This window comes from Triplophysa rosa, linkage group LG9 (assembly GCF_024868665.1).
Source record: "Triplophysa rosa linkage group LG9, Trosa_1v2, whole genome shotgun sequence".
Classification (NCBI taxonomy): Eukaryota; Metazoa; Chordata; class Actinopteri; order Cypriniformes; family Nemacheilidae; genus Triplophysa; species Triplophysa rosa.
This window is the reverse complement of record NC_079898.1, coordinates 26,889,446-26,961,534: the sequence shown is the minus strand read 5'-3', so window position 1 is coordinate 26,961,534 and position 72,089 is coordinate 26,889,446. Positions and strand designations below refer to the sequence as shown.

General features: G+C 41.8%; 3 protein-coding genes and 1 long non-coding RNA gene across 5 annotated transcripts in view; 2 read left to right on the top strand and 2 right to left on the bottom strand.

Annotated features, from left to right (window-relative positions):
- Positions 1-20,609, top strand: part of LOC130558763 (cilia- and flagella-associated protein 46) — a 56,703-nt gene extending 36,094 nt beyond the window's left edge. Inside the window, exons 49-56 of the mRNA XM_057341365.1 lie at positions 9,010-9,086; positions 9,238-9,298; positions 9,402-9,443; positions 10,608-10,713; positions 10,786-10,898; positions 17,778-17,853; positions 18,345-18,484; positions 20,557-20,609. Of these exons, the coding sequence (XP_057197348.1) occupies positions 9,010-9,086; positions 9,238-9,298; positions 9,402-9,443; positions 10,608-10,713; positions 10,786-10,898; positions 17,778-17,853; positions 18,345-18,484; positions 20,557-20,609 (668 nt within the window). The remainder of the gene's footprint in view (positions 1-9,009; positions 9,087-9,237; positions 9,299-9,401; positions 9,444-10,607; positions 10,714-10,785; positions 10,899-17,777; positions 17,854-18,344; positions 18,485-20,556) is intronic.
- Positions 20,610-28,225: 7,616 nt separating this feature from the next.
- Positions 28,226-49,153, bottom strand: valopa (vertebrate ancient long opsin a). 2 transcript variants are annotated; one of them, XM_057342748.1, is made up of 6 exons: positions 48,145-49,153; positions 46,753-46,963; positions 45,423-45,540; positions 44,958-45,197; positions 39,928-40,163; positions 28,226-28,649 (listed from the first exon to the last, which is right to left on the bottom strand). In XM_057342748.1, the coding sequence occupies exons 1-6, from the start codon at positions 48,482-48,484 to the stop codon at positions 28,628-28,630; spliced, it is 1,167 nt and encodes a 388-aa protein (XP_057198731.1). In that variant the 5' UTR covers positions 48,485-49,153; the 3' UTR covers positions 28,226-28,627. The 2 variants fall into 2 exon arrangements, with proteins under 2 accessions (XP_057198731.1, XP_057198732.1); XM_057342749.1 differs by lacking the exon at positions 28,226-28,649 and having other exon boundaries at positions 39,949-40,158.
- A 14,214-nt stretch (positions 49,154-63,367) lies between these two features.
- Positions 63,368-68,670, top strand: nkx6.2 (NK6 homeobox 2). Its single transcript, XM_057341397.1, has 3 exons — positions 63,368-65,904; positions 66,070-66,236; positions 66,572-68,670. The coding sequence occupies exons 1-3, from the start codon at positions 65,493-65,495 to the stop codon at positions 66,818-66,820; spliced, it is 828 nt and encodes a 275-aa protein (XP_057197380.1). The 5' UTR covers positions 63,368-65,492; the 3' UTR covers positions 66,821-68,670.
- Positions 68,671-68,782: 112 nt separating this feature from the next.
- On the bottom strand, positions 68,783-71,281 carry LOC130558789 (uncharacterized). Its single transcript, XR_008963495.1, has 3 exons — positions 71,197-71,281; positions 69,777-69,858; positions 68,783-69,689 (listed from the first exon to the last, which is right to left on the bottom strand). It is a non-coding gene; the product is annotated as an uncharacterized LOC130558789 (long non-coding RNA).
- Positions 71,282-72,089: the final 808 nt, after the last annotated feature.

Below are 72,089 nucleotides of genomic sequence, written 5' to 3'. Positions count from 1 at the left end.
TGATTTAAGAATGTTTAGATATTTGCAAAAAAGTGTCTTTGTCTTGTTTTGTAGTTCAGTGTAAACTAGTATTTAAACGGAATGTTGTCGGTTGGACATTTAACATCAATAATAGCTCGAGTCAACACAGAATATAAAAGTCTCTAATGTCTCAAGATGGGATTTAGGTCAGATGATATGAGTATGTGTCGAGATATGGGGCAGTGATTTGAGAAATGGGTCGAGAGACAGAAGGTCATAGAGTAGATTCAATCCTCAGAGACGGCTGTAGTGCGTGCGGGCGAGCTGATTGAAACCACTTGTTTTTCATTTCATTTGTCATTTCGACAGACGTCTGTCCTCCAGAAACATCATGAAGTGTGTGGGTCATTCTCATGAAACTGAACCCGAAACACTTTTCATCAGTATTGACTCTGATGTTTTAGGCATCATAAGAAGTCACCTAAAGTTTGAAATGTATATACTGTACAATAGTTTGCTTTACTAGAAATCTGACAATATACAGTCATGAAAAAATACGTCAACAGTAATAACATTCACTAGCAAACATGATCACAGCACATTAATAGCAGTCAGAAAACAAGTGATGTCATCTGTTTTTCATAAGAAATGAAGTGTCAGCAGCAGAAATGTAGACACATGATTCTGGTTTAATAAAGAAGTGAATCATCTGTCTTCTGTTGTCCAATAATGAGTTACAGTAAAGGGCCGATAAAAGACATGTACAGGGCTGGGAAGGTTTCTTTTCAAATGTATTTCACTACACATTACAAAATACATGCTTTACAAAAGTAATCTGTAATGTATTTCATTAGATTACACAAATTGGAACACAGGACTTGACTTTCCTCTGCTTATTATCAGTTTTACAGTTTTCCCTCATTGGACATTATAGCCCACAATTCTAAGTAAAGAAGTCAGAATTATGAGTTATAAATTGACAATTGTGAGAAAAAGTCAGAACTGTGAGACAAAAAGTTGCAAATACCTAAAAATGACTTAAAGCGGCCGTAACACACACGGTTTCTGCCAATCTCATATTAATCTTGAGTACCTATAGAGCAGAATTGCATACTTCAAACTAAATACTCTTTGAAGATACGATCACATTTATAAAAGACAGATACAGCTGTACGATTATTTCCGAAAGCATACGGCGCGTGCGGGGGGGAGGATTAGGCTGAACTAAAGCACGTGCGCACCCATTGCCAACAAAACACAGACATCAGTTTCACTCACCGCATGCGGTTCATGTCCGGCATCTTTTAGCGCTGGGACGGTTCCATATATCAGTTTCAAACCATCTCCAAATTCAGCGTTATATCACCGTTTATAGAACATTCATCACCCAAATGCAGTGAACAAACAAACACCTGAACTGCTCTCTCTCTGTCTCCTGCACACAAGTGAAAGTGACGTCTGCGCAGGCTCCTTCTCTTGCTCTGCGTGCTTTTCCGGGAGAATTGTCCAATAAGGGACTAAGAAAAATTGTTACGAAACAGTTTTGTATCGCTGGGGGAGTGTATTGAGCACAGAAATACTACGTCATACGCCCAACTGGTTTTATGACAAGTTGACCACGTTAAGCATGAGAAGACCGCACGTTTAACAGTGTAAAGAAGTCATATGCATGACACACCATTGCAGCACCCCTTTAAACAAGAAACTCACAAACAACTATCACACTTATTCAGGACAGTACTAAATCATATTAGCATGCCATTTCTATGAACCCATTTTGTTTAAATTATTCAAATTTTGCATATTCGGCAAGGGGTATGAAAGTTATGAGCGTAACTGCTTTTTATAATGCTTTTGCAGATTGTCAAAGTCAGAGAATCACTGATTGCTGTTTACATTAATTGCCTGTTTATTACAGTTTACATTAATAATCCAAGTAATCACTTTTGTAATCTAAAATACTTTTCAGATGTAACTGTAACTTGATAACCACCCATTTAAAAGCAACTGTAAAGAAATAGTTACTCAAATGTTGTATTTTAAATACGTAACTAATTAACATGTGTTTCGTTACTCCCCAGCCCTGGACATGTATTAATGTCTTGGTTACGGATGTAACCTCAGTTCCCTGATGGAGGGAACGAGACGTTGTGTCGAGCCGACAGATGGGGTTTGACTTGAGAACCTATCATCTTCTGGTTATTTTGAATAGGCCAATGAAAATTGGCGAATGAAATTTGCATGCCGGACTCCACCCCGGACATCCGGGTATAAAAGGAACACGGCATGCAGCATTCATTCACCTCTTGGTCTGAGGAGCCTGAGCATCCCCCGACCACTATTGTGGGCGGCCAGCATTGTGGCAAGGAGGACACAACGTCTCGTTCCCTCCATCAGGGAACTGAGGTTACATCCGTAACCAAGACGTTCCCTTTCTGTCGGTCTCTCGACGTTGTGTCGAGCCGACAGATGGGGTTCCTATGGAAAACGTCTTGGTTACGGATGTAACCTCGGTTCCCTGATGGAGGGAACGAGACGTTGTGTCGAGCCGACAGATGGGGTTTGACTTGAGAACCTATCATCTTCTGGTTATTTTGAATAGGCCAATGAAAATTGGCGAATGAAATTTGCATGCCGGGCTCCTCCCCGGATGTCCGGGTATAAGAGGGAAGCCGGCGTGCTCATTCATTCACCTTTGGTCTGAGGAGCCTAAAGCATCCTCCCCCGACCGCTGGGGTGGGCGGCCAGTGTTGTGGCATGAGGGACACAACGTCTCGTTCCCTCCATCAGGGAACCGAGGTTACATCCGTAACCAAAACGTTCCCTTTCTGTCGGTCTCTCGACGTTGTGTCGAACCGACAGAATGGGGTTCCTATGGAAAACGCCACAGCACTGAGCCGCGTCACAATCTCTGCGGAGCGACGTTGACTGGCCTGGGCGAGTCAGACGAACACGCTAGCGCGAAATTATGACCTTCCAGTGGAGAGGAAGGGGGACCCAGAGCTTTCCACAAAAAGTTGGGAAGCCCCCTAACGCCGGCCGTCACGGGCGGAGGCCTAATTCTCTAAATGGCGAGAAGCCGCCCGGCACCGTACGGGCCACTGGGTAAGCATTATTCCCCCTGGGGGAAAAACGCTGCAGAGGCCACTACCTACCGTAGGGAGGAATTAGTGGAGACACCACATGGTCTCACCATCAGGGGAGAACTCATGGGAGGAATGTGCGGACTGCAGGAGTTAACCGCAAGGTGGGAGTCCACCTGGGGAGGTCATGGGTTGCCAAGGTGGGAACCATTCATGAGGATACATCAGACGGAACAGCCCACGGAGGGGGGGTTACCACGTCTGGAGCACTAGGTCCGGTTAGAGCTATGTGGGAGATAACTCAACTGTTCCCCGGCCTAAGGGGGCAGGGCTGCTCTGCCCAGCCTGTCCCCTGAAAGGGTGCTTAGTGATGGATGGAATGCCTGTTCTTTACCCGAGGGGAAAGAAGTGAGGCGGGATCGCCACTGCTCCCCCAGGAGGGGGAAGGGCTTCCGCAGGCGTACGCCCTACCGGCTGCCGGTCCCACACCTTGCCAGGATGCGGGCTGACACCGGTTCCGCGCGTAGGTATTAGAACCTCACGGAGTTGTTAGGCATAGCCCAACCCGCAGCTCCGCAGATGTCTGCCAGAGAGGCGCCCTGAGCCAGTGCCCATGAGGGGTGTGCCTCACCCCCACGGGCAGGGAAGAATAGAGATCTGTATGCCCTAACGAGGGCATCCCCGATCCAGAGCGCCAGCCTCTGTTTGGAGACAGCCCTCCCTTCTGCTGACCCCCGAAACAGACAAAGAGCTGCTCAGAGCTTCTGGGCTCTGCGTGCGGTCCAAGTAGAGGCGCCGTGCGCGTACTGGGCACAACACGGATAGGTTGGGTCTTCCTCCCCGGTGGGGAGCGCCTGCAGGTTCACCACCTGGTCTCTCGGGAGAGTGGTGGGAACCTCGGGCACGTAGCCGGGGCGGGGACTCAAGATAACGTGAGAATCCCGGCCCCGAGTTCTAGGCAATCTGTGGACACGGAGGGTGCTTGTAGATCCCCAACCCTCTTGGAGGTGAGAGCCCTGCGGAAAGCCGTCTTTATCAAGACTGAGAAAGAGCGGCAATCCCGAGAGGCTCGAAGGAGGCGGGGCCTCTTGAGGCCCGCCACCTAGGTCGCAAGAGGGTACGGAGCGCGGGTAAGGTGGTCACCCTCTCGCGCCCCTTAGGAACCTAATGACCAGGTCGTGCTGTCCCAGAGGCACCCAGCACTTGGGTCATGATGAGCGGCCGTAGCGGCTACATACATTCCCAGTGTGGAGGGGGAGAGGTTACTCCCCCGTCTCTCTTGAGGACGGGACAGCTCGTACCCGACCGAGCAACTCCGCGGGTCTTCTCACCGAGAGGAGCACCAGGACAAGAAGAGGCGCCACCTATGGGCGTATAACCGCCTAGTGGCCGAAGCCCTAGCCTGAGTGACGTCCCAACCGGACCGGGGGTGGGTCACTCAGGATCTCCTCGTCCCGTCCAGACATGGAGACCAGGTTTTTCCTGGAATGCCGTAACGTGCCCCTTCCCCTGGGGAAGCTGTTCGCCAGGGGGAGCGGCCAGGGGGGAGTTGTTGTCAGAGCCTCAGCTCCGAGAACCAAGTCCTGGTTAGGCCAAAGGGGCATAACTAGTACCACTTGATGCTCCTCTTCCCTGGCCTTGCACAGGCCCTGTGCAATGAGGCTCACTGGGGGGAAGCGTACTTCCGCTTGTCCCGCGGCCAGCTGTGCGCAAGGGCATCCGTGCCGAGGGTACCTCGGACAGGGAGTACCAAAGTGGACAATGGGTGGAGTCCGGGGAGGCAACAGGAGCACCTGTGCCTGGCCAAACTGCCCCCAAATGAGCCGGCTGCGCAGGAAGGGAGTCGCCACTCTCCGCGAGGCGTCAACTGACGAGAGAGCGCATCGGCTGTCTGGTTCAGGACGCCTGGGATGTGTGTGTCTCGCAGGGAGCTGATCACCTGCTGACTCCAGAGGAGGAGGCGTCGGGCGAGTCGTGTTAGCTGCCGTGAGCAAATGCCACCCTGACGATTGATATACGCCACGGCAGCTGTGCTGTCCGACCGGACCAGCACGTGCCTGCCCTGCACGAGAGGTTGTAGCCTCCTCAGTGCAAGTAGCACAGCCAACAACTCTAGGCAGTTGATATGCCAACGCAGGCGGGGGCCCGTCCATCGCCCCGACACTGCGTGCCCGTTGCACACGGCACCCCCCCAACCCTGCAGGGAGGCATCCGTTGTCACTACGACGTGCCTTGACACCTGCCCTAGGGGGACTCCTGTCCACAAAAAGGTAATAAAAGACCAGGGGGTCAGGGTGCGTCGGCAGACAGGCGTGATGACCATACGCCTGTTGCCGGTGTGCCACGCTCTCCAAGGAACCCGACTCTGTAGCCAGTGTTGGAGCGGTCGCATGTGCATCAACCCAAGGGGGACCACCCCCACCGAGGATGCCATGTATCCCAGGAGCCTTTGAAATTGTATCAGGGGGACCGCTGACTGCCTGAGAACCTTCAGGCAGTTCAACACTGACTGGGCGCGCTCTGTAGTCAGTCGCGCTGTCATGGAGACCGAGTCGAGTTCCGCTCTGCACGGGGGAGAGCTTGCTCTTTTCCCAGTTGACCTGTAGCCCCAACCGATCTAGGTGCCGGAGCACCAGGTCCCTGTGGGTACACAACAGTTCTCGCGAGTGTGCCAAAATGAGCCAGTCGTCAAGATAGTTCAGTACCCGCACACCTCTTTTCCTTTTCACGATCTTCGTGAAGACACGTGGAGACAGGGACAGACTGAAGGGGAGGACCCTGTACTGATATGCCCTCCCCTCGAAAGCGAAATGTAGGAACGGCCGATGTCGAGGGAGGATCGAGACATGAAAGTACGCGTCCTTCAGGTCGATTGGCATGAACCAGTCCTGACATCTGACAGACGTCAGGATGCGCTTCTGCGTGATCCTCCTGAACGGCAGCTTGTGTAGGTGCTTGTTCAGGGCACGCAGGTCTAGGATGGGGCGCAGCCCCCCGCCTTTCTTGGGGCAATGAAGTATGGGCTGTAAAACCCATTGAACATCTCGGCTGGTAGGACGGGCTCGATCGCTCCCTTCGCCAGAAGGGTGGCAACCTCGGCCCAAAGTACGGGCACATCCCCACCTCTGACTGAGGTAGAGAGGATGCCCTGAAACTTGGGAGGGCGTCTGGCGAACTGGATTGCGTAGCCGAGACGGATCGTCCTCCCTAGCCATCCTGACGGCCTGGGAAGCTGCCAAGCTCCCAGGAACCGAGACAGGGGGACTAGGGCTTTGATCTGCTTCATCGCCCCCGCGGGGGGTGGTTCGATGCCCAGAAATACGGATCCCTTGCCGTGGGAGGGCCAGGAGATCGGCTCTGCTGTTTTTCCTGCCTGGCGATTGCGCAGCTCAACGCACTGTCTGACTGAGAGTGCTGAGGGCTGGTGTTTATACTCAACGTTGTGCTTCGCCATGGCGCAACGTCGAGTTGCCGTCCACCGTCGTGCTGAGGGTGGGAGCGGCTGTAATGACCCAGAGAGAGAGGAAACTCTTTTAGAGTAAGTGGGCGCTAGCCTCCCGGAGGGGGCCAGAGGTGGTGAGTCGGGGCAGGAACCGTCCCTCTCTGATTCCCCAGCGATGGAGTGGCTGGGGTCGGGCCCGATGGTATTCTCGATCTCCCTGGGGTCTTCCCATGAGGGCCGCTTTCGCCGCGGCTGCTGATGGGGCGATGGTCTCCTCTTATATGTCTCTTCCGGGGGGACCGCCTGAGTGGGGGCTGCTGGGAAGCAGACGTTGCACGGGACTGGACGGCCGAGGGTGGCCGAGTCGTGGCGGGGGAGGATATGCTTGATATCCTCTCTCTGCTTCTTTACTGTCAAGAACTGCGGCTCGACAGTATCTCCAAACAGCCCCCCCCCCTTGCGAGATGGGTGCATCGAGAAAGTGGACCTTCTCGGCGTTACTCATCTGTGCAAGGTTTGGCCAGAGGTGTCTCTCATGGACCACAAGTGTGGACATCGCCCGACCCAGGGCCCGCGCGGTCACCTTGGTCGCCCTTAGAGCGAGGTCGGTGGCGGCGCGGAGTTCCTGCATAAGCGCTGGGTCGGTCTTACCCTCGTGGAGCTCTCTCAACGCCTTGGCCTGGCAGGAGCCATAGTGCGGAGAGAGGAGGCAGCTTGGTCCGCCGCAATGTAAGCTCTCGACACCAGAGATGCCGAGACCCCACATGCTTTGGACGGGAGTCTAGGTCGAGCCCCCCAGATGGCCGCCGCCTGCGGGCACGAGTGCACCGCGGCGGCACACTCCACCTGGGGGACATTGACATATCCTCTAGCTGCCTCACCCTCGTGGGAAGAGAGGGTGACAGAACTTTGTTTGACGTGAACGTGCCGGAAAGGGGGCGTTCCAGGTCTTACTAAGTTCCTCATGCACTTCCGGTAAACACGGCACTGGGGGCGGGCGCGGCTTGGAGCCGCGCTCAACCCCGAGGCGCCATGTAGCCAGCCGCGAGCGCTGGGAGAGGCAGTGCGGGCACTGCCATCCAACGCTCAGTAAATATACTGTAAGCGTTTAGCCATTACGCCACCCGCAGCTGGAATCTGCTTCCAGACGACATCAGATGTTCACCAACAGTAGCTACTTTTAAATCCAGATTAAAAACACACCTGTTTAGCTGTGCATTTACAACCCGGGCACTGTGTTGGTTTACATCAACTGCACTTCTATTTCTTTCTATTTCTATTTTTCTTTTGCTCTTATTCTTTTTATATACACACTCACATTTTTAATGAATTTTATTGCTGTTTTGTCTCTCAAAATCTAAACTTGTATTTGTGATCTTAAATCATTTGCATTTTAAAGATACGTCGTATTTCTCTTTGTCAATCATTTTATGTAAAGCACTTTGAATTGCCCTTGTGTATGAAATGTGCTATATAAATAAACTTGCCTTGCCTTGTAAATAAACGTAAATAAATGTTAATGCTTGTAGAGAAAACAATAGAACAAACAGAGAGTTTTTCATCTGAGACTGTTGTTCATGTGATTTAGACATTCATAGTTTATCATTATGTCAGGAAGACAAATGACCAGCCCATAATACACACCATACAAACATTTGTTATTTTAATCCCTATTTTGCATTAAAAACATATTAAATAAGATCACACTGAGAAAATTCACTGGGTTCGTCGTGTTTTAACAAATGCTTTCTTCTCTTTGCTGTTTATATAAACAACATAACACTGTATACAGTCAAAGCACTTTATTCTTTTATTTGATGTTTTCATGATAGCAGGAGTTTTTAGTGGACGTGTATTACTTTATTCTTTTTTCCACCGTCATCAGGGGCCACGAGCTGCTGAAACCTTTAGAAAGATTTCTGTTGTAGAGACATATTCAGTATATTTAATTATCAATCATTTGCTAATGACTGTAGATTAGCCACCAGCATAGATCCATTTTAACTACAAATTATGTACCAAAAAAGTTGATAATTAAATATTTAAATCAATAAAACCGTTCATCACTGGGAGGCAATATAATATGAGAAGTCCAAAGTTTCCACAGTATTCCTAAACAAAAGGCTTTTGTTTTGCATGTTAGAATTCATTCATTGATTTCGAAACTTCAGAAACGTCACGACATCAAAGTCTTGACATACAGACATTCGCAGATTCATTGCAAATGAGTTTTTCAGATTTTCTGCTCACTAAACATTTTAATATGTGGCGATTGAAGTGATCATGCACACTAAGTTTTTTTCTGTAATTATAAATGTGATTTTTGCAGTAAACACATTCAGCATAATGTGTTTACGTGACTTTTGCTGGAGGCGGGCGTGAAATGCACATTATTAAAGTCCAAACAAACTCACTCATTGATCAGAAATGTCGCCAGAGTTTGGCGCTGCCCGTTATTACGCGCACACACGCGCCGCTCAGATGCTCATTTCTTGTTTGCTTTCTCTTTCCTGTCGCTTACAGTTGAAAGTGACAATAAAAAGGAAGTTAAAGGTGGCCGAGGAGTCAAGGGACGAGATCAAAGTAAAGACATCAAAGCGGTGAGTCTCCTAAATGAATCTGTCCACTGCTGATAGACGCGCAATATTACCTCATTACCTCTCTCTCTCTCTCGATGATGTGTTTATGTGCCCATCATTCCTAACCTCTCTCTTACAGAAACTAAAGTCACCTTTATCAATTTCTCTGCAGGTGCCAGTCAATCGAGTCCTGCCCCCCCACACCATCCCTGTGGACACGCACCGCTTCAAATGTATCCCATCACCTCAAGACGTCTTCACATAAGCTGATAATGCAGTTGTTTGTAATAGTTTGTCTTTCTGTTGGAGAAATGTTTTCTTAACACAAACTTCAAGATGTAGTTACCGCCCAGCTGGAAGATGATGGAAAACAGACGGGTGAGTTTGACTTTATCATCAAACTGATTTCATAACCCATGAACTTTTGTGTTAGGTCACATGTCTGAGGTAAACAGGACGAGTTCAAATCTCCCCCCCCCACATTTCCTGCCGGTACCGAGATTTGAACTCGGGGCCTTCAGGTTACAAATCTGACTCTTTGACCTTTAAGCGCCAACTGCCCGTAATGTATGTGCTCATATTGAAACACAACTGCATTCACTACATAAGAATCGGCTAAAGGCTGGAATACACTACAAGACTTTTGCTCAGATTTTCAGTCCGGACTCATTACAGAAAGTCTGCAGATTTTATCGCATAGTGTGTGATGCCCTGTTTTTCTCTGCAAACTTTTAAAATGTCTGCAAGTGTGTCAAGATTTTAAAGTCTTGTAGTGTATTCCAGCCTTAACACAAGACAAAGACATTAGTTTAAAAACCCATGTATACATATAAAAACACAAAGAAACACATTCTCACCTGTGGAAGGTTTTCTCATTTCTTCAGAAAACTGAAGTCTTGGTGGTTTTATTGTGATATCTTAGACTTTTTATATTTTTAAAGTTGACCATTCCAAGATGGATCAATGTGTATGTTGTGGTTGAATGTGGCATCTACATATGCACTGGGTAAAAGCATGAGGACTTAATGACATCAGATAAAAAGAAAAATCACTGTTGCTGAAGATTACAATAATGTAATTCTGCTAAAACACGCACAATATAATCAGGTACATTTGTGTTGCATCAAAGCGTAATGTACAATACAATTATTAATTACACAAAGTACATTGCATACATCATTTTTACATATTTGTATTATCTATTAAATAATAATCTATCAATTTAATCACACAAAAAAGTATTTAGTAAGTATTTCATAATAAGTATTTTATGTTTAATTAAATTAATTGTCAGCTGGATATTTTTTGAGAGGCTCTGGAGGAGCAATTTAAAAAACTTTTATTTTCATTTTGATATAAATCTCTTTTATTTTCATCTTGAAATAAATCTGTTTCATTTCAATGAATCTAAAAGCCATAAAATCACATTTAGAACACAAACTGAATTGTGGAGCTAAAGTTTATTTATTCAGGAATTCATTCTGCGAGACTTTTACTGACACATAAAAGTCTGGTCTGATCATTGAATTCGTCTGTATACAGAGAGGATGAGCCCGACAGAGAACATGAGAGCCATCCTCGACTCATACACACCTCACTTTACATCTCTGTGGAACGGTTTCATCTGTGACCCCGATCACACACCCAGGTCAGAGGTCATGAAGAGCCGTGGATGAGATCTTTCAGAATGTTTGATGTTTGAATGATGTTGGTCTGTCAGTCTTACAGATCTGGAGAAGCTGTTGAGTTCCTGCGGTGCTTTAATCTACTGTGGGACAGAAAACGTCTTCTCTTGTGTCCCAGCAGACCGACTGGCCGCTCTCAACATGTCCGGTATTAAAACTCTTTCTCACTCACATTCACACACAGTCACTGTCATGATTGATTTTAAAGCCGTCATCTGTCATCGACACATCATACAGAAGGATAACAAGAACTTCTCTCACAGCGTGACATCTAAAGTCCAAACAAAACAAAAAACTACATCTGTGTTTTAGCTGACAAACCTGTGTCACGTCTTCAGGTCATTTCCGATATCAAATCTTAAGAACCAAAACCAGTTGAGAACTGCAGAACTGTGGGACTTTCAAACCTCTTGCTTATCTATATTCAGTATATATTTTATATCAGTGACAAAATGACCAACTATGACATAATGAAGAAACACAAAGAACAAGATAATCAAATATATTCATCAAGGTGTGCCTTTACACAAAGTTTGTTCTCAAAACTCGTGTTGTCATGATCTGTGTTTGTAGTGGTTTTATAAAAATAAGTGTGTATTTTTTCTGATATTTCTCTATCAAGAGATGTCGGGGCTTTGACGCACACACATGTCTGGTTAGAGATGTTAAACACTCTTTCATGTGGCTGAAACACTCGTCCGGTCAGAGAAATGGTGTTCGACTTCAGATCCATATGATTTATTGATCTCGGCCTTCAGAGGGAAATTATTCTTATGGTGAATTAAACAGAGCTTTGAGGGTTCTCTTTCATCATCTCGTGTTCGAGATCCACCTATGGGAGGGAAGGGCATCCGTACCTGACCTCTGCAGAAGCATCCAATTGCACCAAGTCTGGCTAGACAGACAGAAGCGCGCAGCCAATGCCAGGTAAGGCCCCACCTCCTCACCTGAGAGCATATACGGTCTGCCTGCGCTGCTGTTCTTCAGTTGTCATTCGCTTCTCGCGATCTCTGCTGTAACACAGTTCGGTTGGATTTTCGCTGTTCACTGTGTGTCTTCAGCAGAACATATCGTCAGATCAGCCTCCGCCAGACGTGACAGTCGTCTATTCAGCCAGGTTAGCTGTGTTTTTCGCATCCTGAGCCGCCCACGCTCGTGCTCTTTCTTCACCTGCTCCCCCTTTACTTTCCACGGCTGCCCGCCACGGAATTTAACACGTTTTTCGCCTGTATGTCGCTCTCTAAATCTGCCACTGCTCCCGGGAACAGCTCATCACGGGCCTGCCCCGCCGCGTGCGGGGCTCTCATCGCTGCCAAGGACTCTCACGAGTTCTGCGTGGTCTGCTTGGGCCACAAGCATGCAGAAAGGCTTTAGAGAACCCGGAGCATTGCAGCCATCGCCTTGTGCTGCCGACAAAGCTCCTGCGGCGTCGACTCAAAGTTGCCACTGCCCAGTGTATCAAGCTCGACCTTTCTGACTAGGATGGGGGACACGGTGACAGTGACGCGCCTCTGGGGGCCTCCCGGGGCACGACAACACTTAATTGGGCTGACCCGCCTAATCCTGCACTCCCCGAAGAGGATATCTTCGCCGGCAACCTCCTGTTCGCCAATGACCCGGCTGGTTCCGGCGATGAAGACGACACAGGCCTTCTTGGGCTCTCAGAGGACTCTCTGGTGTTCCCCAGGTTAACCCCCCGCGGCCTTATCCCAGTCTATCCTCCTGGACGTGTGCGAACAAGCGGCCGCTCGCCTTGACATTGTGTGGCCGGCTCTGCAGAGCGCCACCGACCAGGAGAGGGATGTGTATGATGGGAAAGTGCTGGGACCCCTCCCGGCCCGAGGAAACAACTCTTCCCCGTCCTGCCAGCGTGCGGGAAGCACGTGAGGCACTACTGGAGCGACCCGCTGAACCTCAAACACGGTCTCGCGGGTCTGGAGGTGAAAGACATGGCGGCTCCCGGCTTGGGTGATCCCCCGCTGTCGAGCCATCGATCGCCAGACATCTCAACCCCGTCCAGGGCGGACTGCTCGCCCCCCCAAAGCCGGACTTGCCTGGCAAAATGATCCGTTTTTCTGCCTCTGTTCATCAGGCCGCTTATAAATCCTCGGCCTTGGCTGTCAGGGCTCTTAATGTTTCATCCCTGCTTTCTGCTTACCAGGCGGAAATTTTGGAGGATTTGGGGCAGCAGCTGGACAAAGGATCTCCCTTGCCAACTTTGTGGAAGGAGATCCTTACGGTCAACAACCTCGTCCTCCGCAATGCGTTGCTGGCCAAACTTGCAGGTGCTCCATGGTGTTTTCTGTAGTGGGGGAGCGCGCTCTGTGGCTGAACCTGTCGGGACTCCCTGACAGTGAGAAGAGGCACATTGCGCGCACTCCGGTCGTGCCTGGCCAGGCTCTCTTCGGTCCCGCCGTGGCTTCCACGGCAGAGTAACCCACCCTCTGCTAAACCCTGGGGAAGACCGTCTCCCGCCGCGGCCTCGACCAGGAAACCCCCCAACCCCTACCGACTTGAAATGCAAGCGGCCGGCCTGATGTCCGACCATTGGGGGCGCAGAGTCCTCATTCGTGAGACATAAGCTCATCAGACTCTCTTTCTGTCCCAGAGCCCCTGTCCCCCCTCAGAGGTTTCCTAGCCCGTGCGTTCAGTGGATGCTGTGTTCTTTCTCTCCACATTCAGGGGGTCGGTTGCGAGGAAATGTGCTCAAGCAGTGTCACCACACAGCACACACATTGTTCCCCTCACCCAACTAATAAAGGCTTCAGCCCCGGTATTCCCCAACACAAAAAAAACACAATAAAACAAAGAATCTATTGAATTGGTCTCATGGAGAGTACGTCTCTCTGCAGAGAGAAAACCTCTTTCTAAATCCATGCATGTCGCCCCTAGTCTGTCCATTAGATGGCGCCATTGCATTGCAAAAGAGCCAATGGAGCGTATGCAAGGATTTCGGCTCTTCACCGGCCCTGGTGGGGACTCTCGCGAATTGCGAGTCAGCCTGGCAGACTGTTGCGCCTCCGGAGTGGGTGATGCGAACAATTATGCAGGGTTACAGACTTCAGTTTGTAATGAAACCCCCGCTTTTCAACGGCGTTCTGTCTTCTCACATGGAGGAGAGCTCCGCTCACATTCTGAAAGAAGAAATCTCTTCTCTCTTAATGAAGGGAGCAATTCAGGTGGTGCCTCCCAGCCTGATAAATCAAGGGTTTTATTCCCGTTATTTCCTGGTCCCAAAGAAGGACGGCTCTCTCCGCCTCATCTTGGACCTCTGAGTGTTGAACAAACATTTGAGGAAATAGAATTTCAGAATGTTAAACCACGGCACTCTGGCCCGCACCATAAAGCAGAATGACTGGTTCACATCGGTCAATCTTAAGGATGCTTTTTTCCACATAAGCATTTTTCCTCCACACAGGAAGTTTCTTTGTTTCGCCTATCTAGGCATATGTTAAGAATTCACCGTTCTTCCTTTCGGGCTCTCACTCAGCCCTTGGACTTTTTGTCTGTGTGCATAGGCGGGCTTGGCTCCCCTGAGAATGTCAGGTCTGCGGATTTTGACATACATGGATGATTGGCTCAGCGTGGCCGAATCGGAAGAGAAAGTGCCTCGGGACACCTGCAGTTTGCTTACACCCATCACATCTCTCAGGTTCAGGGTGAATGTGAACAAAAGCAATTTTACACCCAGTCAGACTGTGATTTTCCTGGGCTTGGAGCTAAGCTCGGTCTCCATGCGAGCGCGTCTCTCCCAGGAGCGCGTTCTCCCTCTAATGAGCTGTGTATCGCAGTTCAGAGAGGGGGCGAGAGTGCAGTTTCGCACATGCCTCAGATTGCAGGGTCTTATGGCTTCAGCTATCCAGGTTTTGCCTCTGGGACTCCTGAGAGCATTCATGAAGAACCGATACTTTCCGATACCGAAATATTCAGCCCGATACGCGATCTCGGAGGCTCTGTAGCAGTGACGCGGGCCTGCACGGCAGCTCTTCGCCACTGGAGGGACACAGACTTTTATGCACAGGGAACCCGTTTGGGAATGGTAGTGATGCGGAAAGTCGTGACGACAGATGTGTCCCTAACAGGCTGGGGTGCAACCCAGGAGGGCAGAGTGTTGAACGGTTTGTGGCCAAGCAGACTACATTCAGCGCACATAAATTATTTAGAGCTCCTGACCATATGGAAAGCTCTGAATTATTTTCTGCCTCACCTGCAGGGACATCATGTGCTCGTACACTGCGACAATACCACAGCAGTGGCATATATTAATCGCCAGGGTGGTTTACGCTCACAGAAACTTCACGCTCTAGCTTACAAGCATTTGCTGTGGAGCGGGCGGTTTTTCTTGTCGTTACGCGCGACTGATGTTCCAGGCATCCTGAACAGAGTTGCAGACCTTCTATCGAGGGGGAACCCACTCTACAGAGATTGGCGGGGAAAATGCCAGGGCTGTTTCTACACGGTCCTTATATGGTTGTAAGTGGCAAGTGTTTGGAGGGTGGTGTGATGGGCGCGGTCTCACATCATATCAGTGCTCAGTTCCTGATATTTTGTCTTTTTACAGGACCGTATGGATAAAGGCAGGTCTTTTTAAACAATTAAGGACTACCTGGCAGCTATTTCTGCCTGTCATGTGGGCTTTGAGGGCTCAACAGTCGGGCAGCATTCTTTAATCTGCAGATTTATGAAGGGTGACCATCGCTCCTTGCCCGTCATCAGGAGAACCGTCCCTGAATGGAACCTCTCCTTGGTGCTGGAGGCCTTGTCTCAATATCCTTTTGAGCCTCTGGGAGGTATTTCCTTGAAGCTGTTGTCCTTCAAGACGGCTTTGCTCTTGGGGTTGGCATCAGCCAAACGTGTCAGTGAGCTACTCTCAGTATGCACTCTCAGTACATCCTTTGTGCACTAAATTCTCTCTGAGTGGAGAGAAGGTTTTTCTTAAGCCTAACCCGGCTTTTGTGCCTAAGTGTTTCCCTGCGTTTACTTCGGAGGTGTTGGAGCTGTCCACTTTTCACCCTCCGCCTTTTTCCTCTGCAGAGAATCAGAGGCTACATGCTCTGTGTCCTGTTCGTGCATTACAGGCATATATGTCCAGGACCAGTGTTTTCTGGAAGAGCGACCAGCTCTTTATTTCATGGGCACCCCCTCACAACAGGAGTCTTATATGTCCCATCTGGGAAAACCCATCACATGGTGAAATTGCACATATGACAGGTTTTGAATTCATATGAAAGCTGGTTTTTCCAAGTTTTTACAGCGTGAACATGAATTAACCATGCGACTGTACAATGTGACTGATTAATAAATGAAGTGTATCATCAATCATAAATTAAAAAAGAAATGTCTTGCATATATTTTTACCTAGGTGAAGAGGATCACTCAGTCGCTTTGTGTCAAACTCAAATGCAGTTAACGTTAATGTTACGGGGTTCTTGGCCAGCGAATGTGTGCAACTGTGCATTTCGTCCGTCATCATTAAAAGATGAAATGCTACTGTGTGAAAAAGCTAAAAGTGCAGGCAAATGCGATCCCTCTCCAGTCCCAAATTCTCAGACCTCGAATACATAAAAATGAACATTTTAGAAATAATGTTTCTTGCGTTAAGAAAACGCTGTACTTGTTCAAACAACAATAACTTTATTTAACGACAACTTTACCCTTGAAAGACGTTCAGCTGCTGGGGGTGGAGCCACGAGGTTTTACTGACAGTTTGAGCGTATCCAACAAGATTTAGTCACAAGCTCTTTTTAACCTTTCATTGGCTAAATATTTGTAAAACAGGCAGACTGACATAAAGGGTGACCAATAGCATTGATTTATTGAAAACAGAGCCATTGAGAGAGAGAGTTCTGTCCAAAACGCTGGAGTGTCGTGTGATTCATGGAGCCTTCAGATAGTTCCAGGAAGTTATGTTTTCTCTTGAAATGCTTTACTTCTTTCATTTCTTATTCATTAAATGGCTTTCGTCTTTAAATGGGTTAGAAGTTTACCTCAGTTGGTCTGTTTAGTCGCAGCTCCATATGCATTACTAGTATCTTCTGGGAACTATTGAGAGCCTCCATTGCTGTGAAAAAAACTGTTGTTGAGTCAACGGAGTTGACACGACTCTCTCTATCAATGGCTCTGATTGAAAAACCACCATCATAAAAGGGCACTTCAGAGTGTAAAGTCATGCGCTCTGCACAGGTTGAGCCCAGTCTGTGCACGTGCCTGTACACACAAACACACACACACACACACCCACACACACACACACACATACTTAAGACACACCAAAACATTAGTGAAGTAACTTCAAACTCTTCTTTAATGCAAAAAACTGTAATCTGAACAAACGAGTTTACAAGTTTGGTCAGTCTTTTCCACTATACACAAAACTACTTAACTTTCAGTTTTTTTACAGCGTACACTAACCCTCACCTTCATATTAGCATACACCTGTCTGATTTCCTGAATGTACAAACTGCTCTCTTCATAACAGCTCCAAAAACAACAGGAAGAGGAAAATAAAGCCATGAGAACATTTGTCTGAATGTGCAGCATCAGCGTGTCTGTTCAGTTCAGACAGGTTCACTCGTTCTAATGGTTTCTGTGTTCTGTTGTGTACAGTCCTCACGCAGACCCTGAAGGTCTTCACATGAAACCGCTCTGTGTTGATTATCATCATCTTCACCTGACATGAAACTCCACATGTACATGTAGATCAGTAAACATATACCTGTATTTTTCCCCGTAAACCCACACATCTCCATCAGTCACATGTCAGATATGACACACATCATTGTGTCGTCCACAGACGTCTCTCTGAACTCATGAGTGGGATTCAATCTGCTTTTATGATGACAGTTCCTATTCAGTAAATAAAGCAGTAATTCATAAAAATGAGACATTTTCCACTGTTGTTATGAAATTAAATGGTTTTTAGAATTCAAAAATAACAGGAAGTTCATCACACGCTGATGTCAGCTCAATACATCTTTTCATAAATTCATAATGCTGGTGATTTTCATTCTTCTGTGTTTTCCCGCAGGCTGTCAGATGGTTTTTCTCTTTGATTGTGGACAGAACAGAGCCGGTGTGCGGCATCCGTCCACACAGGACATGAGGTGAAACAAACACAAACTCTTGTGTCTTCTCTACACTCACTTCAAAGTGCACTCATTTTCATTCACTTCTTCTTGATTGATGTATTGATGGATGAAAGGGACTGTTCAACCAAAAATAAAAATTCCCTCATCATTTATTCTCCTCCTGTGTTTGTAAATCTGTGTGCAAGTCTTCCTTCAGTGGAACACAACACAAGATATTTTGAGAAATGTCTCAGTGGTTTTGTGTTCATACAATGGAAGTCACTGGAGTTCAGTGTTGTTTGATGATCAACATTCTTCAAAATATCTTCTGTTGTGTTCTGAAGACGAAAGAAACTCATTCAGGTTTGACATGAGGATGAATAAATGATGAAAGAAGTCTCATGTAAATATGAAAGTTGTACTTTCAAACATGTGCACAGATAAAAAGTTGCATCTCACGAAACATGTGTGTGTGTGTGTGCGTGCGTGCGTGCGTGCGTGCGTGCATGCGTGCGTGTATTGTGCAGTGACTCTGTGAGGTCCAGGTTTGAAGGTTCTGTTGGGTCAGCGTCTCTCTTCACTCTCATTGGTTGTCATTCTGTTCTGCTCAATCAGTGGAGCTGCAACGCTGCAGTCAACCTGCAAAACATGCGCTCGCTTCTGGACAGTGAGTCAATCACACACTTTTGTTTTAATCTCTGAACATTTACAGTTTTTTACGATTGCTTACAGTTTTTTACGATTGCTTAAGCACAATTTTGAAAACAGGGTCCGGTTTGTCAAAACACTACACACAATTAACACAACCCTACACCAAAGTAGCACAACACTTCAGATCATTTGCAAAATGGAACACTTGTCAAAACTATCCACAACTTTTTAAAACCATATTTTGTTACCATACGAAACACACATTTCATGTGACTTTAATCTTTTTGAACCAGTTACACACTGCTGTTGCTAACCTAAAACACTTTTAGCAAGTCTCATTCTCAGTGATTAGAGTACTGTAAATGTACCTGAGCCTGGGGCTGGAGATCGTAAACCTTCCACCGCCATGCAGAGAAAAACTCTTCGATAGGGTTTAGAAACGGAGAGTATGGTGGAAGGTATAGTACGGTCAACTGTGGATGGTGTTGAAACCAGTTCTGGACCAAAGCAGAGCGGTGGAATGACACATTGTCCCAGATGACAGAGTATTGTATCTGGTGCATTTCATTACCTGCTGTGACGATGTGGTGCAATCGGTCCAAAAATGCGAGAATGTGAGGTGTGTTGTAAGGGCCCATTTTGGCATGACGGAGGAGAACCCCATGCTGTGAAATGGCAGCGCAAAGGGTGATGTTACCCCCACGTTGCCCTGGGACATTGATTATAGCCCTGTGGCCAATGATATTTCTGCCTCATCAATATATATATATGAATTCATGCACGATTTCCTCAGCATCCATCTGCAAAACTCTCTGAAATACAGTGAAAGACAACATTGTGTAGTTCAGGATAGGTCTACTATATTACAGTCAATGTAAAAAAGTAATGTGTGGAGTATGCAACATCACAGTGCTAAAGTGAAAAATACAAACCTCCACATACTCATGCCGCAGCCGTTTGACCCTCTCTGAATTCCGCTCAAAAGGCTCTCGATAAAGTTGTTTCATTTGAACCTGATGTCTTTTCAGGATGCGTGCCAGTGTTGACAGAGACCTGATGCACATTATTGAAAATGGCATGGTCACGATAATGTTTGCTTGTAGTTCTCTGAGCCTAATAGCATTATTGGCCAAAACCATGTTTATTATCTCTCTCTCTTGTTCTTGCGTGAATATGGGCCCCCGTCCTCCTTGTCGTTCCCGACCCTCAATCCTATGTAGAGAATAATACATGTAACTTACTGTTCAATGTCACAGGAAGGGGTATCACAAGTGCTGATATGGTGCATACAATAAGCGGCTGATTACTGTAACTGTAGACAGATCTTCTTTTACCTGTTTTCCTGTCGAAAAGTCCTTATGACAGATGCCACTGTATATCTGCTAAGGTTTGGCTGAACTCTCAGTCCAGCCTCCCTCAGCGTCAATCCGTGGTTCACAACATGGTCCACTAGTGTTGCACGAATGTCATTTGATAAGTTTGGTCCTCTTCTTCTTTGTGCACGTTCTCCTCCTGCTTCAGGTCTCCCTCGGCCTCGGCCTCTTCCTCTGCCTCCTTCTCCTCCTCTGTGTACTCGTCCTCTCACCCTCACTCTTCTTCTGACTCATTCCATTTTGGTTGAAGGCAGGTGAACCTAACTGCTGCATTTTTATAGTGCTTAAACCTGATTGGTGTGTCTACAATTTAGCAATCATGTGTTTGTGCACCTGATGTCTGTGTTTAACAGATTGGCTCATAGGTGTGGTAATTTGACAGTTGTGCTTTGGAATTGCAAGGAAGATGACATCATGATATAACTTCTGTGTCTGATGTATACAAGTGTGTTTAGTGTTTTGAAATCACTGTGTGTGAATGTTTTGCAAATAGTGTGAAGCTGACAATGTGCTTATAGTTGTGCAAATCTAGCCTTGTGTTTTGCTCCTTAGTGTAAGGTTTTGCTAATTGTGGGAAAAGTTTAATTTTATGTGCTGTAACAATCGTAAAAAAACTGTAAAACATGTTCAAAACACCACTGTTCATTCATATGTAGACTCTTAATCACTAAACAAACAAGATGAAGATGAAGTGATTCATGGATGTTCTGTGCAGATCTTCTCAGAAAAGGTTTGACATCCGTCTGTCCAGGCTGTTCATTGTTATGAGTCATGTAGAGAAAGTCAAAGAATGCCAGTGGAAAGCCATAGTCAACAGGGGTGGGTGTGTGTGTGTGTGTGTGTGTGTGTGTGTGTGTGTGTGTGTGTGTGTGTGTGTGTGTGTGTGTGTGTGTGTGTGTGTGTGTGTGTGTGTGTGTGTGTGTGTGTGCGTGTGTGTGCGCGTGTGTGCGTGCGTGCGTGTGTGCGTGTGTGTGCGCGTGTGTGCATTCGTGTGTGTGTGTGTGTTTTCACTTCTTTCATTTGTGTTGTGTGTGCAGTATTTGGTATTTGTTTATGCAGTCTAATAAAGCTGAATGATAGAAATGTTTGTCTTTGTTTTATCACAGCGAGTGAGATTACAGCTGATGTTTCGTCTGAAGATTTCACCCAGAAACGCGAAACTCTGAGCGCTTCTGCTTCAAACTTCATTATTTATGGACTTCACAATTTAATGGTTTCATAAATCTGACATCTGCAGAGTTGTTCAATGTAGACCTTTTTAATAGCTAAAGGTCATTGAGTATTACATTCTAAACAATGCTAAGATGACTGAAATAAAACTCATGAAAGTTTGAAAGAGTTTCTGCTGTTTATTCGTCATCTCTGTGCTTTAATGTCTCGGGCAATGAGAAAATGACTGAGTCTGTACTGAACCTGAGAAGAATCAACACAGTCACACAATATCACATCAGAATCTGTGTTATCACAGCAATGAATAATCACATTTAAATAGTGTGTGCGCGTGTTAATGCAACACAGTTGAACTGAACTGAGACCAGATGAAGTGACACCGGATACAACTTCAGGTTTAAAAATCAAATGAATTCAAGCCGTTAATTCTTCTAGGTTTATGAAAAAATTATTTCGTATTTCAGCGCAATAATCCAGCGGAGCAGACGTTCATTATTTCTGATCGACTGTTAATCACAGACTTTAATACTTACACATGAGTTACACCACTCTGCTTCTGGTGGGTGGAATAATGTTTTCACACGTGAATATATGAATTCATCAAAAGCAATTGAAAGGTTTTTAAATTTGATTTTAAAGGCAACATGAGGTCACAGAGAAGATGAAGAACGTGACATTGGAGGTCAGTAAATCCTCTTTACTGGAGTTCATCAATGATGTCATCACACACTGACAGACACGTTTCAGTGTTGACCATGTGTGTATTAAAGCATTCTGTTGCAGTAAATCTCCGTGCAGAGAGTAACCTTTAGTTGTGCGAGTCTTTTTCACTGATCTGTATATTTACAATAACATGCTTCTTCTGAACATATCTCATGATATCAAATGTGTTTCTGTTAATGAATGATGTTTTATTAACAAAGTTCGGGAGAAGCCGGAGCATATAATTAAGACCGGCAGCAATCACGACTCCACCCTATCAGCTCAAGCGAACCAGCACATAAATAGACCAGGAATCCTCCCTGAAACCTTCTCTAAAGGATTAAACATCCCTCCACCTCCCCGGCTCCTCTCCCCGAACTCAAATATCTAGCAGGACTCCGGGGGGTGAGTTCTGGGTTCGGCCATTTCCGAGCACTCGCCCCTATTGGGGGGAGAGAGCGTACCGGGTTCGGAAGGAACCGGCGAGCTCGGAGCCCGCTCCCCGGACAGCACGCCAAATACTCACACCTTTACTAGCCCTGCTATTTTAATTATCTGCTCAGGTGAACTCGTGAATGAGTTCTGAGCGGTGTAGAATACTCGCGTATTTATACGTGAAACAAAAGTTTAATGCTGCTCAGATCTGTCATGTGTATTTACACAACAACGGCATTACTGTAATAATGTTCTGAGGTTGTTTACAATATGAAATCAGGAATACAGAAATATGAAATGAAAATACAGTAGTCTGACCTTTATATCTCATTATTTCTTTAGTCTACTTTTAAAAGTGTTTTATTTATCTAGTACAGTGGGCATTGGCACTAGGTGAAATCATCTGGATTTGAGTAAATGAGAAATGTTTGAGTTGATAATAATATTGACTTTTGATTGCCGACTTGACAAATCTGAGCTCAGTTTGACACGTTGTTGACATCTCTTCTCAAACTCTTTACGTGTTTTAGATAGCAGAAACACACACAGAATCTTTCACTGCTGTGGCGGATTTATTCAGCTCAAGTCCATTCCAAACCAAAATATTGTGGTTATATTGAGGTTATGTTGTAAATCAGGAGAGCCTCTTCGGGAATGATTTGAGTGGCGTGTGTTGATGTGAACAGATTTCTGATCTCCTGATGGCCTTTATGTCTTTTGCCAGCTGGTTTTCTGATCAGAATCCAATGTGGTAAATCCCGTGGAGGCTCTGAGTGAAAACTGCCGTGTCCAGGTGATAGTTTTGGACTGTAATTCTTCTGCTCTGATCATCAGATCTTCAGCATCACATTTATATTCTGTGTGTGACAGATGAAGTCTGTACTTCTTAACCGTATGCACACAATCCAGACGTACTACAGCCACCATGTTTCCTTGTCTTGATCCGTTTATATAGATTTATAATTAAAAAATAATTTACTTAAGTGCAATTTAGCCATGAGATGTAGTCATTTCTTTGTGCCTATATGTTACTGATGTAATGATCCATTGGTATGGATTAATAAATTGATCAAGTGTCTAATGATATCATGTATTGATGCTTTATTGAAAATATTGATGCCAACACTTTCACATTTTAGCCCGGGAGTCTGAAGGGCTTTATTGACTGCTCTCATTCATTTATGTCTGTACAGCTCCAATGAACCGCTTTGAGTTCAAGGTTTAATCAGATGACTAACTGACCTCTGACCTCATGTCTTCATTAATCAAGTTACCTGTAGGCAACTCAATGCTGTGACCGTCACTCTGAGCTCCTCTGAGACGTCCAGACTGTAAGAAGAGAAAAGACGAAGCTCACACGGACACAAACTGAAAGTGGAAACCACCTTACAGTCCACATGAATCTCAATATCACCACATGCATGTATGAGGACTAATCGTCCAATCAGGAGAACCAACACCGGCAATTACATCTCAAGATGAAATATCATTCACATATTGTGAATGATGTCATTAGAAATGTTGGATTGAGATTTCTTTCTTTAAAAAACTGGTCCAATAATGAAGGCACTTGAAACTCACACGGCTCATTTTTACTCAGTTGTGCGTCAGTGTTTTAAGAATCACGGGTGGCCTGTCAGTGAAAGAACAAAGTCATGATTCTGGTGCTTGACAATTAAGCTGGTATTAATAATGATGATGGTATGTACATGCACTTCAGATATTTTAAAGTAGAAAATGGAACGTCATGGGGATCTATTGTTTTTCATCCAGTGCGTCATCGTGTCGCTTGATCGTGTGCAGTCTGAAAACACCACTGATTAGCTGATTTGGTAGAATGTTGTGTTACAGTTTAAGTTGTGTTGTGTTGGATAAAGATGTCTGGCAAATGCATTCATGCCACTGGAATTAGCCTCTGTATTGTATATGTTATTTTTGTTCAACCAAAAATCTGAAATCTGTCATTTCTTCACTCAGGTCATGTCAAACCTGTATGAGTTTCTTTCTTCTTCAGAACACAAGAGAAGATGTTTAGATGACAGACTGTAAAGAGCTCTCGGGCCGGTGGAACAGCTTCATCTGTGAATCGGGTACATGTGACGAACATCCACATCACAAACATCTGCTGAAGTCTCGTGTCCTTCATGATGACAGACATCTAAGGAGGCTGCTTTGGAGCATTTCTTCTTTAGTTTGGTAAGTGTAGACATACATGAACATCAAACAACTGTGTGAACGAAGTGATCTGGGCCCATTTGAAAACAAACTATAACACTTGTGGTGAGACCCAATGGAGCGGTCTTTATGGCATCACGGCATTAAGTCAAGTCAAGTCAACTTTATTTATATAACGCTTTTTACAATTTTCTTTGTTTTGCTTATAGTCAATGTCTCAATTAAAGTTGTACCTGTAAAAACAAGACAAAGGTGAAAACACAGAAGACAGACACACCCACATACAAAACACTCCACACACACAATATGCACACGTACTAACACACATAGACACACACAAAAATGCGCACACACACGGATGCGCAGACACACGGATGTGCACGCACACACACACAGAGGTAAGCACGCACACATGCACAGTGAGAACACACATTTAAGATAAAGGAGAGAGAAGCACAGGTCAAATATTAAACAATTAATAGTGTGCGTGTGTGTGCGTGTGTGCGTGAGCGTGTGTGTGTGTGTGCGCGTGTGTGTGTGCGCGTGTGTGTGCGTGTGTGTGTTGTGTGTGTGTGTGTGTGTGTGTGTGGGTGTGTGTGGTGTGTGTGTGTGTGTTGTGTGTGTGTGTGTGTTGTGTGTGTGTGTGTGTTGTGTGTGTGTGTGTGTGTGTGTGTGTGTGTGTGTGTGTGTGTGTGTGTGTGTGTGTGTGTGTTGTGTGTGTGTTGTCTGTGTGTGTGTGTGTGTGTGTGTGTGTGTGCGTTCATGTTTGTATATCCCGGTGGGGACCTAAACCTGAATACACACCAACACATGGGGACTCGTGTCACTGTGGGGACCAAAATTGAGGTCCTCATGGGCACAAAAGCTATAAATTGTACAGAACAATATTTTTTACAAATCTAAAAATGCAAAAAGTGTTCTATGATCTTTAGGTTTAGGGATAGGGTTAGGGATAGGGGATAGAATATACAGTTTGTACAGTATAAAAACATTACGCCTATGGACTGTCCCCACGGGGATAGTCAACCAAAGCCTGGTGTGTGGTGTGTGTGTGTGTGTGTGGTGCGTGCGTGCGTGCGTGCGTGCGTGTGTGTGTGGTGTGTGTGTGTGTGTTCATGTTTGTATATCCCGGTGGGGACCTAAACCTGAATGCACACCAACACATGGGGACTCGTGTCACTGTGGGGACCAAAATTGAGGTCCTCATGGGCACAAAAGCTATAAATTGTACAGAACAATATTTTTTACAAATCTAAAAATGCAAAAAGTGTTCTATGATCTTTAGGTTTAGGGATAGGGTTAGGGATAGGGGATAGAATATACAGTTTGTACAGTATAAAAACATTACGCCTATGGACTGTCCCCACGGGGATAGTCAACCAAAGCCTGTGCGTGTGTGTGTGTGTGGTGCGTCGGTGTGTGTGGGTGTGCGTGCGTGCGTGCGTGCGGGTGTGTGTGTGTGCGTGTGTGTGTGGTGTGCGTGTGTGTGTGGTGTGTGTGTGTGTGTGCGTGCGTGAGCGTGTGTGCGTGTGTGTGTGCGTGTGTGTGCGCGTGTGTGTGCGCGCGTGTGTGTGTGCACGTGCGTGCGTGCGTGCGTGCGTGCGTGCGTGCGTGCGTGCGTGTGTGTATGTGTATGCGTGCGTGTGTGTGTGTGTGTGTGCGTGCGTGTGTGTGTGTGCGTGTGTGTGTGTGTGTGTTCATGTTTGTATATCCCGGTGGGGACCTAAACCTGAATACACACCAACACATGGGGACTCGTGTCACCGTGGGGACCAAAATTGAGGTCCTCATGGGCACAAAAGCTAATAAATTGTACAGAACAATATTTTTTACAAATCTAAAAATGCAAAAAGTGTTCTATGATCTTTAGGTTTAGGGATAGGGTTAGGGATAGGGGATAGAATATACAGTTTGTACAGTATAAAAACATTACGTCTATGGACTGTCCCCACGGAGATAGTAAACCAGACACGTGTGTGTGTGTGTGTGCGTGCGTGCGTGTGTGTGTGTGTGTGTGCGTGCGTGCGTGCGTGCGTGTGTGTGTGTGTTGAAATCATTCTGTAACAGTAAGATATGATTCTTTTCCTCTGAGCTTCTGTAAAGCCGGATGGATTGTGTTTTCATGAAAGTAAATGTGTTGCTGCATTTCAGATGTGCAAAAATTCTTGTTGTAGATGGACAGAAAAACTCATTTCACCTGCAGAAACATAAGACAGAACTGCTTCTGCACTTCATGTTTTGGCCAGTGAAATAAACACATGTATTATCATTGTAATGACTTTCATGCTGTACTAACAGTTTATTCTATCACCTAACCCTTTCTTTATGGTTACATTTTTAAATGAGAAGAATTGAATTTATAATCAATTCACATTGTGGAGAAAGATGACTGTTTATTCAGTCCCCACTATGATAGATAATCTGCACACGCGCACACACACACACACACACACACACACTCACTCACTCACTCACTCACTCACTCACTCACACACACATCCTCAGACACACAAACACACACACACACACACACACACACACACACACACACACACACACACACATACTCACTCACACATGTTGGGTTTCCATGTTTTATGGGGACATTCCATAGACACAATGGTTTTTATACTGTACAAACTGTATATCATATTCCCTCCCCCTAACAATCACACACAACTGTCTGCTCTTTTACATTTTCACAAAAGTTCATTCTGTATGATTTATAAGCTTGTTTCCTCATGGGGACCAAAAAATGTCCCCACAAGGACAAGGGTTTTGGATATTGCCATCTTTGTGGGGACATTTTGTCCCCATACCGTAGGGTTTACCCTTCCACACACACACACACACACACTCACGCATACATCCTCAGACACACACACACACACACACACACACACAGAGGTGTGATATAATTATGTGTGGAACAGAAAATGTTTCTCTGTAGAACGTCTTTCAAGGTGCAGTGAAAGTAAGTGTGTCTTAGTGTCCGGCCGTCAGAATGTCAGCACACGTCTCTTCTCTCTCACTCAATTACTGTTGCTCATGACTTGACCAAAACGTGTTAATAACTGTCAGGAGATGCGATATGACAATATATGTGTACACATACAGTACTGTATATACAGTGTAATAATATACTGGAAAGTATGATGTGGAGTATTAGCACACGGTTGCATCTGTCGCGATCTGTCACGACCGGGAGGTGTGACAGCGAGGAGAAGAACCCAATTGCAGGCAGGCGGTGGTGAAGGGGTTAACAAATACTTTATTTGAACAAAAAACAAAACACCCATGAGGGGGCAAAATCGCAGGAAAAAATAACTAAAATTAAACACGACACAACGTCTTACAAAACACGGAAGGGTAAATAACAACACGTATCCACAGGCAAGACAGGACTCAGGAACACGGGCAAACTACGAAGACTCTTCACATACAGGCAAGTACAACAGCACATAAGTACACGGTACACTGAATACAATCACCGAGCACAGGACAATGAAACATGAGGGCATTTCATAGGGAAGACAAACGAGGGACGATAACACAGGGCAGGCGAGGGTAATGAAACACGGCAGGGAAGCAATACGGGAAACGAGAGGGGCGGGGCCAATGACGAGACACGAGAAAGCACATGGGCTGTCAAAGGCAAACACCCCATGACTTTCTCACATTAAACATAAGGGGTCTGTCACGATCCTGCCACAAGACTAGAAAATCCTGAACAAGAAGGCAGGACCATGACAGCATCATCACTCTTGTCCATCGGCTGGTTCAGGGTTCCTGGAGGACGAGACACTTTCACTGCTAAGTGCTCTCTCAGGAGAAAAAAACATACTTGTGCAATGATTGTATTCAAGCAACCCATCAAAACCAAAAAAGAAAGTCATGGCCAAAAGATCAGCATCTTCACGCTGCACTTCAGAAGGTTTACAGTAAATGTTACCGCATGAATGAATGACACTACTCAACTGGATTTATAGATGAAGGATATGAGGTGGAAACTGATGATGTTTTTATTCCAGCGGCATCATGTTGACATGCGTCCGGGCCGTTTGGAGGGCAGATCTTGAAGGTGGGCTGTTAATCCGTTGGGTGTCATTGAGTTGAAGTGAGCGGGACCTGATGATGCATCGAGGACACACCGGTGACCATGCGGCTGGTAATTGCACCCGAGCTGCGTCTCCAGGGACCTGTGCCAGTGTCCACGGGTGGTACGCATCCATTTCTTTTCCTCATTTGATTATATTCTTTTGTTTTGTCTGTCTGTCGTCTACATCTTCATGAGCAGATGCGCTTTATTTTAGATGTGGAGAACGTCTGAAAAATGAAACCACAACTTTAAAGGGAAAGTTCACCTAAAAATGAAAATTCTTTCATCATTTACTCACCCTCAGGTTCTTTCTAACCTGTGTCATTTTCTTTGTTCTGGTGATAACAAAAGAAGATATTTAGAAGAATGTTTGCCATTTTCAGTTCAGGGACATGATTCAAAATTGTATACATTTGTTGATGAGATAATTGAAGAATTTAAGAAAACAAACAGTTCTTGGGCACCTTTGACTACCATTTCGTTTTTCCTACCATGGTAGTGAATGATGTCCCGGAACTGAGAATTATGAACATTTTTCAAAATATCTTTCTTTGTGTTCATCAGAACATGTGATCACATGTGGAGACATATCACCACGTTGCACATGTCATCCCATGGGTTTCACATGGGGTCACACCAAAATGTTCCAAAAAACACACATTTCAATACGTGATCACATTTCATGTGTCTTTTCTGTAAGGGCACGAAACACACTCAAATTCTCTCTCTCTCACACACAAACACACAATTAACTGTAACACTCTCTCTTGAACACACACACACACACACACACAGACAGAGAGATCAAATAAAAGCACTTCTGTAATTTTCTACATCAGAACTTGTATTCACACGGTCAGATCTGATCTTTAATCCTCTGCTGTACCTCATTATTTTCATTTCTATTAAACACGCGGTCTTGTGTCATTACATCAGGATTGTAGAAATCCATCAGAGGTTTCACGTCCTTTATAATCCTCTGACATCCAATCAGTGTTGGGTAAGTTACTCTGAAAAAGTAATGAATTACTAGTTACTTCTTACATATTCAATAGTGTAATTAGATTACTGTACAAATTACTCCCTCTAGATCTCTTGATGTAGGATATAGAAAGTAATTAGTAATAAGTAAAGTGATTCAATGATAGACATGAAACGGCTCTTTTAATTCATTCAAATAAATAATATAAAACTACATAAAGTACTCTTATTAACTGCCCAAAGTGTACAGATGTGAGAATTATACATTAAAGCACAGATTTTAAAGTTAGACTTTGAATTTTGATGTCAATTCCACTATTGCACACACATATATTACACAAGTATTTAGTTTAATTACATCAGAAGTAACTGTGATTAAATTACAGAAAAATTAGAGTAATCCCTTACTTTACTTTTTCAAGGGAAAAGTAAATAAATTACAGTAACTAGTTACACCGAACACTGCATCCAATACAGGAACACGTCCTGATGGAGAAGAGCTCTAGTTAAAATGATTTCCATCAGAATCTCTCAGAATCTGTCTCCTAATGACTCAAAGAATGTTTTCCTTCAATGAACGTTCATCTTGTGTTTACAGTCTGCCGTTTTCATACACGAGTTCTCTTTACTTCTGCCTGTAGGAGAGGATCATAACTTCACGCTCTTCATGATCATGTGATTTCATTATGACACAGTGATGCTTTTTGTTGTTAAAAAAATGACGATTGCAGTTATTAACAAAATTAAATCTGAATATTGATGTAAAGGTGTTTGCTTAAATAACTCAAATTAGCTTTGTAGTTTTAATGACATTCATGATTACAGTAATATTGATCACGTGACTTTTGGACTGTAGTGTATCCCACATGCACTGCACGCGGTTTAATCTTCTGTTGTGATGAATGAAGTCTTTTCTTGACTCGTTAAGAATGAAAATATCTGTTGTGTTTTTTGTTTGTGAGCGAACCGGACGTCATCGTTATAAAACACAAACAGTCAGCAGTACATATCAGTCAAGTGTCTCATTCTGTGATTATCTTTGCATTTCTTGTAATCGATGATAACTGGCTGTTATTTATTGTGTGTTGTTAGTGAATGTGAGTCATTGGCTCTTTGTCTCGGTTTTAAATGTTCGATGCAGTAATGAAGCTTCAGGATTGATCTGTCAGCGCTCTGAGCGGAGCGTCTCGCCACAATCTCAAATCACAAATCTCGTGCGTGTGTGTGTGTTCATGTTTGAACAATATTTTTTACAAATCTAAAAATGCAAAAAGTGTTCTATGATCTTTAGGTTTAGGGATAGGGTTAGGGATAGGGGATAGAATATACAGTATAAAAACATTACGCCTATGGACTGTCCCCACGGGGATAGTCAACCAGACACGTGTGTGTGTGTGTGTGTGTGTGTGCGTGCGTGCGTGCGTGCGTGCGTGCGTGCGTGCGTGCGTGCGTGCGTGCGTGTGTGTGTGTGTGTGTCATTCACGTCTCTTTCACTTGCTGCGTTCAGCTTCATGTGTGTTATAAACTCTGCAGAAATGTGCTTACAAAGTCAGTATTACAGGGTGAAGTAGTTAGTTAGTTGAGGATGGATAGATTGAGTCCATACTGTATCTTCAGATCTTCAGTGTTTGTCCTCTTTGCAAAGAGGCTTTGGTAAAGTCATGTGAGAGGTTGTGAGCTTATTTCATGTTTAATTCATGTCGTCTCTGTTCTCTGTCCAGACATCCTGAAGCAAATACTGGGAGAAAACCGTGGACAGACGCTGCCGCGAAACTCATACATAAAATATACAGCCACTATTGCATATTCCTATTCCTGGACTTTGAAAAGACACAATATCACATTCTACACAGTTTCTGACCAGTCTCGTGGGGTTTTTATGTGGTTTAAACAGGTCTGGCCGGTCATGGGGTTCACCTGATGTTAGTTGACCTAACCTCAGAGATCAGCTAACAGGTTTAGGAGGTTTGTTTAAGTTGTCTTTTGCTGTCTTTGAACAGAGGGTTCAAATCAGCTCTAGACTGAGTTTAAAGGGGTTGTGAAGTCATTTTCTGATTTTCCTTGATTTTTCTGACAGTTAAAAGGTCATTATACTATAAAAATATCCGGTACATTTCAGAACTCAGAACTTCCTTGATATTCCAAAAACAGCTTTCATCAAAACCAAGGTCAGAATACCAATCATTTTGAAACGTGTGTGACTATGACGTCATAGAAATGCGAAAGACCACCTCTGCAGAAGATCCACAACTTTGTTTTAGCCCCACCCACCTCATATGGCATGTAGAAGGTAAAATAAGACATATTTTAAAGATTGGCTAACATGCTATGTCATGCATTCTGACTTCTTTACACAGCTGAACTTGCTGGCTTCTCTTGCTTAACATGGTCAACTTGTTTAAAAAGTTGGACGTATGACGTAGTATTTCTGTGCTGGATACACTCCCCCAGCACTCCAACTTGTTTCGGAAAGTTTTTTATAAGTCTGGATCCCTGTTTCATAACAGGGATCCTATTCTGTTTATTGGCCATTCTCCCGGAAAAGCCATACGCCAACCAGTGGGCAAAAGAGCCCGCCCATGCGCGATCATGCGTCAACCTGCCAGTGTGAGAAAAGGCAGCACGCCCATCAATGCCGCTTCACTTGGCTGACGGAAGGTCAGCTGTGTTTGTTTGTTCACTGCATTTGGGTGATGAATGTTCAATAAACGGTGGATATAACGCTGGATTTGGAGATGGTTTGAATCTGATATATGGAGCCGTCCCAGTCTAAAAGATGCCGGACATGAACTGCACGCAGTAAGTCAAATTAAGTCATATGTCTGTGTTTTGTTGGCAATCGGCGTGTACGTGCATAATGTAAACAACACGAAGGGATTAATGCGATGATGTATTGTGTGCTCGTGCTGTAGTTGTATACCCCTGCACACCTCCAGCAGCTCATATTTTTCCGGAAATCTGTCTTTTATAAATTTGATCAAACTAAATACTCTTCGAAGATACGACGTATGCAATACTACTCTACAGGCACTCAAGATTAATATGAGATTGGCAGAAACTGCGTGTGCTACCTCATCTTTAAGTCAATGTACAGTGTGTGCTGATGGCTTTTGTTGAGACTGTAAAAGTGTAGTATAAGCACATATTTCATGGCTTAAAATGATGTAGCTTCTGTATATGTAAAACAGGAAATATATTCCATGTTCTTTTCATTTTATCAGTGTGAAGACCACAATTTATCCGTTTTATTTTTTACATAAGGATTTTTATGTAGTATACACGTGTGTTTTGTTGATTAGTTTGTTTGACAATATTTCTGAGCAGGCATTGAGAGATGATGCTGAAGTCAAAGGTGTTTTCTCAGTGGACAGACGACAACATTCATCCTCTCTCTGATCAGACAGATTGATCTCTGAATGTCGAAGCTGTTAACTGTCATGATTCTGTCCTCTTTGTCATGAGTGTTCTAGTTCTGTTGACAGAGTCGTGACAGTACCATGTCTTTAGTGCTTGTTGTGTTCTGTGTGGAGACACGTGGCCTTTGTTATGACTGTGCCACATGTCCTCCGGTTGTGTCTTTTAGCCCTGCCCCCTTATTTCCCCGTAATCTTCCCCTTAGTGTTTGATTCCCGTCACCTGCCCGTCACCAGCCCACAGCTAGAGGTGTGTTAAAGGATTTTAATGCACTTCGCGGAGGCAACCACTTCTTGGCCTCCACGTCGTGCATTAAAACCCTTTAACACACAGCTATCTGTGGATTATCCCTTACTTATACCACCGGGCTGTTGAATGCTTCATTCTGATTGGCTGACGAACGTTCGACGGGTGTGCATTATTTTTCAGTTAAACGCACACCTATGAAGGTGTTCCAGGTCTGCTGACCGCATTACAGTTCCATATCACTTCGCCAAGTTTAGCCTACTGTCCGCCAGTGAATATGTATCTAACAACAGACAAAGTGACTGGCAAATTCCATTGTCTGAGAAGAAATAACTATTAATATTTATGGACAGCATGAACATTTGAACAACAATGGCGAGAGCACTGTACAGGACTGTTCAGATGAAAAACTAAAGCTTATATCAAAGGTAACGGCAAACTACATGACACAATCAGCGGGTTAAAGATAAAACACGAAGCACAACAACAACATGTTAAATTCATCTGTGGAATGGGTAAACGGGACTTAAAACACACAGCAGGAAGCTTTCTATGCCACTGCGAGAACCGCAGCTGGCGCAGAAACCTCCGTGTCACTTTTTTCTCTTAATACTTTTCTTATACGACAGGGGTGTTAAATACGACGAAAACAAATCAAATATAGATACTTGTCTTTTCACTCTCAGTGAAGCAAATGCGGGTGCACGTGCACTGTCTGTCTTCCTCTCGCTCTCGGAAAACTGCATATGCAGCTCAAGCAACGCCTTCAGATGAGATGCGTAAGAAATTAGTCCTACCAGCAAGAGCATTCCGGGACAAATACCATACAAATGTCTTGAGATAAAACATCGGAACAACGTCTTGTGGTGTTGTGACCGTGGTATAAGCGGAATAATTGACTCCGGTCCGTTCAATTATCGAAAGTTAATGCACACCCGAGGTGTAACTCCGCTTCGCGTCGTGGCCGCATTACCACCTCGGGGTGTGCATTAACTTTCGATAATTGAACGGCCCGTCGTCAATTATTCCTTACGTAAATAATGAGAATTGGTCCCTATTCTAAAGTGTGACCAAACACTCCTAAAATGAAAGGTGAAACAAAAGGTTCTTCACAGCAATCTCATAGAAAACCTTTCAGTCAAAGGTTCTTAAAAGAAGTATTTCTTTCTCATCTTTTCAGAGTCTAAAGAACCCTGACCACAACAAAGATTCTTTTGTGAAACAAATGGTTGGCATCACGTGGCGCCTTCAGTTCAATCTTGCACAACACTTGTAAAACTAAAGTCTGAAAACTTACTGTATGTGATTGTGTCTATATGAGTTTCATGAATTATGTTGTGCAATATTAGAATATTATCAGAAGACATGTAGCTTATCTAATATAATGACATCAAGCCATTGTTCTTGTGGTATGTGCTCATTATTCTGCGTCTCTTACAGAAATCACACAGGCAGTTTGGCTTGGAAGTCGAATCAGGTCAGTGTGTCCAAACCATTCAAAGAACATGAAACACTAAATGACATTTAAAGAGCCTGAGGTGCTTCCGGTTACAGCTGCTAATGTATATTTGCTTAAAACAAGCAAAAAAATTCTGCCAATGGGTTAAGCAAATATTCACTGAAATGTCATATTTTTTGTCTAAAAACAAGATTTATTTTCTGTGCTCATTTTGCTCATCAAGAAAATGCATCTTGATTCAAGAATTTTTAGACATTTGTACTGGAAAAGTCACTTTTTGAAGTGCGGATGCCGGGTTCTGTGTTTCACAGACTGAAATGGTTTGGATTGAATCCTTCCTTCAAATATTTTCTAATCATTGAGACAGACATTTAGGGATTCGATTAAATAAGCAATGTTTGTATACGCTCTTCTTCATCACCTTCTATTCATTTATCATACTAACAGCAAAAAGAAATCTGATATATGAACTCGTCCTCCTGCCAGCTCCGAGCTCAACTCTGGACTTGTGTTCTTCATGATATGAGGAAAACCAGCTATCTATCTCTAGTAGATGAGTGCTTTTAGAGTGGAGGTGACCGTTTGCCATTGATTTCTGCTGGATTATGAGACACGTCTGAGTGGTTTCTAGTGCGATACACGTAGAGTACAGCCGACACATCTGATCGGAACTATTAATACTGACTGACACATCCAAAGCCTGTTTCTCACACGAACGGCCATCATGCAGGAAAACATGTGACTCTTCTGTGTTCACACAGGCATGAAAGTTTATGTGTGTGTAGTCTGAGCAGAGTTGAAGTAATCTGTGATAGGAGTGTTTTAGATTGTGCTGTTCACTGGTCTTTGTTAAGGTTGTATGTGTGTGATGTTGGGCTGTAGAGGTGAATTGGAGGAGTGGATTTGTCCGTGCAGAGTAATTTATCATCTCTCTGTGTGATCTTCCCTGGGCACTGTGTGTTTCTGTGGAAGTGTGGACTAAATAGGACAAGCCGGAGGAAAAGTCCTAATGATGTTCCAGCAGCACATAGACCTGTGTGATGTCTGTAAAACTAAATCAAAATTCGCTGTCAAAATTAACACTGGTAGTCACATTTTAGTCATCCCCATCATTTTAGTTTTAGTCTAGTTTTAGTCGACGAAACATGAAAAACATTTTAGTCGAATAAATATACATTATATTTAGTCTACTAAAATCTAAATGGTTTAAATCATTTACTTGGCGTAATTAAATGTTCCATACAAAGATTCAACTGTTTTGACATAATTTACTTCACCTTAGAATGAAATAAAACCAGGTCATTACCTTTATTTTTCAGAAAACTTCAGTAACTAGATTTGCATTGTTGGAACACAGAATATTAGACCATGAACGACATGTTCCAGTTCATTCAATCCCATTTGACTCAATTGACTCGTAAGTAGGGCGTGTTCATTCAGTTCATTCAACCAATGAAACGCTCTGACACGGCTCACACTCAAAGGCTATTGGCTCATGGCATGTCTCTTCGAAGAAAGAGCGCACTGTCTTTGCCTGATACAGCAATGAATGAGAATAGCTTTCATATAAATTGTATTACATTTCTTTAGTCATGCAGACATGTTACTTATTTGGTTCTAATGTACAGTTCGACTCACTTCATCACTTCTATCATCAGTAGAGGACAGCGCTGGTTTCTTTTGGCTGACTCTATGTTGCATTTCACGTTATGCAGCAGCTCGTGTTCAGTTAACATAGGCGCATATAAAAACACTTGAGCTCCATCGTCATGTGTTTCGGGGTGACTCGCCTGCAGTCGCGCTTCAAGTTTGCGGCGTTTTACCGGCGATTGTGAAGAAAATAAGCCGCTTTGTAACCCGCGTGGAGACACAGAATACATGTGTGTGCTTCCCCTTCTCCCAGAGACTTCTCTCTACCGTTTATATGAGATGAGCACATGCGCGCAAACTGATGTCCGCCAGGTGGGACAAGAATATTCTCGTCTCGTTTTTATTAGTTGACGAAAATGTCAGTATATTTTTATTACAGTTTTCGTTATCATGCATTCATTTTTATTTAGTTATCGTCTCGTTTTCGTCAGTGAAAACATGTCGTTAACGAATACTTTTCGTCATAGTTTTCGTCAACGAAATTAACACTGGTCTGTACTTCACGTGTGCTTGATTATTCACATGTACCCTGATGAAATAATGCTCCAGTACAGTAGTGCTGAATGTAACTAGTTACTAAGTAATTAGTTACTGTAATTTAATTACTGTTTCCCTTGAAAAAGTAAAGTAAGGGATTACTCTTATTTTTCTGTAATTTAATCACAGTTACTTCTGATGTAATTAAACTAAATACTTTATGTAAAGTTAGACTTTGAATTTAGATGTCAATTCCACTATTGCTCACACATAAATTACACAAAGTATTCTTATTAACTGCCCAAAGTATACAGATGTGAGAATTATTCATAAAGCACGGATTTTAGTTTTATATTATTTATTTGAATGAATTAAAAGAGCCGTTTCATGTCTATCCTTGAATCACTTAACTAATTAAGGTTGATATAGGATACAGAAAGTAATTAGCAATAAGTAACTAAATACTTTTTGGAGAGAGTCATTTGTACAGTAATTGAATTACACTATTGAATATGTCATTAGTAACTAGTAATTAATTACTTTTTCAGAGAAACTCACCCAACACTGCTCCAGTTCAAGTACTAAGTACACTTTTAAAAATTTTTATTAACATTTTACCTTAATTTTTAATTAATTAATGTAAAAAAACTGTCAATTCAAGTGTGTAAATAAGAGAAAATATAAGCGTTATAAGGTGGCAGGCTGTTAAAATAGACAATATACTGTATATTACAGACAACTGCAGTTCTGGAGCAGAATAATGTCATCATCAATCTTTTGGCTGGCGAGACTAAAACTCTTGTGTGAGTGACTGGAAAACCCTCTTGTCAAACAGGGACAAAGTTTTGGCAGTTTTTGGGACCGATAGTGTGTGCAGTAATAATTCCAGCACTGAGAAAGACAATATATATAACACAGTTTTATTGAGTACTGACTTTCCAATATAAAGTAGATGATTTTAGTCACATTCAGTATGGACTATTTACAGAAATACTTTTTTAATGGCGTAAGTTTCCTATAGCTTCTGAAAATATGACTTTACTTCAGCAATGCAAAATATAGACAGCAGATATTTGATGAAAAATACTGTAGAATAGAACCTGATTGTAGTAGAAATTGTTTTGACGTTAAGAAGTGCCTGATAAATCCCAGAATAGAAAGGTAAGGTAGAAAGTAACGTGCACGCACGTGTGTGTGTGTGCGTGCGTGCGTGTGTGGTGTGTGTGTCATCATATAATGTGTTGAAAAACAGAATGTTTCATTCATTTTAATTGAATTCATAGATAAATGGCAGTGGATTTCAGTGTGTAAAGGGTTAAAGAGACAGAGGATGTTTAAAGTGTTGGCACAATCGCTGACTTTAACTGGCATGTGTTCTTCATGTGATGCCAACACTGAATAATGTGTGAGTGTGTTTTCATCCCACTTTTTTTCACTACTACACTACTGATCATTGAAGCTGAAAGTGAAACACCTTCAGTATGATGTGCAGGTCGTTGGCACTTGTGATAGTGAGTCATCAGGTTTTGTGTGCTGCTGCATATCAACGTCATAACTTAACTTCATCCTTGCTGTGGTTAAATCTCGAAAGGGCCCCAAATCTAGGCCTTTTATAAAATGTAATATAAATCTTAGGAGTCCACAGAATGTGTCTATGAAGTTCCAGCTCGAAACTGTCACGGTTCTGTTATGTTTTGTTCTGTTCCCGTTTTGCCTGTGTTCATTCATTAGTTTGCATAGTTGTTAATTAGTCCCGCACCTGTTTCTGTTTCCCTGTGTATTTGAGCCCTGTGTTTTGCCCCGTTTGGTTGTCCGGTATTGTTGACAAAAATACACCACAGATCTTTTATTATACTGTGCCCTAAATGTCCATTTTTGCCTGTGAGGAAAAACACGCCGTTTTGGTGTGTCTCTTTAAATGCAAATGAGCTGCTGGTCTCCGCCCCCTTTCCAGCAGAAAGCGCAGGGATGTGTGAGCCTGTGCTGAGGAGAATAGTCACAAAAAGTGAATGAGAAACTTCTTATAGAAAACAATGTGTTTGGTTTTTAAAGATAAGTCAAAGTACAGGGCAAACGTATCGTTTGTTTAAAAACTGAACACACTGTTTCTGAGTGAACGGACAAACACGTCACATCTATCAAAACGGAAAACATGCTCTCTAAGAGTGAATTCACAAACACGTTATATCTTTACAACGTGCACATTTGCACATTTAAAAAAACCAAACACGTCATATCTATAAAAACGGAATGCCTTCTCTCTGAGTGAATACACAAACACGTTATATCTTTACAACGTGCACATTTGCACATTTAAAAAAACCAAACACGTCATATCTATAAAAACGGAATGCCTTCTCTCTGAGTGAATGCACAAACGCGTTATATCTTTACAACATGCAAAATGTTTTTTTTAAGTGACAATACACAGGACAAACACGTCATATCTATAAAAGGGGAAAACATGACCCATTATGAATCCAGCATTTCACTAACATTGGTTTGTGAAGCAGCACGGTGTAAAGTGACGTCACCTGATGTCTTCTGCACATTCCGTTGAGAAATAAAACGAATCCGCAGCGTCTTCAGAGGCCTTGCCTCCAACAACAAAACACCTTGTTTGCTCACAAAACATTCTTGTAGCTCACTGTAAGTAGTCCGACATGAAAACAACGGCGGACAGTGTAGAACTCGAGGAGGGCGGAGACAGCAGAGTCCATCAGAGGTCATGGGGAGGGCTCGAGGCTCTTGGTGTTTTGAGTCAGATCCGTCGCTTTTCACTGAATACTTGCTGTTTCGAGTCTTACGAAAGCCTTACCCTAACCTAACTCTAACCATCTAAACTACCTATGGCAAATAACACGGCCGCGTGATGACGTCAGACTGGAAACACCAAGGATTTAGAGAGCCGAGGGCTCAATCAATGTGACGTCAGGTACTGAGAGAATGCCAACAGCTCCTTCAAGAGGTCTGTTGAGGTTTATCAGGGATTTTAAAAAAATGAAGGGCTGTATTTGTATCATTCTAGCGTGGTTCTGTACACACACTCCTGACACAGATATGTTCAAACAACATATAAAAGTGCAGTTTCTGGATTGGGGCTCTTTAAATGATCTTTTTAAAGTAGACTGATGAGTTTTGTGTAGTTTTCTGTGGTAAATGATGCTTCAACAGTCTTACACTTCTGCTGTAAGACCTTATTCACTATATGAATGTCTGCACATGTCAAAGTTCAGTACATTAGTTAGAAAAGTCACGTGGAGTGCGTTTGTGCTCACATGGGACAGACTTTGTTCTCAGGAATGGGAAGTTGACCGAAGAGGCTACATTCGCTGGGCTGTTCTTCAGGTTTGGATTGAACGGGTCCGGCCGCTGGGATCTGGGCGGCGATGGCTGACATCTCTCCTGTGTGGCTTTCATTGGTCAGTCCCACACGTTCGGTGGTCTGATTCACGTTTCCGTCGATGGTGCTGATGTCTCTGCAGCTCGCCAGCTGAATCAGACACTTCCTAAACTGAGCAGATCATCACACGTGAGCGTTCCTTAACTTTAATATACAGACATTTTCACACATCTCATGTAGATTGTGTTTATTTGTGTTTCAGTTCTGAGTCTGTTTCATTTTTGCTGCGTTCAGCACTGACACCTTAAAAATACACAAGACATTTTTATCAGCACAATCTTTTGCAATATATGCTTTAATGAAATAACTTAGAATATTCAGTCACTCTGTTATTCTGAGCTTTACATGAACTAACGTAATATCAAGTGTACTGAAAGTGTTGTTCTGCAACACTGCTTGGGACTTATTTAGTCAAAGTTTTTTAAATGTAACAGTAGCAAACTTTGAGTACTAATACTAATACTTTACTAGTTCAACACTTGTAGCACATGTGTAGTTACTGAAAGTACACTTTTAAAGTACACTTGAAATATACCTCTAAGTGTACTTGACAGTCCAAAGCCACTCAAAGGCACTCAAAGTGGATCAAAAGTAGACTGAAAGTATTTCTGGATGTGTGTTCAGTCTCGTGTAAATGTAGTTCATCATGATGAGGTCATAATTGTCAAGTAATCATTAATTGTTTCCACATTAACAGAGTGTTTCACAGCTGACCTGCTGTTGTTCTGTCACTGTTCATTAGCACTCATTAGTGTACTTCTCCAGAACTTACTTTAAAACATATGAGAGTGCTTGTTGCTCATTGAACTTTACATAATAAGGAGAATTTGCTGCGGTCGGTTCAACGGGGAAATAACGAATCTGCACAATGTAGTTCACACACACACAAACGTCTGGTTTATTATCCCCGTGGGGACAGTGCATAGGCGTAATGGTTTTCATACTGTACAAACTGTGTATTTTATCCCCTAACCCTAAAGATCATAGAAAGCTTTTTTGCCCATGCGGACCTCAATTTTGTGACAGGAGTCCCCATGAGTTTGCGTGTGTGATCAGGTTTAGGTCCCCATCGGGATATAAAAACAAGGCCAAACACACACACACAGGTTTGTTTTCATTTCTCTTCATTTTAGCCATGCATTACTTGGCAGACAAATCTTTGATATTTTATTTTATATCCTGTCAATAGTCGTTTTTTGGAGGTTCCTCAGACTTCATGGAGAGATGGACATGGTTTTGTGCGTTGGCTAAATATTGTGCAATGGTTGTGGACAGAATTCAGATGTCACAGTGTTTCTCTCGGCTTGAGTTGTGCACACACACTGACAGTTCCAGTTCAGCCATCTGACTGACAGCTCGCTGCCAAACCGAGTTTACATCAAATAACCTCCACAACTGCTCAATAATTCATTATGCTTTCTGTTTGACTGCAGCCGGTTTGATCCACAACCGGAGGTATTTATTTATATTTAATTTCTATTATTTATGTCAAATATGTCAAATCTAGTCAACCGATGTCATCTCACAGATGCTCACAAACATCTGGCTTGAGGAACATCTATTGCTGGTATTTCTGTCAGCTGAAAGCGAAACTATTTATCAGTGGGACACGGTAAACCTTCCTACTTTAGATGAAAATTTACTTCAGTTTACCAATCACACATGCAAAGGCACTCGATCAGTGTTTAGCGTTAGATGTTCCTTCAGTGCAGAAAACTCCAAATGTGTTTAAGTGATTCGCGAATGAATCGTTCTTTTGAGCCGGTTCTTTTCAGTGAATCAGACTGAACCGTTCTAAACAGTTCACGTCTCCACTAAGCACTTAAACCGTTTTATTATTCAGTTAGAGGGAAAACGAGTAATTCAAGTCATTTGTGATTATTTCGAGTTAGTCACAGTACTGAACTGGTGAAGAGGGAAGTAATGAGCACGAGCGGTTGCAGCAGCCCACCAGTATACACTGAACCGAGAGCCGTCTCCTTCGGACACGTTCCGTTGAGAACCCATGATACTGCGCATGTGTGTCATTTTTAAAGCGAATAAAGAGCTTTTAGTCAGATATTTTATCAAACATCAGAGGTGCGATACTATAAAACACACTGGAAAGATGTTTAGGACTTTATTACTGCTGTATCACTGTATGTACACCGATCTGCAGCGCCGTTTACGTTCGTGCCCCGGCTAGAGCGGTTCTCGTTCTCGAGTCAAGAGCCGGTTGCAACAGCTTTCGATTCAGCAGTACACGAACCAAAGGCTGTTTCTTTCGGAGTCGGACACGTTCGATTGAAAACCGATGAGCCGATAAAACACCCGAAGAAGCTAATCAGAATCTTTAGGAATAGATGCGTTCAACTTAATGCGGCGCTGCGCAAATCTATCAGTGTATGACATTAAAGTACCGCGATAGCGATTCAAGTGCAGATTGCTCCGTATGCATTTGAATTGCTCTCGTGGTACTTTAATGCGATGTGCCAAAACATTTGCACAACCCCACATTAAGTTGAACGCATCTGATCAAACACCTGAAGAAGCTAATCAGCGACTTCTGGAACAGAGTTGGGGCTAAACTCAGCAGGAAAATGGATCTCGCGGGCCAGAGTTGAGAACCACTGGTGTAGTATTTTCATTAGTGGTGGGCGGATCGATCCTGAAGTATCGATACTTTCGATACTGAGGTTGTATCGAAAAGGATCGATCCTAACATAAAAATATCGATACTAATGTGTTTTTAGTTTTTACTACTGATTTTATTTATTTACTAATGTAGCTAATAATTGTATAATGAAGAAAAACTATTTCCCATACACCTAGTTTTGCACACGTTGCTCCTCCCTGCCCTGCTGTGTTTTGTAGTCCGCTATCACGTGACTCAAGCGCAGGAACGCAGACGCCGCTGCAGCCGGCGAAAAGAAGAGGAGCATCTGTGGAGTTTTATCACCTCGGTGAATAAAAACACTGCGAACTGCGATGTATGGCAGTGGGCCTTTGGGGGTAAAAAGCCAAAGATTGAAAGTACTTTATTATTTAAGCACTTTATTTACTTTGTGTCTCAAACAATTGTGTGCACTTTGTTTATAAATTCACTTAAAAAAGTGTAATGAAAGGGAAACGTTAATTTGTTCTATTATTTTGTCTAAACAACACTGAACAAAAACAGAAAAGCAGTTTTAAAATCTTTGTTCTTGAGTAATAATTTTGTCCACTTTGGGTTTTTTTAAAACTAGAGAAGTAGTACTGGGATAATGAGAAATTGTTTTGTTAAATATCGTTTTTCTGTTCTGTTAATCTGATATTGTTACTATTTCCAGTAATAATTTGGTGCAAAGTTCATGTTTGCAAATTCGATTACAGGAATAAATAACTAAATAAATAGATTCATTTGGTTTAAATGATGTCCTGTGTTTTAACATCTACATGATGAATTAGCCTACAGGCACATTAAGAGCACAAATCACAAAATGGTTTAGTGGTCATGAAAATGTATTCAGATTTAGCGTATTAATGATGCATTCATCTGATAAATCATGACATTTCATCTACAGGAAAGTAAATGTAAGTTCAAGTGAATGCTTTTTAAAAGTATAATCGGCAATACTGGCCCTGCATTTACTTGGTATCGGATCCATACTAAATTTTACAGTATCGCCCACCACTAATTTTCATCCCAGCCGGCCGGGATCAAAGACTTGACGCGTTACGCCAGGGCGAGTGATGTCATTACGTCACGGCGTAAAAGAATCGGTGAACCGGTCTTTTGAACCAGTTCATTGAAACGAACTGTCCGAAAGACCCGGTTCGCAGAAAAGAGCTGGACTTCCCATAACTACTCAAAATAATACATATTGGCCCGGTTTCACAGACACAGCTTAGCTTAAGCCAGGACTGTGCCTGAGTTGAATGAAGATATTTAAGTCGCTTTTATAAAAATGCCTTAGAAGAATACATTACTGGTGTGCATCTCGAGACAAAACAATGGCACTCATATATTTTAAGATATTTCTGGGCAAGTTATATTCAGTTAAGACAGGTCACACATTCATTTTAGTCTAGCCTTAAGTCTTAAGCAGAAGACATGGCAACAGGTCAGTTTCTACACTTTCTGTTGTTCTATCGGCTCATGTGCTGTAGGTCTCTGCTACTACTGCATATACTTTTATTCTTTAGATTCATTAAGGCTCTGCTATACATTACTTGTAACAGTCTATGGTTCTACATCTCTCTGGTTCTAAGAGGCTCTGTTGCTATATACTCTAATTCTATAAGACTTTGTTGTATATGGCTCAGGTGCTATATACATATGTCACTGGTTCTGTAGGGCTCTTTTGCTATATACTCTTATTCTAAAGGTATTCTCTGGTACTACTGCATACACTTTTTTTCTTTAGATTCTTTAAGGCTCTGCTATACATTAATTGTAACGGTCTCTGGTTCTATAGGGCTCTGCTGTTATACACTCTTGTTCTATAGGTCTCTGCCACTACTTTATATACTTTAGGCTCTTTATACATGCATTATAAAGGTCTCTGGTTCTATAGGGCTCTGCTGTTATACACTCTTGTTCTATAGGTCTCTGCCACTACTTTATATACTTTAGGCTCTTTATACATGCATTATAAAGGTCTCTGGTTCTATAGGGCTCTGCTGTTATACACTCTTGTTCTATAGGTCTCTGCCACTACTTTATATACTTTAGGCTCTTTATACATGCATTATAAAGGTCTCTGGTTCTATAGGGCTCTGCTGTTATACACTCTTGTTCTATAGGTCTCTGCCACTACTTTATATACTTTAGGCTCTTTATACATGCATTATAAAGGTCTCTGGTTCTATAGCGCTCTGCTACTAGACTTTAATTCTTTAGGTTCTTTAAGGCTCTGCTACGTTTTACAGGAGTATATAATTTACCTGTTTGTTCATGAACACATAAATGATGGGGTTGTAAACCGCTGCTGTTTTGGAGAAGAACGCTGGGACAGCTGCCAGTCGAGGGTCCAGATAAATGCTGGGATGGGCGGTGACCACGACAGAGAAAACAGCGTACGGAGTCCAGGCCACCATGAATGCCACAATCATTACAACCACCATACGGGTCACCTGACGTTCAGGTTTCCTGGCATTTCCCAGCCTCCCATGACTGTTAGACACCTGCAGAGGTGTGTATGAGTGTTGACAACACACATCTGTGTTGACGAAATAATCCAAATACAACATGGTTATACTGAGTGGGGGTGGCTGCTATGATATGACCGTTACTGACATCCTAAAACATGACATTCAGCTTACTAACAGGCTTGAGAGACACTTTTAACACTAGCAATTAGCAATGTTAGAATGTTACAGCAGTGTGACAGATGTTCTGTGCGGACTGACCTTTCTCAACTTCCTCAGCAGTTTGCAGTAACAGACGACGATCACACCCAGCGGAAGAATAAAACAGGTGATGAAGAACGTGATGATGAAGGTGTGATCATGGAACCTGCCGGAATACCTGCACAGGGACATGTCATCTGTGTCATGGTTTATGAACATAAATCTGCTTTCATAAACATAGCGTGATCTTCTGACGATGAAATATACAGTATATATATACACTTCGCTGAAAGTGTATATCTTGAATCAGATCTCAATGAGCCTGTATTGACATGGTTAATGTGCTGACCGATGTGTTGTTGTGGATGTGAACGTATTAATCTCAGTCACGTCACTTTAGAGATTACAGGAGGATGACAGGTGATAAAGTTCAAGCGGGTGTTAAAGCTCAGAAACGCTGTGTACTGTACAACATTTAAAACGGCTCCATCAGCACAACAGAGAAAATCTGAGGCAAAAGCTCTGAGGATGAAAATGTCAAAGGTATAGTGAAGTTTCACCGTGTGGTAAATCCTGCTCGACACGCATGGGTAAAAGAGTCTCATTAGTAGAAAACGGACAGTACATTTGAGCAGAGATAATTGGCCCAATGAGGCAAAAAGTCTCAAATAAAACCGTCCGTGTGATAACAACTCAAGATATAATAAGATCCAAGTTCTGCAGCGCTTGCTTCTTGAAAAAGAAACAACTCTCAGACATTTGGATAATCTGCATATGAAGAACAATGGGAGATTTAAAGCCCCAAACTCAGTTATTTTCTAGTATATTATGGTAGAAAATATAATAATAACAATTCATTGGTCGAGTGGTTCGTGCTCCGACATATGGCGCCGGTGCGTTCCGGGCGACCCGAGTTCGAATCCCGCCTTGTGGTCCTTTCCCGACCCTACCCCCCTCTCTCATCCACTACGCTTCCTGTCCTCTCTACAACCACTGACTCTCAAATGAAGGCAAAAAAACCGCCAAACATATTTCTTTAAAAAAAACATTGTACCCACTCAAAATTCACCGCTCATCTTAATAAAAAGTCTGATTCAGACACTGATGGACATTCTGATTGAAACTGTACAGGTATAACTGATAGGCTTGTTAAAGCTGTAATTATCTTTGTATTAATGTAGATAATGTGTGTGTGTTGCGATTTTACTGTGTACACGTTAAAACTTATAGTGTTAAAAAAGGTCAAATTAACACTCTGAAAGTGTGGATTATATAAACACTGTGTGAGTTCATTTGACCCTTTTTAACACTGGCGATTTTGCTGTGTAGAACTGTCAGAATAGACCAGAGATCAGACACGCTGTGGTTCCTGACTGCTTTGGTTTCTCACCAGTTTGGTTCACAGGTGGTTCCGATGCGGCTGACGGTGTAACTGCACCAGCCCAACACGGGCGGTATGGTCCAGATGAAGGAGAAGGTCCAGACGAACAGCAGACCCAGCGCTGCGTGTTTACCTCTCAGACGAATGTTCCCCAGAGGACGACAGATGACAAAATAACGCTCAAACGCCAGGACGGCTAGAGACCACAACGCCACGATACCTGGAGATTGACAGAGATTTATAGACAAACATATGATTTTGATGATGAATTGTTAACATGCTGTGATGACAGCTCTGACAAACCTGTACAACTTGTACCTTATAATTACAGTAGAAGAGAGAAGAACTCATCCTGTCTGAAAACACTTGAGCTGTAAGAGACTTCTGTCAAACATTTATTCAGTTCTTTTGTCATTTGTTGTTTTGTGGCTCATCTCTTTTAACATTCTGTTTTTTACTAATTTGATCATCTTCAGTCTACAGAATCTGAGGTCAAATCTTCATTTATAAAATAATGATTGATATAAACAGCAACTTTTGCTTTCTGCGACAAAGAGACACTTCAGCCAAAATGATGAATTCAGTCATTTGCTGTCATTCATTTGAAACATTTTCTTTCCACAGAAATACCTAATAATAATAATAACGTCATTCATGTTCGGTGCAACATGAGGATCATTTGAATCTTCATTTTTTGGTAAATGAATCCTTTATTTGTTCATTTCAATAAGCTTTTTCATTTGAATAATTCTTGTGATGTATGATTTGTTTTTGTCCTTCCTTCATTGTTAACGGAATGAGCCTCTGTATGAGTTAAACAATTGACTATTATTATGATTTTTCTGTCTGATGTACTGACTCAGCTTTACTGTACGTCTGATGCTGTGATACATGATCTCACGTCAAACAGAAAATCAACATCAACTTTTGACCCTGGTGATAAAAATAATGCATCTGCTACAGTTATCTGATAGTCTGATCCAGCTTTCACAATCACGGTCACCACCCTGAAGATACTACAGCAAACTCCTGAAAACCAGCATCACAGCTTCAGTCATCTGTAAGTTTATAAATGATAATGAACTTTAATGTGTGCCTTATCTCCTTTTTCGTTGATCATATGTAGTAGGCCTATACATAACGATATCCTACAGAATGTAATGTAATAGAGATTCAAATAGAATTCATGCCAAACTACTGCGATTATTCATCTATCACGTTTTGTTTACAGTCATTTATATATTTAAAACATTATCATTATAGTATCAACTCCATACTTACAATTTGGTTTTGCGCTATTAAAAAGAGTTTGTCAGACTACGACAGAGTTTCTGAACATTAACATATAGGTCTAGAGTATATAAAACAAGGCAATATATAAACCTAGTTTGCATGACTTACCAAAAAATGTGACTGCAAATCCTTCCAAAACACAAGCCCATTGACCCAGGAAGAAATATCCGTGGTAGTTAGTGGCACAACTTATTACCCCTCCAGTCAAGGACACGAGAAAGTCAGCGAGAGATAAATTGACAATGATATAATTCAGAGGCTGTCGCAGCTGCTTGAACCTAAAGGTGACGAGCATCACCGCGCCGTTCTCACAAAGAGACAAAGTCGTCACAATAACCATTAAAACAGCTAAGAACGTATAGTTCCAGGGCTCTACATGTGTCAGGGGTCCGGAGAAAGGATCTTCTGTGTGAATTACACCATTTACTGCCACCTCGAACGATTCCATCTTTTCAAATGAGCAAAAGTACGGGAACAGCACTAGAGCAGCTGAGCGCGGTGCCGGTGCGCATCACATTTGGGAAGTCTGCATGCATTGCCCCGTCACGTCCACTGCACACAGATGCCACTGAGTGTATGACTGTGATACTGTATTTATATACAGTACCAGCTGTCCATAAGTGAGCGAGGGAATAGCCCGAGATCGAAGTGGGTCCGTCCGGTGCTGGACTTGTTGAGTGTCCTGAATCAATTCTCTAGTTGTTTTGTTGTCTTCCCTCAATGCAGTAGCTTTAAATAGGATCGTCATAACAGGTCAAGCACGTAAGCGAGCCTTCATCATCGTGCATGTGAACCTCCTCGAGTTACGCGCGCTCCAGCTTCAACGACCCCGTTTCGTTTCCCAGAAGACTTTTAATGTATTCAAACGTCGGAAGAGATCGTCATCAACGATAAACAATTATTATTAATACATCTTCACTTCGGTCTAAACGCGTTTTATCTACTTGTGCTGAGGTTTGCTCAGAAGTGTTGCGCGCGTCTCACTGCGTAATTCAACAGTCGATGCGCACCGATTCCCCACAACGCAGACAGAGTAACGATTTTGTGGCTTTTGTCGATACCACAGCGATGCTCTTTTTTCACATTGCCTCGTGAATCGTATTTTGTGAATAACTGGATTGTGTGGAGAGCATCGGGGACTCTGGAGATCTCTGGAGAAAACACTGCTGACGTGCAGCTCCATGCAACTGTGTATGCACTGCAAACAAAAAACAAAGTGTTCCAGCCCACAAAAACTGCGATTTGCAAATGTTATAAAACTACAAAAACATGAGATCAACCAGAGATTCATAAAAAACAGGTCAACCTTTCAGAAATATCTCCAGTATGTTGAATTGTTGATCATTCATTTATTTACAGTATATGGAGGACAGGATGGCAAAAACTTGTTGTAGGACAGTTTCCAAACAAAGTATCATCCAGTTATTTAAAGAATGTTCTCTTTGATTGTCTGTTGGAAACTCTGAATGGGAATTCAAAATATTACTAATGATGATTTTACAAGGAAGGTTTCAAGAAAAAAGATAAAGATTTGAAGGCCAGCTTCCCAGCCATAGAGTACAGAGATGCTGAAAAATTGATCCCAAATCAGTGGAAATACTGTTCTTCTCTGCTGCAGTACTTCAGACTGAAAGACTTCACCATTAAGTCTTTGAAACTGAAGAATGGAAGGACAGATGAAGGACTGAAACTCTGCAGAAAGTGACCCGCTTCTGCTGTGGTCCGGCTTTGATCCCGACACCCTGTCAGCACACGCCAAAGATGAAGATTTATTGCTGCTGATGGAGCTGCGGTCCACGGGCACAAAATCATCTTCCACAACTATCATGCAGAACATATGAGAAATTCCTTGAAAATGATAACGATTGGCAACATGTGTGATATAAAATGGACTAATAAAGTTCCTACTTTACACATTTCTGTTGCTTGACGCTCAGCTGACTGGATGTGCAGTATACTGTATGTGTCTCACATTCATTCACTTGACAGAGGAACTGGTTTTGTTTTTGTCTACCCAAGTACACAGAAATCACCACAAGCGTGTTCGCGGAGGAAAATGTTTGCTCAGATGTTTCTCTTTCATAGCTCATGAGATTTGAAGACGAGAAATAAAAGAGAATCACATGAGAGTGTAATTGTTGAGACACATGAAGAGTCTGGAGGTCAAATAAGCTTGATTTGATGAGAAATGTTTGCGTTCATATTGAGATTTTCAATAATATTGACTTTTGACTGCAGACTTAACAAATCTGAGCAATTCCCTGAGAAATTGACCTTCATTTGATCTCAGTGATGTCACTGAGAGTTTTCCGATGGGCCTTCACAAGTTTTGCTTGACTTGAAAAAACACAATAATATGAAGAATTAATGAATTTATATTCACAAACCGTAATGAAACGGAGAGATGATTTGTCTGCTTCCGCTGCAGCTGCGTCTCTATAGTTCACACAAAACCATTCTTTATTCAGAACGAGAAGATAAATCACCGGACATCTGTTCATGTTAAGGTTAAATGTCTTCATGGAGACATTTGTATGTAATCATCATGTCTGGAGATTTGAATAATCATGACAATAACACACAGGAAGAAATTAGCATGAAAATGAACATCTCTATGGATAACTTTCATTCACATGCCATTACTGGAAAATATTTCTGTTCATTGAGCTGAAATATTCACGTTTCTTCCAAGATGCGTTTGAATTGGAAACAATGCAATGCATGTATAATTCATATATAAAACAATTCTCATTTTTCCTATATTCAAACCTTTAGTTTTTTGGCTCTTATGCTGGTTCATAGCAGAATGCACTTATTATTTTCTGTGGAACACAAAAGACACATTTTAAAGAATCTCACATATAACCATAAACCTCAAATGTTTTCAGGATGGTCATGTCTGGGTGACCCGCCCCTTTAATTGGCACGGTTATGACCCCCAAAAAATACTTAATAAAAAAAATTGTTTTCGTTTACTCACCCTCGGGTTGTTTCAAACCTGTATAAATGTCTTTGTTGTGTTGAACACAAAGAAAGATATTTGGAAGAATGTCAGTAATTTTCAGTTCTGGGACATCATCCACTACCATAGTAGGAAAAATAATTGTAGTTTTTTGTTCTGTTGAACACAAAATGAGATCATTTGAAGAATTTAGGAGCACAAACAGTTCTTGAGCACCTTTGACTACCATTGTATTTTCCTACTATGGCAGTCAACGATGTCCCAGAACTGAAAATCGAGAACATTCTTCCAAATATTCTTCTCTGTGTTCATCAGAACAAAGTCATTTATACAGGAATGAAATGACATGAGGGTGAATAAATGATGACAGAATTTTCACTTCATTTTTGGGTGAACTATCGCTATAAATAGTTATACTGGGGTCAAACGAAAACTGTCAAAAAAGAGAGGAAAAAGCTTTGTTTAGTTTCTATTGTCTTTTATTGTCTTGGACAGATGAGCTACATTTACACAGTAACAGGTCACTTCACCTAAACATGCTTTACAGATGGAAAACCAATGGGAGCTCTTCCTAAAATGAGGTTTGGGAACCGGTGATGACCACAGATGAGTCTCAGTTTCAGTTCGGTCTCATGGGTCGTACTGTACCCCCCCCCACCTGTGACCTTGGTGCCAACAGGAGCCAAATCTGACACACATTCATATAGATACAGATACTGCACATTTTCTTGAAGTTCTTTAATCATGCTTTCTTTCCATTAACAGTTCTTGAACTGAGCAGCTTAAATATGACCTCAGCAGTGAGATTTCAGATCAATCTGAATGTAATGACATAGAAATCGTTGTGGTACTAAACATTTGAAAAGATCTGTGTGTAGAGAATGCAAAGACAGACATGTTGTCTGATGTTTTAAATTCTGTCATTTTATCCATGATGAAACTAATATTTCTCCAAACATCATCACAAAATGATGTCACTTCCTGTAGGATGACAAGACTTATAGAAAGAAAAACCACGCGCTACCAACCTAAACATTCTGAATATTCTCACATTAGAGATTCTATATTATAAAATAAGTGTTTGTTATAAACCTACAGCAGCTACTGTACAAGAGTGAGATGAGAACAAAGCTCTGTTAGATATCTTCAGCATTTGCCACCTTCATAAATCATTCACTAGTGAGAGTTTGACAGGACAAACAGGGTTCAGTATTCTCCTCTTGACTGTGTGCAATGTATTTGATCGGTGAGTGTATATGCATCCATATCTCCAGAAGATTCTCTGTACAGAATATTTGCTCTTCAATCATTAATGTCCTCCAAAACGTGACAGCTGAGACTGGACACATGCAGCGACACAGGCTGGAGAAACCTTATGGAAGATTAAACACGAGTGTTTGAAATGGAAATGAGTGTCTTGTGTTGTGCAAAGGACGAGGAGTGTGATGCGGCACAACTTCATGAGGAAAACTTCAGCATTGTTCTTCAGAACACCAGAACCTTCCGTTTGCCCTGAGAACCCCATCAGAAGAGAAAATCACATGTGCATGCGCTTACAAACATTAACCATAAAAACATACTATAGTAAAAGCATGGTTCATTGATCATCTTATCAGGCATCACTCTTACAACAGAGTTAAAAAGACACCTGGCCCTCATTTAGAAAACGTGCGTACGCACAGATTTGATCGTAAAGTGTGCGTACGCAAAAATCCACGGCAACGTTGGAAAATGAACTTTGACGTGGAAAAGTGTTTAGCGGCACGTCAGGGACTGAGCAGACGTGCGCACTTTTGCTTGTCCGAGCAGGGATGGGTATCGTTAAGATTTTAACGGTATTACTCTTATCGATACTGCTTATCGGTCCGGTACTTTAACGGTTTTCTTATCGGCGCTTTCGGATATATTAAAAAAAGACAAAAAAATAAAGAATTTATGAATAGAATAACACCCAGCTAACACAGTACGTCCTGACAAGTTCGTCTTCATTTGGTCACCGTGACATTACTTTGTGACCACGTTCTGAGGACGTCTTGGCAACGTTCCATTTCTTAGAATTTTTGCTTACGTTCCAGAAACGTCCTAGCCTCGTCCTCAAATAACGTTGTGAATTAATCCCATGGATAACGTTGTAGCGACGTGATGGATCGTCTTCAGATGACCTGGACACTGGTCATTTGATTAATGAATCTGGTCATTTCTGTTTATTATGTAATTGTTTGGAAAATGTATGATCATAGCATTCGCCTTGACATTATAACAGATTTTACTATTGATCTGACTTCCGACAGCTATTAAACTGGAGTTTAATTCGATACCACAATTACAACTATTTATTTTGTGCGCGCGCGTCTGATATGTGCGTGCGCGTCTCCAGCACGCACTCGCCTTCTTTGTTCTGCTCTCATCATTTAAACGTTAACGGTCATTTCTTTTTACCTCACTGCCTGATTTTACTTTAGCGGTTTATTAATATTCTTTCTTTACTTTATACCTTACAGATGTGAGAGTAAACACATATTTTAGTGATTTTCGATCGTTTATCTGATTGTGATGTACAGTACTGTGTTGAGTTTTATTTATCGTTATAGGCTACTGTGTTTTATACATAGAGAATTTCTCCAATTATGCATAAAATATCATCTTTAACGCACAGATTAAATCACAAATTAATTTAATCCTCCATGTGAGGGATGATAATTGTTTAAATTAAATTAAATAAAAAGATTTTAACAACGTGACTGTTTGGTCGTTAGGACGTGCTCATCACGTCCCAGAAACGTTTTTTGGTATGTCGCTGCGACGCATATGGTACCTCCCAGTTATGTCGTCAGGAGGTAATCACCATGTCCCAACAACGTCCAATGTTACGTCGTCAGGACGAATATGGGAATCACAAAGTTATGTCGCTGGAACGTTATTATGGTACGTCATGGCAACGAATATGGTCCGGTCCAGGTACGTCGTCACAACGTAACTGCAGAAAATAAAGCAGTGCCCAGCTAACACAATGTAAAATCAATTGTATTCAGCGCGGACCAGCAGTATTAAAAGAAGTGGGTTGGTTCATCATAGCCGCCCGCAACAAAAAATAAATATTTTTTGACAGATTTTTATGTTTGTCCTATGTATGTAAGTAAAGCGACGAATTATTAAGCTCTCAATGTTATCAAATAGGCCTATTACTTGCGATGATTTATTTATTATTATACAAGCAAGTAGAAAATGTGTTGTGTCACTTAATCTAATCCAATTGAAATTAGACACACTAATAGATCTCATCTGTTTTGGAAGACGCGCGCATGGAGACTTGCGGTGCGGAGCCGCGACTCCAGGCGCGAGCACGACTAGAGACAAGCGTGTTTGTGACGTTAAAACAGCTCATCCGTTTAGTTTTGGGGACGCGCTGTTTTGGTAACGAGAAACGGAGACGGACATTCTCGTAAAGGATTTGAAATCTTTCATATATCAATGACATTAATTAGACATCATTAAAAGGCGGAAATCTGAAACTGTTCAGCAGAGCGCAATTTCACGATCATTTGCGATTTATAGATTTCACATCTTATAGAGAGGCGTGCGCACTTTGAGAAATGAACTCGTAAAATCACATTTAGGACGGTTTCTACGCAACATTTTACAAATGAGACCCCAGGACTGAAAAATATTCCGTTCTGCAGGGTCAGTTTGCATTAATGTTGGTGATTTACTGTAGAGCTCTGAAGAGACACTGTACTTTATAGTTATGAACAAAAGTGCCATCAGCCTTTGTAATGAAACATCAGGAAATCCATCTGAGCTGTAAGAACCCACAGTAATGATCTCTGAGTCTCTGTATCCACGTCTCATCTTGCTGGACTCAAACTAACACGCCTCACTTTACATTTGACATGCATAAATCATAGAACAATACAACTGGTACGATCAGAAATCTACAGAATAACTGACAAAAGTCCTCATTCACATGACAAATGTCACATTTCATCTGGTGCTGAGTGCCTCCTAATAAGAATGTTTACTTTCGAAAATAATATTCTTTTATTTACAAATTTCAGATGTCCAAATGTACTGTTATGAATGATAACTCCAATCTTCATATATAGTGGATATCATCTCATTTTGGAACCAAACTCTTCATATGCAAATTATGAATAATAACCCCAAAAAGTCATGGTTAAAAAAATGTTTTCTTTGGCGAACAAATAGCCTACATTTATTCCAGTTTCTTTTAGGTTTTATCATCCACCTAACACACGACTATCGCTGTTCAGTCAAGCTTATATTTATGAAAACAGCTCGCTTGCACTTGTATGTGATTTTGTTTTTATGTGAGGCTAAAACATAAATCAATATCACAAGTACATTTTTGTAAGCTTGACTCAAGCAAATCACATAAATCAGTTAGTGGTTGTATTTGAAACGGTTTAAGTTTGACATCCAATCACATTCGGGATATGTTTACAAATAAAGCAGTTTAGTGACATCACCACATGTGTGATCTTTTAGTCCAAATGCATTTACATTTATGCATTTGGCAGACGCTTTTATCCAAAGCGACTGTATACTGTACATTTGTTTCTGAATATGTGCAGTGCTGGGATGGAACCCATGACGCTCTAACCACTGAGCTACAGGAAAGCATAGTTGAAGCAACGCTCTCAAGACCAGTCTCAAGTGCTACGACACGTGTCAGTTCAGACGAGTTACGCACACGCGGTGCTACTGCATACATGACTTTACACAACAATCAAACCCAAGACAAACAATAAACAACATGTGTCAGAAATACAACAGAACTGGTGTTACTGGAAGAACAAATTGATGTTCTGATGCTGGTGGGAAACCTCTCTGCTGTGTGACCTTCAGGAAATGAGCTCTCATCTCACATACCTACAGGTTCAGCGACGGCTTTGGGTGGATTCTCTTAAACCTCGCTGTGCAGTATTGTTCTTAACTTGTCCCACTGTACGACGAGACCCCGCTGAGATCAACAGGGTAAAAACCACAAATTAGATCCTGACTGACAGAGTTGCCTCGACCACCACTCCTGTCATGTACCGACATCCATACCGACTCCAAAACAAACTGAGATGATACAAAACAAAGCAAGAACTTCCCACACGAAAAACACTGTGGTATAAATGAGTATTTACTCGAGTAAACTTAAACTGCACTGAACAAACGCTGCAGCATGCCATGGTAAGGTTAAGGAGAGTCACGAGAGAGGATGATTTTTACCCGAGCAGCAGTTTTTCATGTGTTTGCTTCTGAAGATCTTCTGACCTGTGGATGGGTGGATGTACAGTATATTGATGAAGCTGTTTTCTCTTTCTCCTCCACCAATACATCTTCATCGTCGAGACAGGACAAACAAAATGCTGTATTAACACAATCTCACCGTGTGTGATGAGTGAAATGAGTTTCTCTGGAGATTGCAGATGACCTGTTGTCCCACCTCCAACACCGAGCTGGACGCGTGCGGCCGCCTCACAGGTCCTGGATCTGTACTCACCCCTTCATCTCTATCATGAAGCAAATGAGCCGTCGTGTGCTCACAGAGGCGTTTAATGAGGACGAATGACTTCAGCTTTTCTGCAGGGAACATACGAGCAGATGCTTTCAGACCCGTGTTCTCATAAAGAAGAGGACTGTTAGTAGATCAATGAGTGTTTAACAGCTAATGTATGCTGATGAAGGCACAAATTACAACCCAAGACAATACAAATGCGCTGCTTAAAAATGAATAAAGCCAAAGTATAATATAATAAATATAATAAAGACATCTTCTCCCTAAGCATGGGTTGAAACAAGCATTTTTCATTTTTGTCAATTCTGATAGTTTTTGTTTACATTTGTGTGGTGTTCAGGTCTGTTGGAACAGTTTAAATGTTTAGTGAAAATTAAAAAAAAACATGAACACCACACAAGAGTTACATTTACTATACATACAAAATCACACTGAATATTTTGTCTTCTGCCAACTTTGTCTGTTGATGTTAGTGCTATAATCGGGTCCCCGGTGCATCTAGCAACCCAGAAAACGTGAAAAATAAGAACCCAGTAAGTTTGTTTTGGTGTGCCTTTCCCTGCAAGCATGTGAGAAATCCAGCCGTTCAGATTTCGCTCCAAATGTGACGTAAAAAAAGGAAATTATTATAATGTTACCGCCCCTTAATCTACACAGTTCCACCCACCGCGCTCCACCATTGTTGTTTTCACAAGCGACAGCGGTGTACGTGACGCCATGGCTAAAGTTCGTGGACAACATGCAATGTAGTCGCTGCACAGAGTCTAAACCAAGGAAGAGACAGGAGTGGATTTATTTTATTTTTAGTGGAAGGCCGGAGTGCTTTATCAACCTGGGACAGTACAAGCAGGATTAGCTTCAAAGTTGTTCCTCAAGACGGACCGAGACCGACTGAACGAGACAAAACTGCCGATGTAAGTCGTATTCATCATCAGTCTGAATTGACATAAATGTACCGTATATAGATAACGTTAGCATATGATAGCGAGTCAGTCACGGGCTAAATAGAACATTCAAAGCCAGTGTTGAACTTACTGTATATAAGTGCAGATGGACACGTGGAGTTTAGCTGTATGAATGTTAATACATTATGTGCGTTAATATGTTCAGCTGCGGCAAGATGTTTGTTTTGCTAATGAACACTGCGGTTAGTTTCGTTTTAAACGTCTCAAATCATTCGCGCTTAGGCTGATAAATCTGTCACAGCAAACTAGCTCTCACATTATGTGTGTAACGTTATAACTCATCAACGACAAGCGCTAAAATCCATGTAATTCCGCTGAGATCTGAAGTGGATTCTGTGGATTTTAGGTAAGCATACACGCACAAAGTGAGCGCATTAGGATGCGCTGTTTGTTGTGACTGATTTTTTTGTTTCTGGATGAATGATTTGAGACGTTTAAGACGAAACTAACCGCAGAGGAATTCAGGAAATATCATTTAGCTAAACCATTGCCATGGCAGTACTACACGTGTGTTGTGTTGACACACTGACAGAAGGGGGTGGGGTTCGCTGTAACTCATTATCAGTTAAAGAGACATGCACCAAAACGGGTTGCTGTGAGCATAGTTGTTTTTGACGAGGCAAGAAGGGTTTTGTTTACACGGCCATTGAGTGTTTTTTAGCGAAATATGTTCCAGACATTTCATGAAGACCCTAATAAATCATAGCAACTTGTTGAAAGTGCTCATTTAATGAGTCCTTTAAAACACCGCATGTGATGATATTCTTCTTAGGAAAGTTCACAGTTATACAAGTAAAAAAACTAATTGTCTATTGAATGGTTAGCTACATTAGACGTTGACTCTGATATGTGCTTAGTGTTCAAATACATTCTGTACATTTTTAAAAATAGACCTTCCTAAAAGGATCTTTGTCAGTCTATATGGTTCCTTAAAGAACCTTTAACATATTGAGAAGCTTTCTGTCTCACAAAATGTTCTTTGTAGTGAAAACAGAATTCTTCTCTTAAGAACCTTTGAATGAATGTTTTTTCTATAGACTGTTTCAAAGTGACAACATAAACAAACGTTACTGCGCATGCGCATGTTCGTGGGCTGCAGTTAACTTCCGGCACACATTCACAAACAATAGAGTGCCTGTAGAATATTTCTGATAACAATCAAAAGCAACCGAACCTTTACTAGGTTACACAATATTTTTAATTTAGACTGCGATACCAAGCTCAACCGCTAGATGTCAGTGTACCATACGCTCTCTTTAAATGTGACCGAACTACAGGACCCATTCAACTAATTGTTTATTTAATAAAATGAACCTACAACAAAATTCAGCAAATCGTTTATTTAATACAATTATTGTACAATAAAATAATAACAAATTAATATTAACATAAATTAAATAAAATATAAATAGTTATTAGTCAAAAATCTCACGGTACAATAATACCTCGGTGTAATGTTTGAGGTACAATATTTATTGCGATATTTAAAAAGACAAATGAAGACTTGGAAAAAAGTACCGCAAGTGTTTGATAAACAATATTGAACATTGCAACGATGTCATATCCTGTCCTCTTTTCTTTATCCTCGAATCATAACTGTTGCTTTGAGGTACGAGGTATAGTACGAGTCAAATTCCTTAAAACTCCCTAGTATAAAATAAAAAACTGCACCTTGACCTTGACAGAGGTCATATCTATTCAATTGTTCATGTAAATGTTAAAGGTCCGGAAGACCTATCGTTTCATACAGTCATGTGACCTCAATAATATTGAGACAATTTTGCAATTGTGAAACCATGAAATTGATCATATTGTTACATCCCTAGTAGTTATATTATTAGACACTAGCCAAACACAGAGCGGAAGTTAACTGCAGTCCCGGCGTGCGCATCCGATGAAACGGTCTAAAGCAACGCTGCAAGAACACTTTTTATGAAACCCGCGGCCTTAGCATTGAGACTGATGTCTGGATCATTTATCACAGTGAATATCTGAGAGTCTAAACTGTGAAACAGCACCAGGGTCGACCCCTGATACCTGGAACACAGAATCTATTACATCCATTACAATCCCGACACCACAGCGCATTCTCAAGAGAGTGCACCTGTGAGGGACAGAATGTTAACTCAAGTACACTTTCTGCATTCGAACTTCTCAGCCTTTTCCACAAACTGTGTCCTTGTTTTGACAGACATGAAACTCCTGGGAGAGAAGGACCTGGAGAGTTTTCAAAGGAAAAACAAGTCTTTTTTGCACGAAGGAGTTTTTTGTCTTCTCATTACTTTTATTCGGCACGCCGCTCTGTCACTAAAATGTTAAATTATGGGATCTGTATGAGATTTGCACACCGTTAGAGGTTAAAGGTGTCAGACGGAGCATCTGATGTCGGCTGAGGGTCGTGTTCGTCTGAAGGCCGTGATTCTGTGTCTTTACCGTACTCACTGCTTTCAGAAATGCAAATGTGAATCTCATATACAGAGATGTGAGTGTGCTCTCCTGACTGACCTTCATTCTGCTCTGACAGGTCGATCAAAGACTGGTATCAAGAACTAACATCTATAAACTGTGAAGTACAGCAGGACGGTGAGAATGTGCTGAAGCTATAAGACTGACTCATGCTGGAGCTCAACAGAATCTGTGCAGGAAATCTTCTGAAAATCCCCCGGACTTGTGCTGTCTGCATGGAAAACAGTCTCGAGTCATCACGTCTGTTCTGTTCTGATCTCTTCCACAGAAATATTCAATCACAGTAACACACAACAGGGACACTCGTGACTATTCTGTTTCAATGCCAGATTTTACATGACAGATGATCATCCCAACATGGAAATGAGCACACTGTGAATGTCTTAGTGATATTAATCTCTGTGTGACTTGTTCGTGTTCTTCAGCAGAAGGGCTGAGAATGTTCAAAGCGTCTTGTGTTTTGATCACAAGCCCAAAAATCATCAACACTTTTTGTTGCTTTAAATGAAAAAAGGTTCATGAGTTTGCTGTGTATTCAAATGTGGATCGTTAGTGTCAATAATCCGTAGAAAAATAAACACAATATAAAAGACATTGAGCTGTGACAATCGGTTTATATTCTTCACAAGCACCTCTAGCGATTCTGGACCTCTGAAGTTCTGATCGCGGTTCAGTTTTCGGCCCGTCAGGACCTCTATAATCAGGATTTTTTCTATTTACGCTCAGGCCGGGATGAGAGACGCTTCTAACAGAAACCAATAACCTGACTGAAGCTTCAATAACAATCTTCTCCAGGGCTATCAGGGTCAAATTTCCGGTGCTTGATGTTTGGAGATCTCACTATATCGTAGTGGAGTAAGTCTACAGACTCTCTTTATGTCAGCAGCTTTTCTCTCCTCACTACAGCAAATCGTTGAGACGAGACAGACATCAGAAAACAACGTTTTGGCAGCTGCTTACAAACCCTCTGAGAATCATCCACACTTCTCTCAACAGCTTTCTGACTTTCTGTTAGTACAGCAAACATTTCTAGAGCTACAGCGCACTATTAAACCGTGTCATCTTCTGTCATCTATGAATTTCTTCCCTTATGCACTGTAATAACTTTCTCATAAGAAAGAGAAATCACATTCTCTTAGACATGAATGAGATTACATGGAGAACAATATAAGAAGATTAATAGGCACAGCCGTTTAGACGGGGAAACATTTACTGTAATTACATTGAGTTCTGCTGCATGGTTTGTGTAATGACATATTTTGACATATTTACATGGGAAATAAAAGTTGTGGATTGACTCCTGACTGAGAAACACTGAACGACACGCTCACAACAACCCTGAAATATGGCTACATGAGTTACACATGGTGTATAAGACTTTCCCACAGTTTCGTTAAATCAGAAATTTGTGTATGGTAACGATACACAAACATAAGATGTCATTTACATTTCCTCATGACATACATTGTATGTAAATGAGTGTTGTTATAATGTTTGCTAAATACCAAATGTTGTAAAGTAATGAAACGTGAGCAGAGCAGCCTTTCATTAAGTTTTACGATAAACAGCAATCATCAAAACTCTTTCAGCATGTTTTATGTGTTTGACATGTCACTGAAACAAAAAAGACTTTACCTGGTGTGTGTCGCCATCTAGTGGATGAAGAACTGAAGTGCAGCTGAACTCCAACCGTTCTACTGAAGGTTTCTTACTGAAGAAGAGCGACTCACTTTGTCACTATCGTTTAATCACAGAGCACACATCCATCAGAAATAAACATGCCTCGTCTTAAAGATTTATTTCACATCAGATATCTAAACATTCTTTTTCCTCTTGAACGCACATGGGCGGCGCTGTAGTACACGACTCAGCCACGCGATGGCAGCAGATGTGTATATACAATCTTTAATCATTCTGATTGCGCACAACAAAATCAATGCATCACACACCCACCACGAACTAAGTTAAGAACGTTTAAATTTTATCGGTGCTTTATAAAGATGTTGTGGTGAAATCATGTTTGACTTTTCTAGTGTTTATAGCTCTTTTCAAAGTCCACATTTGATAAATCTTGACGTATAGGACACCGCAGATAGACAGATAAAGAGAAAATGTGTTTTTTCCTCGATCCCTTTATAAGGTGTGTTTCAATCGGTCACAGTCTGTAGGGATGCTGATGTTCACTTCCATTGTCAAAATAAAATCCACGTGGTGATGGTGGGAAAACCCTTGAGAAGAGCGACAGGAGTGCTTGAATACAAATGTACCGTGATTTTGGACACTAATGTAGTTTACTAGTAGAATTCTAAACGGGCACTGAATGAGAAGCCATGACTGGGGTCCTGCGGCGAGGATGTTTTGCGTTTGTTCATGACCAACCTGAGAAGCGCGTGCAGGTAACCGGACTCGACGGACTTTAAATGGATCTCATCTGAGCGCACTGGCACCTTCAGAAGCGCACAAGCACGACAGAAGATCTGCTGCACGAATCTGTGATTTGCTGATACTCGACCCGCTGTTTAAGTTCTACAGAAGTGGGCGGAGCTTAAGAAACACGCTCTGATTGGATAAACATTCGGTCAGCATTTCTTTGCAAACCTGAGATGAAAGCAGTAAAGACAAGAAATATTCAATTAATCCAGTTTAGTTACTCGAAAATGCGTTTCGTGTATTCATTTAGCAGACTTGAAAGAGGATTTAACATTTCGTCAACGAGGTAACAATAAGTGTGGTCTACAGAGTTGAGTTGATGTTCATTTGTGCTCATGAATAACAAACGTATAGTTTAAACACTTGGAGAAATACATCAGGTTCAGGTTAGAAGAAGCATTTATAAGAAAATAAACAAATAAGGTCAAATGTAAACTTAAAAATGCGAAAAACTAAAAGGACTCATTTCTATATTTCTTCATTAATTATTGACGTGCAAGTCACAACATGATCAGCAGATGTCGCTGTATTCTTGTAAAAAACTGGAGACTTGTATCATGTCTGTTTATTTCAGTTAAAGTTCATTTGGGGCTCGTCCACAGAAAACATGGACAACTGTCAGGATGCGTCACTATAAATACTCGTAAACTGTCTTATTATCTTTAATTCATCGAATTTCCTATGTTAGATATGACAATGACAAAACACCAACATTGAATTTATTGCTAGAAGGAGTAAAGTAGTAAGAGAAGTACAAAATTATATTTATAAAACCAATACATTATATAAACAATTACAACGAAATGTATTAAATATTTAATAAAAAATATTATTATTTAATATTTACAATTATAGATGCACGTGTTTTCATTGATAAATAAGTCACCAGAATCAAACAAAAAATAATAATTTATTTTAATTTATTTACTCTATCTGATGCAGGTATTCAGGTTTATGCAGTGAAAATATTTAACACACAAATCAGTCAGAGCGTGATTCTATTTGCCCTAAATTGACATGTTGACTTCGCGGGCCAAGCAGTTTATAACTCTGACAGATCAGGACCATGTTGCCTAAATATATATATATATATATACATACACATACACACAGTAAATATATGGTGTCTAGATTATTATGAACGATTGTATGTACACACAATACAAATATATTTACTCATAATACTACTAATAATTAGTAGTAATAAATCACTGACTGACAAAATCGAGTAACTTTATTACTCTTAACGCGTTTATGAGCAGAAACTTAAAAAAATATTAACATGAGCTCAGCTAATTTAGAGTGACATTGTAATTTATACAATTTAGAAGAAAATATAAACTCATTTAGGAAAACAAAAATTTAATTAAATTATGCACCTGGAAAAACAAATTCAAAATAGGTTTATCAATGACATAGGCTACGTGACAGGGTGATATTAAAACAATTCAAATAATAAAATGCGCCTCGTTATTGCAAACACACAGAGCACAATAAACCTTTTTGTTTGTTTGTATAAATCATGTTAATATTATTGAAGACGCGTAAATAGCCTACTGCAATGGGGAAAAATGTTTAAAGTCGTCGTCATATTTCAGACTTAGCGTGCATATTTCTCCTTTCTCGTAGTTTTGATGAAGGTCTAAATAACCCTTTTAAATTCCAGCACGCTCATATTTCATTCTCAAAGCCCCATAAAACATGAACGCGCCTCTTCAACAAATGATCTGTGTTTCTCAGCTCCTACAATTCACACAGAACCAGGCGTATGTAGGCATACACAACATATTGTATAGCCTACGATAAATTACATGGTACAGATTAAAACGTTATATTTTTACTGTAACGCAAATACACGGTGAAATGAACACTTGGTTTGTAAAGTGTGGCTACTGCATTGATGATGAATGAGGGTCTATTGACAGACGCTTATCAGAGCTGGAGAAATGTCTTTCTGAAGCGATGCTTGTCGACTAAACAGTGAGTTAGATATTATCAGCATCACTGACACTTAATGAACTGAAGAGAGAGAGAGAATCACTGATACTGTCCACGACTGAATTAAATAAGACATGTCAGTACACTCGGAAAACTTCATATACATTTAATTCTAAATAATTGTCTTGCATCCATGATGCACATACTGTGTCATTTAGCCTTTTTGTTGTTACTCGGTTATTTTTAGTAACATCCCAGCATGTAACAATACTAAAGATGTAAATGTTAACATTTAAAAAATGGACCTGACATGATAACAGTTTTACAATTATTCCGTACCCGAAATAACAGACGAATGCTGTAAATAATTAGCTTAGCGTGCACGGAAAAAAAGAAACAAACGTAATTTTCAAACCTCTTATTTTTTGAAGTTTTAATAAGCCGTTCAAACGAATCACATAAACACAAAATATGTTTCGTATTTTGTCACAAGTTGCTCCAAGAAATCACCGTGTAATCGAGTTTTTACACTTTAAAGTTGTTGAATAGTTTTTTAACGAAACAGAATAATAAACGTTTGTCCTAAATAAAAAGCGAGCAGTAAAATGTGATTATACAGCAGGTTAATGTACTTACTGTCAGCTGTAATGGCTCATACAGTAACGCGTCTGTTTTGTCAAATGTCGAAACAATGATTTCTACAGTCAGGCGCGTCATTAATGGCGCTACAATACGCGCTTGATGGACTGCGGCTTTGTCCCGATGATGCGCATGCAAATGCCCCGCCCGCGTCCTCCAATCAGAGAGCGGCGTCCCTTCGCTTCTTCCAATAGGAGACGCGCGGTCGCAGGTGGCGGCGCGGTTATCAGCTCTTCCCGTTGCGCTCGCACCACAACCACAGTCCAGCAACGCGCACCCGATGTTCAGATGCGGGCCATTCAAGCGCTCAACCCGGGCGTAAAATCTCCCGACTGCCGCCGAGTGGATTCCGCTTCAGGACGCGCGTGAAACACCGTGGGACGCCTTTTGCTTTTGCTTGTGGAAAGAGTTGAAAAGTTGCAAGAAGTGCTTCCGTCGCCTTGGATAAGTTGCGCTCAGCAAACTTCGCGTGCACGCTTGCGCTTTTTATGCCTTTTCTTTCACGCCTCGTCCCGGTTCGCTCGTACCCATGTTAGCGGTGGGGCAGATGGACACTAACCGGCAGAGCGCGTTCGTCCTGGGCAGCACCCCGCTGGCAGCGCTGCACAACATGACCGAGATGAAGAGCTCGTTATTCCCGTACACCCTGCAGAACCCCGTCGGGTTCAAGACTCCTCTGAGCAATCTGAACTCTCAGTTCGCGCTGGGAACCCCGCATGGAATAAGCGACATATTGGGGAGGCCCATCACTTCAGCTGGACAGCTGCTTTCGGGCTTTCCCAGGATCAACGGCCTGGCCACATCGGCCGGGATGTACTTTAACCCCGCGGCCGTGTCCCGGTATCCCAAACCCTTGACGGAGTTGCCCGGGAGGGCGCCTATCTTCTGGCCTGGAATGATGCAGGGGTCGCCCTGGAGAGACCCGCGGGTGCACTGTCCGGGTAAGTGTGTTCATGGCCTGCATCAGACCCGCTGTGCCAACGTGCACAGTTGTTAATCTAGAGCTCTAAAGTTGCGATGTTGATCGTGGTTTTGCCATGAACATCATCTTTTGCGTCATTTGAGTTTGTTTGGCTGAACATTTCTCATTTTTTCTCCTCCTCAAGCAAACATGATGTTGGACAAGGACGGCAAGAAGAAACACTCCAGGCCAACATTCTCAGGACAGCAGATCTTCGCCCTGGAGAAAACCTTCGAGCAGACCAAATATCTGGCCGGTCCAGAGAGAGCTCGACTCGCCTATTCCCTGGGAATGACCGAGAGTCAGGTCAAGGTACATATTAAAACACTGTTTTATTACCATTCTCATCCAGTCTTTCGTTTTTATTACATATAGAGTGTATTTTGTCAGGGAAATCAGTTCGAGAGAATTACAGAGGAGTTTGCAAACAAATGAAACTAGCCTACCAAATGATTTATAATTGATAACATATAATTATTGTGCTGGCACTTTCACCTGACAGCATTACACATCACACACACAGCACTGATGCCAGATGCAGTTCATTTGTATTCTATTTTATCCGCTTCTCAGTTCAATTCAGTTATTTTTGTATTTATTTTAGTTTGTTGAATATGGTTGTTAACTTGATTTTCTTGGTTTCGCAGGTTTGGTTTCAGAACAGAAGAACTAAATGGCGCAAGAGGCACGCGGCTGAAATGGCCACAGCCAAGAAGAAACACGATTCAGAGACAGAGAAGATGAAGGAGAGCTCGGACAACGAGGATGATGATGAATATAACAAACCTCTGGACCCAAACTCCGACGACGAGAAGATTACGAGACTGTTAAAAAAGCACAAAGCCAGTAATGTGGGTCTGATCAGCCCGTGCAGCAACAGCTCGGACACTTTGTGATCAGATCAGAGACTCTTTCTGGAGAAAGCAGGGTACAAACACACGGAGAGACTCCTTCTCGTTTACTTTCAATGCAACTGTACAGTTAGACGTGTACGTGAGATGTATATATATTTTTTACTAAGTAAATTATGTTATTAAACCTTCACGAAGACTCTCCACTCATCCTCATACAGGCTGAAGATCTTTTTCTTCAGTCGCAGAAGAATAACGACGCCTAAGTTTGACATTTGTTTTTTATTTCAGAAGCAGACACAGAATGTGTATAAAGGCAGTGTTGTAAATAATGTGTAAAGATTTTTGTTTTGATGTCCTTCTGGCCGCTTTTTCTTTCAGTGAAGGAGTTTTTGTTTGATCTCTCAACACGAAGAACAGACACAGATGGACATTAAATATCGGATGAAGAGAATATTATTGCTTCCGCGCTGAAGGAAGAAAAATAAACTTTGTATTATCAATAAATTATTTAACAAGCCAATCTTTTAAATATGTCTTGTTCATTTATAAACAATGTGATTTACCGTGTTTGAAGCGCTTTTGAAAGAATAAATATCCGTTTTAGATATTTTCGATAAACAAGTTGTTTGTCCGCCTGTAAATGTCTAATCGCCCTATAATAATAAAACAACAATAATAACAGTTTATTACTACACATATTTAAAAAGTAAATTCTAAATGAAAAGCGCATTTTATCCCAAATCTTAATTAACAAAATATCACTGTAATAGATTCATTTGTTTCATTGGTCAAATCCAGATTTTATTTCTGTGAGTGCTAAATGTAATTCTATAATTAATTATAGTTCACGATTTTTCTATTTTGCCAGAGTTCAATATTTTATAGGGTGTTTTTATAATTGTCCAGGCTAAACGTTATTTAAATAACAAATTTCGCCTTTTAATACATGCGTCATTTGTTTCTCGTTACTTTGCACATTTTGCTCAATTTTGTAAACATATTCGTAGGTAGTCATTTAATCCTCACAATATACCAAACATGTTTTTTTTACTGTATGTTTAAAACTAAATGTTTAATAATGTCCATTTCGCTCATTTATGTGAAAGTAAAACATTCTGTCACAGCAAGAAAAAAGTTTATTCATAGGATTAATTTTAGCAGTATAATATGAATACATAACATAAGAATAATAATATGATGTCGAAGATAAAGGGTTGTGATAGATTTTGTGGTGTTTGAAAAAAAACATTTTTGTTGTATTCAGGCGTCGTCCGGCTACACAGATGTGAAAATGTCAAAGGCTGTAAACTTTTGAGTGTCAGTGGGAAACGGATGTGATAAACACTCATTAATGACTTCTAATGGTTTTATTGCTTCTGGAGCTCTAATATCTACTGTATCTGCTTAAAGAGGACAGTGGATTTTACCGGCTGACCTGTGGGGAAAAAAACAGGTTAACAAGCAGTTTTGTCTTGACCAAATCACAGTCAGGGACACAAAATCATTCCCACTGAGGTGATTTACAAATCAAGAATCAATCTAATGGATTCAACTCTGTAGTGTGGTGAATGAAATCAATAGAGGAAAGGTTTAAAGAGCAGAACTGCTCACACACTGGAGGACATCATCACACTTTACAGTGTTCTTATTACACACGCACGCACACACATCTTCATATCTCTAATGTCTCCTGCTTCTGTAATGAATCACATCAATGTGTAACATGGGCACTATAAAGACTTTCCTCCTGGTCCTTAATGTGAGAAGATTTTTCTCTTAAAGCTAGACGGCACAATGTCATCATAATTCAATCTCTATGTGTTCAATAGTTGGCACAATAACATAGCGACAAAAATAATCATTTAAAAAAAACAAAAGCAAAAAAGATACCCAAGCCTATTTAAAATATCACATTCAGAACCATAACATTATCACACAGAAATAAGTTAAGAATAAGAACAGTACTGTTACTGTATAACCAAACAAGACTGCTAGAACAAACGCTCTTATCTACTCACATGATTTATGGCACTGCTTAAAGGAAAAAATAAAAACCATTTTATATTGGCTATATTTCAATAACATTGGCATATTTAGATGATGATGATGTCGATTTAGTCTATTCAAATACTGACAAAACCTCAAAGCTTGTCTGTCATATTCATATGTCAGCGTAACAATTTTGGTAGTGATAATAAATGATCTCTTTTAAAAGTATATAAAATGAGACTTGGCAGAGTGTTACGACAGTAACAACAAATCAAAACACAAGATAAAAAGAAAACTAAGAAATCAAACAGAATGTAAAGTCTATTCTAAGAGAGAGAAAGAGAAAACAGCCCTAAAAGTCATCACACTATATATCATAATCCAATGTACAAATAAACCTACAGCTTTAGAGAGATACAACAATAGTTTTTGCATTGCACTTTTTAAAACATCTTACATACTATATGGAAGTAGCTCATACGTTATAGAGGCATATCTAAAACTTGCACGTACGTGTTTTAAAATTCGTAGAGTGTTTCTATTAGAGTTTTGGAAACAAGGCCGTTACAGTCTTATGGTGTTTATAGGTGAAACGCAGCGCTGCGTTTGGCAGAATGCATTCTGCGTTTAGAGGAACTGTCCCACCTGACAGGGTGCAGAAGCCGTGTGTGTGTTCAGTAAATGTCCATGATGATTTTGACATTAAAGCATTCATGTCAGAGTGTGGTTACTATGGATGTGTTGCATGCACTGCGACTAATGCGACTGGTCAGTCCTGCTGAAGAGTCTTTACAGGGTCCTCTGTGTGTGTGTGTGTGTGTGTGTGTGTGTGTGTGTGTGTGTGTCCATCCCTCCGTGCCTGAGTTTCTCACAGGGGACCTTTTCATGAAATCTTCTCCAACCTTTGGCACCATTCGCCTGACTAACACACACACACACGCTATGAAAATTCCAACATGGTTTAGGCAAATCTATTATGTGATAAATATGAATAGTAAATAATATTTACCACATCACTGCACAACACAACACTTGTGTTTATTGGCATGTTTTCCGGCCCCGAAGGTTAACCGGAAGTACAGGTAGACAGGCTGAAAAAAACAGTGAAATTTAGCAAAATAATTCAATAGCAAATGATCTGTAGACAGTGCCATTAACATACTGTAAAATTATTTTGGAAATTAATTTGGACTCATTTTGTGGAATAAATAAAACATCATGTTAACAACTCTGCACTGCACAAGATTCCAGTACTGATAATATTTAAAATAATCTACTTCAATAAAACAATATACTTTAATTGAACAATTTACAGTTTCAAACAATCCAACATAGTGTTTATTTCAGGTAAGTTTCATCAATGTACATTGCATGAAGAAAAACTTGCATTTCAATACCATGTACTGTATTCTATTTATTCATTACTATTATTGTTTTATCATAATTTATGTAAAGCTGCTTTGCATCAATGAAAACGGTGAAAAGCGCTATATAAAAGCTATAAAAGTGAATTGAACTGAAAACCAAAAGAAGTGTGATGGGTCACAGATGCAGAACATTGACAGTTAAACATTTTTTTCGTTAACAGTTTCTTCACAAGCACGCACGCACGCACGCACGCACACACACACCTACACACACACACACATGTCTGGTTTACTATCTCCGTGGGGACAGTCCATAGGCGTAATGTTTTTATACTGTACAAACTGTATATTCTATCCCCTATCCCTAACCCTATCCCTAAACCTAAAGATCATAGAACACTTTTTGCATTTTTAGATTTAAAAAAAATATTGTTCTGTACAATTTATTAGCTTTTGTGCCCATGAGGACCTCAATTTTGGTCCCCACGGTGACACGAGTCCCCATGTGTTGGTGTGTATTCAGGTTTAGGTCCCCACCGGGATATACAAACATGAACACACACACACACACGCACGCACACGCGCACACACACACGCGCACACGCACACACACACACACACACCGCACACACACGCGAAAAACACTACCCACTCACACACAACACGGAACACACCCACACGGCACACCAACGCACACACACACGACGACAACACACACACACACACACACACACGCCACACCACCACACACACACACACACACACACACACACACACACACACACGCACTTGTGTTTGTATTGTTCTTCTGAAAGTGCTACATTCATTGGACATTTCTAAAACATCTCAATGTGATTTTGGCAGGTGAGTGTGAATCATAGTCACAGCAGTTTGAGTCTGTCTGGTTCAATCACACACACAGGTACGCAAGCACACACAGACGCACACACAGACACACACACACACGCACGCACGCACGCACACACAGACACACACACACACACACACACACACACACACAGACACACACACACACAGCACAGGAAGCGTGGCGAGTTATACCTTGTGGTCCCCCATACACACGTTAGGTCCCATGTTGTCATATGTTATTGACTTCTCCTCGCTCTCCGACTGTAGAAACACACACATACACACAAATGTTATTATAACAATGTTAAAAATAAAAAGAATACATTTATAATCTCAGCCATAAAAACAACTCTAATATTGTTAAATCAAAGTGCTTATAAATCAAAGCACAAACAAATTCTTGATGTCATTACTGAAGTTTTTAAGAACAAAATCTAACTGCTGTCCATCTGTTTTACACAGAAGTGCTTTAAACCTAAACTTGAGAAAAGCATCAATCATATTTATCTAAATGGAAGAAAAAAAACATATCAACTGTGAAATATGATGTGGTGGGTGTTCTTGAGAAATCACACAGACACATCTAGACTGTGTTTTCTAAGCAGAACTAAACACTTTTTGAAGATGCCAGTAAACACACACACACACAGAGGAATGAACAAACTAAATCTGAATTAACTTCAAAGCAATAACACACAGTAGCTCAGGTCAGAGTCACGCCGATGACCTGGAAACCGCCGCACGCGTCCCGCGCCTCCCCGAGCTGCGATACATTCATCAAACAGAAACTTGATAATTTACAAAGGCAGCATAAAATTGTGGATTTTCGGCCTGCGTAATCTTTAGACAGATAAACAAATTACGGCTGGGCCCGGGCCGTTCCTCGGCGCTCGCTTCACTGAGTATTCATTACGGCACACACGCGGGCCCCCTCGCCGCCGACAGACCTTTGCCGTGTTAGGGCTCGGCAAGCAGAAAATAACATGACGTAGAGCTAACGGAGCGTGTCATGATAGATGAGTGCTGTTTACAGGCCCATGTCTAAACAATCTGTAACGCCTGCGTGTTAGACGGAGGACGAGCCG

Excerpts from the sequence above, each read along its gene's own strand:
- valopa (XM_057342748.1), bottom strand. The coding sequence starts at position 48,484 with ATGGAATCGTTCGAGGTGGCAGTAAATGGTGTAATTCACACAGAAGAT. Across the intron at positions 46,964-48,144 it reads ATTTGCAGTCACATTTTTTG|GTATCGTGGCGTTGTGGTCT; the intron begins GTAAGTCATGCA and ends GTCAATCTCCAG. Across the intron at positions 45,541-46,752 it reads ACCACCTGTGAACCAAACTG|GTATTCCGGCAGGTTCCATG; the intron begins GTGAGAAACCAA and ends GTCCCTGTGCAG.
- nkx6.2 (XM_057341397.1), top strand. The coding sequence starts at position 65,493 with ATGTTAGCGGTGGGGCAGATGGACACTAACCGGCAGAGCGCGTTCGTC. Across the intron at positions 65,905-66,069 it reads CCCGCGGGTGCACTGTCCGG|CAAACATGATGTTGGACAAG; the intron begins GTAAGTGTGTTC and ends CTCCTCCTCAAG. Across the intron at positions 66,237-66,571 it reads TGACCGAGAGTCAGGTCAAG|GTTTGGTTTCAGAACAGAAG; the intron begins GTACATATTAAA and ends TTGGTTTCGCAG.